We start from the raw sequence: 72089 nt of genomic DNA on the forward strand, positions 1-72089 counted from the left end.
CAAAGAAACGATCCATAACAATGTTTAATGACTGCTGGATTCTTATGTCATGATTTGGCCACTTTATTTATCTTAATTTTATCAAATTCAACTAAATGTTGGTTAGATTGATCTACATTTGTGCAACTGTCATCAGCATGAAAACTATGGTAATCAACATTAATATTCTATAACTATGTCTACCTGGTTCCCTTCCCCTTCCTTTCTGCCCCTTTCCTTCTTTTTCCATCCCTTTCCTTTCTCTTTCCTTCCCCATTCCCTTTCCTTTCCCTTTCCTTCCTCAAAACCTTTTTTAATAAGCTGATTTTCCAAAATTTGATAAAGAATAAATTTAGTGATTTTTTTTCCTTCTGTCAGCTGAATGAATTTAATGCCTGAAGTAAAATTTTACATTACAGACAAAATTGAGATTATTCAGTATAATTTAGACCAACCTCTCAGTTACAAAATTATTTCCATTTCCTTTTACTCTCTTTCTTGCAAGCTGCAGAAATCAATCTAACAATATAGCCGGAAGAAAAAAAAATATTAAAAAATACACTTTCATTTTTATAACATTTCTTAATGCTATCCCATCTTACATATTCTATAAAATAAGTGAGGTTGTATTATGGATCAGTGGACCATCACTCCAGGCTAGCCCTCTTGTATGATCACACATGATTTAAAGAGAACATATTTCTATAATCTCCTTTTAGTTTACAGCTTTTCAACCATGCAAAGCGGCTTGCTAGCAAATAAATAAATAAATAAATAAATGCATCCTTGACACATTTATAGTCTGGTGACGGTGAGGGCAAAAATTGTTTAAAGTCCAAGCAATCAGACTATTACCGGGATTACGTGGGGAGGGGAAGGGGTGCCCAGCACTTTAAGCAGAGCGAGGAAGGAATTGGAAGCAGCGAGGGGGGAAATTGTCCATCCTAGCGCTGTGCTCTGCTGCCACCTTGGCCGCGCCGCGGGACGTGCAGGCGGCCCCGCTCGGCGCCCGCGGAGCTCGGGCTGCGCACCCGCGGAGCGCTCCTGCCCTGCCCTGCCCTGCCCTGCCCGCGGAACCTCCCTCGGACAGCGCTCCTGGCGGCCCCGCCCGCGGCACTGCCGCCACAAGCTGGACAGGGATGTCTGTGATGTCCAAAGGGTCGGTTTGGGGGGAGTTTTGGGAAGGGGGGGTTGAGCGTGGCTGGGGGTTGTTCTTCAAATGAGGTTCATTTGCCTGCTGTGCTTAAAATCGGAAATTGGAAGTGTGGATGGGAGGAGGATATTTTTTTTCCCAGTCCTTTTGCTTAGTGTAGGATTCATCTCCTCCCTTGTCCAGCCTTATCTTACCCATCTAATGAAGAAAGCACTGAAATTTCCATTCACACACATCTACCTGCCTCTCCATCCTTCCTACAGCATGACCACAGGGGCTCTGGAAGGACCTCCCGGAATACCAGCTGCAGGCAGAGGTCGTGTGTTTCTCCCTGCTTTTTTTTTTTTTTTTTTTTTTTTTTTTTTTTTTTTTTTTTTTTGTTTCTGGGGGGAGGGATGGGGGCAGAGAAGGGTGACAGAAATATCATAATGCACTGAAAATATATATAAATGAATACTAGGCAACCAATAGAGTTTGTGAGTCTTGTTTCCCTGTTGTCTTGATGTTGTCTTGACATCGGGCTCTGGGCTGGTGGTACACACTTTGGAAAGCTTTCAAGCACTTCATTACTTCGTTTCATCTTTGAATTGCACATGCTTTTCTCTCAGTTTTAAGGTTTCTTGTGCTTAGGAGGAAACATGCTCTGACATGTTGGAGTTTGGTGGTGGCAAATATTTCCTTTGAGTACAAAGTGCCTGTGTGAAAAGGGCTTTTTCCCCTTTCTTTCTTTCTTTCCTGAAAATATGTTTCTTTCTCACTTGCTCCTTTCTCTGTTGTAGTTAATAACCTGTAAAAGAGCTGATTCTGGAGATCTGAGTGAAATGGCACTTTTGGAATTGTGCTTTTAACCGCACCACGCTGGGGAAAGTGCAGAAGCTCTGTATATGTGCATATAAGAGGAACTCGTGCCATGCAGATGAGTTTGCAGACGCGGTGACAGAGAGGGACCGCAGGTGAGTCCCCAGCGATCTGCTTTGCCAAGAGGATTTTTCCAGCCCCTAATCACAGAAAAGCCCTCCATCTGCTCCCCAGAGCTGGCGGTTCTCATCTGTTTCAAGCGAAAATCACCAAGAATGTAAAATGGCAGGTAAAAAAGAATGCCCAGCCAAGTAGCCGCGTTGTCCTGCATTCCCCCCAGCCAGCATTCCCCGGTGCTGGGGTCTCGCTCCCCGGGCGAGAGAAAGAGCTGCAAAGGGTTAAGCCGCTGACTTTCTGGCTAGGCAAAGTTTGAGGAAGAATATGTCTGAGGCTGGATACGCCGCAGCCCCGCGTTTGAAATCTGTCACCCTCACTTAGGAGCGCCGCATCTCTGCTTGTCACCGGTGAATAATGACGGCACGGCGATAAGATCGCTCGGCGGCGGTGCGCCGGGGCCGCCTGCGGGAAGAGAAGACAGGAAATTGCGAGGCGTTTAGCCGCTTCAACGGGGTGTTCCTCTGTGTCATCGGTGGGTGTCGGGGTCAAATGACCGGCTGGAGAGCAGTTTGGCAAGATAATTTCTTTCCTCCTTTCCTTGAGAGCAACCTTGGGTGTTGGTGACCAGCTATGGGAAACAGAGACCTCGGTGGTGATCCTTAACACAGTACCATGCTGGAGCCCAGCCGTGCTGCCACTTTCTCCCCTTTCAACCTGCCGGACCCGGTGGGCTTTGGGTGACCTACCGAGGAGGAACCCACTTCCGCAGGAGCAGGTAACGCCTGATTAAGTCACTTTCTGGATTGACACAGTCTTGATTTGACCAAAACGTGTCCTGAGTATCATTCACTGGTTTGAAGTATAAACTGGTTGAGGGTCCTGGGACAGGGAGAGGAACAGGAATAATTCTGCCTAATCCCTCTGAGACTGGGGAGAAGGGCAACTGCCTGCAGCCTTGCAGAAGTTTTTAACATTCCCACTTTCCTCCCTCATTAGGGGCACAGAGGGCAGAAATACTTGTGATCGACAATGGCCAGCTCTGCCTCCTGTGCTGACGACAGGTTGCTAGTATCGGGGACGTGGAAAACAGAGGGACAGGTGGATTACACATGAGAAAGAGAGGTTTGTCCGCCAGAAAATGCACTGGCTGTCAATCAGTTCATGAAGGTGATATAAATCATACTCAAATAAGAACTCTGAAAAGTATGCAGGGGCTAAGAAAGAAAGAAAGAAAGATCTTAAAAAGTAAAAAAAAAAAAATACCTAGCACATTAGCCTTTGTACTCTACAGGACTCCTGATCCTTTCATCCCTCGGGACCAGCTGGCAGCTGCGAGCAGTTTCGACCGCAGAGCAGCCCCTGCTCCGGGGCGGGGATGGGGCTCTGACCGAGGGGCTCACCGGTGTCACACCCTCTTCTTGCCGGCCGGCCGGGACCGCGGAGGGTTTAGGGGCTGCCTCCCCTCCATCCTGGGGGCGTAAAGCGGGAGGGAAGCGGGGTCTCGTCCTTAGCTCCCTTCCTCTTGCTGAGTCCCCTGAGAAATGCTGGCTACCTGCGCTCCCCGTCCGTGCTCGCTCCCCACCCCCATCGCTTCGCGTAGGTGAGGTACAAGTCCTCCTCCGAGCGAGCAGGCGGCTCGGCTTGGCTCGGCTCGGCACGGCACGGCTCGGCTCCGCTCCGCTCCGCGCTGTCCGTACGCGGGGACTCTCGGAGCCTCCTTGGGGGGCAGGAGGTGGAGGGCAGGGCGAGTGCGGGGCAGGAGCTGCGCCGAGCACACGGAGCTGGGCTGACCCTCGCCGGGCTCCTCGGAACGGCTCTATTGAGCCTTTGAAGTCGTGAGTGGTTTAGCCCCCCCAAGCGCAGCGCGAAGGAGGCGCGGAGCTAATAGCGAGTGATTCAGCTTATGAGGTACGGCCGAGCAAACAGAACCACTGAGCAGCCAGGGGTGAGGGGAAGCCAACCCCGAGGCATTTCGGTTCCCTTTTCTGTTTCCTCGACACATGGCATTGATCAGCTCGCTCTCCTCCATCCCTCCTCAGCCCGTTTCTTAAAGTAACTCGCAGCAAAAGCTGTGCTGTGCGTTTTCTTTACTAATGTAGGAGTTTGAGGCAAATTCTCTTCGCGCACCCAACGTTCTACCTTGACGGCTGTATCCTACCGCTCAAGTGCTTCTCGGTATTAAAAAGCTTTGTGTTTAAGTGGACTTTCCTGGACAAGGCAGTAGCCTACTAGGGAGCTGGACGGCGGGGGAAGGGTTACTCCGAAACAAGCGCAGACAGCCCGGCATGCACACACACACACACACACACACACACACACACACACACATACGTACACACACTGAATGTGTACAGGAGAAATAGAGGGGTGGAGGGAGGGGAGTGGGTGTTGTTACCGCTTTAGGGCAAAAGGCGGTTTCTCTAGAGGTTTTTAAGTCTTTATGGCTGATGATGAAAATCAGACAGAATACTAGACGAGGTCCGTCTCTTCCCTGAGGGTTGGAGATTCTTTTATTCTGTGTTATATTTGTTGAATACTGGTGCTGTGTATCTAAAAGTTCGCAAGGGAGGAAGGAGAGGAGAAGAAGGGGGTGGGGGAGGCGGGCTTGTCGGCGGCTGCACATGAAATATCGCCATGTTGGTGGAGAGCGCGGCTGTAATTATTGCTAGCGAGGGCATCTCCCAGACCCGCCGCTCGGGGAGTTTCTCAGCTCACTTCCCGGCTTCCCCTCCGACACGCTCCGATACCCTCGGAGAGTCCCCGGCGCGGCGGAGCGGGGCGGTCCCGCCGCCGAGGACGCGCTGCGCGCACCTTCCGCTCCGCAGCGCGGCCCCGGCGGGGAGGCAGCGCGGGCAGCGGGGTCTCCGCAGCCCCAGCATCCCCCGGCGAGGCTCAGCCCAGCTTGGTTCCCGCTGCTGGAAGCGGGGGAGAGGGGGAGCCCAAGCAGATGTAGCTGGATAAATCGTCCTCAGCAACCTAGGGGTTAAAAGCAGCCGGGGGGGACAGGGGGGACGGGGAGGGAAATAAGGAAAGAAGAAAAAGAAAATCTATCCTGACTTTGCCTCTTGGAAAGCTTTAGGTTGCAGCCCTGCCTTCCAAGCATTCTTTAAAGTAGAAATGTGGGAGGGACTCCAGGAGAGAGAGAGAGATGGCTATCAACTGAATTCATTACTGTAAACATCTCCCTGGGGTGTCAGGCAGGGAGGAAAAAAAGGCACGACTTACATTAGCAGGGAATAGTGAGATGTGAGGCATCACTACTGCTAAGATCATCCTGCAATCCCGGCTGGAGGCAGGCGCAGGACTTGGAGAGAGCCTGACACACGCTCACAAATATACTCACATACATGTGTCCGATGTCTTCTCCGACTTACGAGGGTCCTGGGTCGCCGAGCCTACTCCTCATGTGATCTTTTCATCATTTCCAGAGGACAAAAAGAGACAAAAAAAAAAAAGGGCAAACAACAAAAAAATCCAGAAAGAAAGAAACCCCGAGACCAAGCGTAGCCGCGGTTCCCTCTCGTTTATTTTTGTACCGGAGGAGGAGGAACGGCGGGGGAAAGAGAGAGCGAATCGAGGAGAGAAAGCGCGTTGGGCATGCCAGAGCCGCGGGCTGCGCGCCGGAGGAGGCGGTGGCGGAGCAGGGGGTAGGACGATGCCGCCGCCTCGTCAGGGCGGAGGAAGGCGCGGGGGTCGCTCGGAGCGGCGGCGGCCGGCGGGGAACGGGCCCGCGGGGCCGGCCGGGAGCGGCGCCGGGCGGAGGGCGGCGGCGGCCACCACCGAGGAGCGGCGGCGGCGGCGGCAGCAAAGTTTTGGTGTGGGGGACCAGAGGCGCGGAGGGGGATTACGATCGGTGCCGGCGAGGGATTCCCAGACACCGCCAGGTACAGTTGGGATTTCATTTCTTACTCTTTTTCCTTTCTGGTAATTCTAGCCCCGGGCGATCTAAAGCCGCAAAGGTGCCCTTTGCCTGCTCCCAGATGGCAAAGTTGCGGAGCCGGGATCAGGCTGTGTCAGAAATTCCGCCTTGGCCGCGTTAGAGCCCCGTGTCCGCGGCGCCGGGCACGCACTAGCAGGATTTATGAATGGCCGGCGGCAAGTGCGAGCAGGGTCCCCGGGCTGCTCTGCGCCAGCGTGGGGCTCAGGAGCGGCGCTCGGGGCTGGCAGCTGCAGCCCGGTCCCGGGTCCCCGCCGAGCAGGGAGGGTGCCGAGCTGGCGCCCACCCCGCGGGGAGGGGAGAGCCGAGCACTCCCCCTGCGGCAGGGGCACCGGCAGAGCGCCCTGTGAGCGCCAACAGGGGCTCTGCTCGGGAGGAGGCTCGGGGAAACGGGACCTTTAGAGGTGAGCCTTGCTGGGGAGAGCTGGTCGGCTTAGCTCGGCGCTGCCGAGTGCTCAGGAATCTGCGGGGAGAGTCGGGAGCTGCGCCCGGCAGGAGGATCCATCCGATCCCCATCTGCAGCCTCCGGAGCGGGGCTGGCGGTGAGTGGGTGGGGGAGAGCTAAGGGGAATCGGATCGGGATTCGGAATGCAGAGGAGCCGCTCAGAGACCCTACGAGTTTGCCGGAGGTCTTACAAAATAAGAATAAATGCTACGGGGGGGCTGGGTGCCTGGGGATGGTGTGTGAACAAAAAATAGGAGATGGCAAAAGGAAGTCAAGCAGCTGAAAAGACCCCTCTTGAATATAAAACCCCATAGAAGATAAATAAACAACCATTAAAGTTAGGAGAATAAGATTCTCCACCTTCTTTTCAGAGTGGGAAGCAGTCAACAGGAGCTTTTAATTAATTTTAATGGAGGAAATCTGTTTTAGGGCTTACAATAAGCTAATAAATCCAAGGCACAAATCCGTGTAAATTCCTGCACTGTGTGTGGAAGGTACTGATTGCATTTCTTCAGATACTGCCTTTTGCAATGCAGCGCTCAGCCAAATAGAAAGGGAGAGGTTCCTTACACCAGGAGCAGGAAAAGATACTAAAAGCAAGTCAGACCTCTCCCTCTCTACCTCCCTCTCCCTCCCTCATTCCTTCCCTCTCCCTCTCCCCCCACCTCTCTCTCTGAAAGTGAGCGTGTATGTTAAAGAGGGGTTTATTTACTGTAACTAACTTTACAGTGCTTGCAGGGAAATTGAACCAGTTTAGAGGTTGAGATTGATCAGTTCTTGGATTTAATAAACCCAACTAACCATACAAACCCCTCCACAAATTTCCATGGACTAAATTCCTTGCTGCATTCACTGACATGGTCTTTCTCCAAAGAAAGACCTTTACATATTCGTCGTTTGAGACAAAGCTAATGACTTAATTTTTGATATATGTATTTTTGGAAGGAGAGAAGTTCATCCTGGCATTTTTTTTCAAAACTCTTAAAAGGTACTGTACCTATATCTCTATTCACCTTTCTTCCCTTTCTCTTTTGAAAGAGTCAATATATGCAATGTTATCACAGAGATATAAACTTTGCATAGTGAAAAAGATCTAAACATTGCACAATAAAAAAAGGCATAACAGAGGTGAGTTTAAAGTCATTATTTCTATGTGACAAAAGTGATGTCAGAATGTGAGTGTTGATCTTGTTTCTGAAAATTATGTGAGGAGAGATTTCAAGAAGCTGTTTCAATGGTTGTTCTGTGTGCTGATATGGTAGCGGGGCAGTTAAGAGAGTTCAGGCCTGGAGTACTGTAGGTGAAACAAGTCAGAGCACTGTGCAAATACAGTGTCTATAAAACTACCTGTGACTAGAACAGTCATCAGTGTTTTCCAAAGTCCAAGGCTTCAGCAAGAAGGGGAGCTGGAATGCACCCAGCCTTCTTAAGAGCTGCTCCTCACGCACACGTACACCCTATATTTTGTATAAGGTGATGTTATCTGTGTTTGGCTTGGGGAAGTCTGGATCTAATTTGAGCCACTGTTACAAGTTACATTTATATCCTGGCCTGCTGGATAGCTTGATTTAGGATGTAGACATATCTCCTTTGCGCAACCCTACACCCTTCCAGTTGGAATCTGCATTGCATAGGCTGTGCTTTCCTTCAAGAACCAAGAATGTGCTTGCATTCAGCTGCTCAAAATAGCAGTATCTAAAACGTGGGATGTCATTAGGTCTGACTTCCCTACCCTTCTGCAGCAAAGGAGGAGAGACAGAGTTTTACCAAGTGAAGAAAACAAAAAGCAGTTAAATCAAGTACAACTATCAGGCTTTTCCTGTACTGAACTTTCTATTTAAAGGACTAGAAAGAAGGGACACTTAAGATAATCCTGTTTCCGGGAAGGTGCGAGCTTTATTTCTTAATCATTTCTGTTACCTCTTTAATCTCAAAATGAGTTCATTTTTGTCTAGGATACTTTCATGTAACTTTCAGGCTTTCACCAGGCAGATTCAAATCCAGTCCATTACTGACCTCTATCTGTGAGAAGGGTGTAGTCAATGGTGTATTTTCCCCTTCTCCATAGTGGATAGGAAGCAGGGACTATAAATTGTTTTAGTCTTTTATACCTGCAAGTCACCTAGTTTTTTAGGTTATCAATCTTGTATTCATTGCAAACAATGTGATTTTTCAATTGTTTTAAGCAGGAAAACAAAAACAAACCCCAGTTCCAAACATGGAGACGCTTTCAATCTTTCAACTATTCCAGTGATAATATGATAAATATTTGCAAAAATCAGAAAAAGAAGAAGTAACCAGTGCTGTCGAACATTAGTACTAAAGGAATTGCATTTATATTTGTCTCATGTTATAATACTTGCTCTAAAGCAGGCTGAACCTGTGTGAAATTTTATTGCCCCTCAGTGCTTACATAATTGAAACTGGAGAGAAACACTGAGATCAGATATACTATGAGTAGAGTTTATGGTAGCAGGGTGTTTAAAAAATGTAAGGAAAAAAAAAATCCAGTGCTGTCTATATTAGGAATACATGTCAGAGATCAAGCAAAACGGGGTCTTTATAAAACAGATGGACTTTTTTAGGGGATTATTAAACCCAGCTTCCCGATACTAATTTGCCTCTTGTTTATATCCACAACTATATTCCATATCTTAGTTAGTGATTGCAAATGGCAGTTAAGAACTTGACCAGCAAAATCTTTGAGTGGATGAATACCACTGTTTGACATTTCTCAGATTGTAGTTGATTACCTCAGCGCTTGGTAATGTGATGTTTTAAGGTGTTTCCTTCCCTCCCCCTTGGGCAATTTTTTTAGGAGTCTTTCTGCAAAGCTTTTTATTTATTTCCTCAAGAAACCAAAAGAGTTGGAACTTGCCCCAGAGGTGTAAAAATTGTTTTTTTCTTTTCTATTATTTTTTTCCATTTTTAAACAAATATTTTTATTTTTTCTCTTATTAAAAAATAGAAAATAATAATGTACAGCTGTTATTTTTTTAAAAGAAGACTAATTGGACATGCACTGATGATATGTGCCTCAGTTTCCCTATAGCTATGCATAACCCACACATTTCAAGTAGTTGGCTTATTTTAAAGGTAAACAACCACAAAAAGATCATCATTAAAATGATGGCATGTTTTATTCATTTATTTTAAACACACTGAAACCTTAATCCATCTATGATACTCAGGAAAGAAGTGTTTGACATAAAAGCTCTGCTCTGTTTAACAAATTATATTCTAATCACATCAAATAATATGCCTCAGGAATACTACAATTTAATCTGATATTTTCAGACACTGGTGAAAGGTGTTGGGGCCTTCTTATACCTTTTCTTTTTTTTAACTGATGGTTTTCCCCGTTAACAGGTTGTTTGGTTTTTTTCTGTCTTTGATTCCTTTTTCTGATGTGGCCCCTTGAACTGTATCAAAATTAAATACTAGCAGCAACTTAAATCCATCATGCTCTATTCAGCATTCCTGAAAACTTAATGGTGCAGAACAAGGTCTGTAAAGTTTCCCTTTTTAAAAGAAGTCTTGTGTTTCAACTCTACCTAGAAACAGTCTTCTGTATATTTTACTTCAAGCTATGACTGCTTTATTTGGTTTGAGGTTTTGTTCATAAATCTTTCCTAGCCTAGTGTAGTGCAAGGATGTATTTAAAAAGGCATATGATACAGAAAATTGTTTATCATTCAAAGGTACTGTCTTTGAAACTGTTTAAGTCGTTTCAGAAAAAAACCCTCTTTTGATATACATGATCAGATCTTTGCCAGATTTGGTCCTGCAAAGTGATGGCTTTGCTTTGGCCCCAGGTGAGAGATGACTTGCTTCCAACAGGTCAGTAGATTACTATGATGGTCTGCACTGTCTTTCTGCAAATCCTGACCCAGGCAGAGACATACCTTGAGCCACAGAATCCAGTACTTACTTTCTTTTAGCATCATTTAGTTTTGAAAACATCACAGTGAAAATGTTTGGGCGAAGTGACAGAAGTTCTGCTCTTTGGCCAAAGTTCTTTATTGTGTCCAGGTTGTCATTGGTAATCTAATTATCTTAAAAAATATCATATAGATATCAAGCTAGTTCCTTCTTGATGTCTGAATTAATCTAAAGCAACTCCAAAAATTCTCTTCATAAAAAATTTTCAAGATTTTTTTAATGACTGAGATCTTGTGGGAGCATTACGAGCAAAAGATTTTGAGATTCCATGTCTGATTTATTAGACATTCACTGTCATGTACATCTGGGTTCAGGAAAGCCAGGGCAGGCTGATGCTACACATTTCCCTCATGGTAAATGCGGTAAACTATGTGGAAGTACTCCATGGCCTCTGGAGAGGAGAGAAGGTGAGAGCTCTGAATAAAAAGCCTCACCAGCGCCTCCCAAAGCCAGAACTCAGTGTGCTGCAGTGTTACTCCCAGTTCTCACTGGCAGATTTTGTCATTCCTTCACAAAACCAGCAGGTCAAATTAAACTAAGGAGTAGAGCCTTTTCTGACAGAGCTTCCAGTGCTGCACCACACAGCTGCACTAGCAGCTCATACCTAGCCAAGCTGCTCCATAAGATCTAGCCAAGAGACATCCTCTTTAAAAGGGTTATCTGTGTGGGAAAGTGCTCCAGCAGCATGTCCTAGGAATGCTGGGGGGATTTGGAGCTGCTCATGTGCAGTCTTCAATCTTCGCACAGGTTGCAGAGGATCAAAACATAGTCAAGCTGGAGTCATGGGGTCGTCAGCTGCAGACCTGTAGGTTCAGAGTACAAATATTTCTTTCTATTGAGATGTCCTGTGTGTTTTTCCTGCAGAGAAAAGGATGACCTTTCCAATGTCACTGGAAACTACTGCCAAAAAAAAAAAAAAGTATCAATATCATACTGACAGAACATGAGAATTAATATGCAGTTTTGAAAAAGAAATGTAGGTTATATATATATGTACATCCATATATATGCAGTTTTTGTACGGGTTACATATATAGGTGACTGTGACTGTCTAGTCATAGAGGTCTCCCTCAGACCATTCAAAGCATATATAATTAATATTAATTAAAAATTAATTTTTAGGTGAACTGCAAATCCAATTAAACAATAAGAAAAAAGTATACTTTTCCTGCAGTGTGTTGGAAACTTCTATAGTGGGTAAAAAAGCTGAGGTGTTCCCAAGGGGTATTGCTCCCGAGATCAACAGAAAGAGTCTGTCCCAAACTCACCTGTGCTTGTGAAATACAACTTCACAGCTGAGGAACTGCATTTTGAATTATTGGACTGGTTTCCAGACTCAATCCTTCTCTCTTTCACTGGCAAATTAATTTCACAGACACTCTTCTCATTATTAGGTAATACTCATGTGAGTAATGATTTCAATACCCCAAAGTGATGTCATTTAGCTGTAATTGAAGATGATACAACCCCAGCAGCATGTCTCTGATTATACTAATGTATATATGCTCTCAGTAGGAGTTTCTTCACATATGTAAAGGAAAACAAGCTATGTAGGTAAAATTAATTTAAGTTACTAGAATTGTGTCTTTATTAGGATTGAAGCAGTATTTGCGTTTGTCACAGGCACAGCATACATAGGTGTACTTCTGTAGAAACTATCTGCAGACAAGACATTGTGTGTGCATATCATTTAATGAATTATGGTTTTGGTGGATGAGGGAGTTTTAGTGAACCTCTTTCATGCCCTAAATGCTAACTGAAACCATGTCAGGTGTCTCTAAATGAAGGAGTATGTGTTAGCCATACCTTATAATTTCATTTGTGATCTAAGAAGTTTTTCCTAGGTGGTGCTTCTTGTGTCACTGAGAGATTTGCATCCAACTAAATGCACCCTATTTAAGAGTCTTGTTAGGCTAGTTTCACAGGCCATCTCATTGGCTCATCCAAGTTTAACCTTATTCTTATCTTTAACCACTTAGCTTTGGAGTTAGTCACAAATGCTCCAAGACTACACATTATTTCTTGAGCCATATCGGTTGATAACTTGCTCTTAAGTTTCATCGTTTGTTATATAAAAAAAAGCCAAAACAACAAAAAAACAAACCCCAAATCATTTTGATGCCTGAATTGGTGTTACCTTAGATCTGATGATTGTAGGACTCCAATTAAATATATTACTGTTCTATATGCATATTGCATCTTGTTCTACAGATCCATTACTGTAAGCCCCCACATCATTAATTGGAGAAGAGAAAGTGGAGGCAGAATTTAGTATTTTTCAGTACTTCATCATTTTATGCTTTGAACTGTCCATTGAAAATTTATTTCCAAATAAAAATAAGTAAACTACGCAAATAAAATGTGTTGTTATCCGGCCTGATAAATTTCTCCTCCTTTAAAACAGATTTAGTTGTCTAAGAACAAATTTGCTCACGTTAAAGATGAGTATACAGTGAAGGACTGTTAAAATTTAGCAGAGCATGATCGCATACAGACAGGCGTTCTCATCTGTATTGCTGAATCCTGTGTATCAAATCGGTATATGCCTAACAGTGATTTTTGAAATAGCTCGTTCTGGCCCTGTGCCATGCTGCTCACTGAAGAGCTGCTTCTTGAACAGTTCAACAGTAAATTGTAAAATGCATTTTGCCAGTGGAAGTCTTTTTTTTTATTTGAGAAATTGCTTTCACTGTTCAACAAAACTAATTTCAAAATCTTATTATTTATCAGTGGTGCAGCAGAATTACAATCTTTACTCACGGAGAGAAGTGCCTACCACTATAGCTTTGAAAATACTTAGGAAAGAAAGAAGCATAATGGCCACCTCTCATTCCTTTAAGAATGTGCACTTTGAATGCCACAAACAGAGTCAAGTCCTTTATAATTGCCCAGAGATGCCTAAGCATCTGTGGCGAAGCATCTGACAGTAATGTTACTCTAGTTCTTTTATCCATGTTGAGCCCCATAAAATCTCCTTTCTAAAATTTTTTTATTCATGTGGTATTATGTATCTAAAATGATAAAATGTAAATACATGCATGACGGGAGGCACACACACAAAATATAGAAAAGAAAAACAGCAAAAAAGATTTTCAAGATAATTAGAGTAACAACAGATCATTTAACAAAATATGTTTCCTTCTGGAGCTTAGTTAGCATCTTCCATTTTGGTTGTTTAACTAGGTAGTGGGGCAAAGAGTGATACTGAAGAATTTTGAAATGGAGTTTTTCTAGTTTGTTTGGTTTTCTACTGTAATGCTTTCCCTCTACAGTTAGTACAGAACAGTTTTTACAAGTACTACTCCATTCAACATACAGTCTTAAGAAAAATGTTGAAATTTGGTTCAATTTTAAATTCTGGATATGGGGTTCTGTATCCCTTCTTGTGTGATAACCTAGAACCTTAGTTTTTAGTTATGTATAATTCCAGTAAAATGCTGTCATTGAAAACTAAGTAAAGACCAAATAAACAACCAAAACCCACTAAAATAAACCCAAAAGCAAAACCAAAGGACACCCAAGCCCACAATTCAGGAGCTGTGGAAATCTCAATACTAACAAGATGGTTGTTTTCTGTTCCACACCAGATAATCTTATCAGTATCTATTTAACTTTATATTTCATGCCACATACAGGTTTGTCTGTTATCACAGAATTCAAACACTCAGCTCTATTCTCAGATCAGCACAGTGGATCTTTATAAATCTGGAATAAATGAGATGTTAGAGTTGCTGCCAGCAGCTCTGGCAACAGAACTGTTGATCTGCCCAGATTCTCTTTCCTGCAAAAATGTCTTATCAGCAGATCCACACATCCTACATGGTGTGACTGTGAATTTACAGATAAGAGGGCAGAATGACTGAAAGTGGATGGATGGCATGATCATAAATAGGTCATGAGTTACCAACTGTGGAGCTTGATCCTGACACCAGGAGAGGCAATTATAAATTTTAGAGCCCTTGAAAGGATAAGGAGGTCTCTAGGTAGAAGAGTTTTAACTCTTCACCCTTCATTTGTCCAAAACTGAAAGTACATAAATCAGTCCATATGAGCAGAGATGACTCTGAAATTCATAACCACTCATCTCTGTGACATTGATGGAAACTCTATTGAATGAAATGCATAGATATTCTAATTATGAACCTCTGATTTTCAGAACTTCCCTTAGGCCATCAATATCTCATATGCAATCATATTTTACAAGCTGCCGAATGATTGTCTGGTTATGCATGTGCTGACCCAGGGAAGGCATCCTCTGGTATTGCCAACCAGCTGCAGAAAGATGATCCTTTTTGAGCTCTAGGAGAATAAACACTTTTAAATTTCAGATAACATCAGTGTCAGTTCACAGGCTGCTTAAGCCTTGTGAAAAAACACTTGGCAGTCTTGGGAAGGGGTGTTTAAATATAGCGCTGTATATTGTCTTGTGTTGATTGATAGCCAATGCTTGTCGAAAGACATTCTTTTTAACTCTTTCACTGCCATCCTAAAAGATTATCTCCTCTTTAATACAACAGAAAATAAAAAAAGACCTGGAGCCTTGCTATGAAATTCGCCCTCCCACAGTCTAGGGTACTTTTATTGACATATGTTTGTATTCTGGTAGCAGCATACTACGCTCCTATTTGTCTCTTTCACTGCCTCTGTTTTTTCAATACATGTGGCAAGATAGGCTGAATCAGAATTTTTAGTTAGCTCTTCAGATAAGAAGGATCTTTCTTTTAAGCTGGAGTTCATCCTCTTACGTCTGTCATGTCAGGTGCATTGAGGACAAGTAGCCTAAAGATACTATCAAAACTAATAATAATGCTCACAGAAGCTTTTATTTTCATTTAAACACTTCTCATATCATTTTTGAAGGTCAAGTATTGAAGTATTGTGCCAAAGGGAAGATAAAAGCTGAAAAGGGAAAGTAACTAGAAAATAACTGAAAAACGGGATGGAAGTGAGTAATCAAAATTGTCTGGACCTAATGAAGTCCAGAGATAAACAAGTTTGTGTGCAGCAGAAAATCAGAATGTCCTAATTATCACAGTTTTAACCACCTAAGCTGTTATTTGTCTGAGAAAAAAGGACTGCCATGAGAGGGAGAAGTAGGACAGTGCACCTTCTAGGATGAGCTAAGATGAGACAAAAAGATCTTTTGGGTTTCCCTAATTCTTTCTGTTGTGGGCATAGCACATTTGAATTGTCAGACAGATAATGTTCTCTCAGAGTGTGTTGCCTCTAGAACAGAGCCCTTGCTGGTTTTGTGAGTCTGTTGCTCTTTCGCCTATTCCCTATTAATATTATTCTGTGTTCTCTTTAGAAACGATGCATTTTAACCATAAGAAAAAACAGACACAGAGTAAAGGTGGGATGGATAAAGCAATTAGTGATAAACTAGTCTTAAATTTTCCTCTCAAGAATGGGTTTATTCACATAAAATTTCCTTATGTGAATAAATCAAAGGGGAATAATTACTATTATGTGTTATTTAAAGTATATATTATAGATCCTAGTAGGTTTTTTTGTCAGACATCCCATCTGAAAGAGATTAGGGATCCCTTATGTTACAAAAAAAAAGACTGAATTAGGGGAGCAATGTGCCAAGGGAGCAAATGACACCAAAGTGAGTCTTTATTTCTGTTGTTTCTAAGAAACCCGATGAAAGAAATGTTCACTGTGCACTGTAACATTCAGAACTGTGATGTTTTCTCTGCATCATCAGTGCATTCATGCTGTCCTGTTGATTAAATCACTGTCTAGGTCAAACTCTATGCAACTCATTGATCAAACTCTATGCTATGGTCTGCAGTATGCTTTTGCCTTTTGCAGCTGAACTCAGGGCAGAATTCAGCCCTGTCCCCTTGTCAGGGGACAAGGAGGGTACAGACTAAACAGCAATGGCTGCAGAAACTCCCTGTGCATGTACATATGGGAGGGTTGGCATTTTTCTTCCCCCAGGCACACCAAATGCCCACAATCAGCATCAGCACCAAGTCTGAGCCCTTAACATGAAGGAAGGAGATAATTCGTGGTGAAGGCTATACTAAAGATATATATCCTTGCTTTGTTTGGGAGGGTATGCAATTTTTTTTACTGTGTCAGCCTTCTCCAGGAGTGTTGTGGTAGGAATAATATTTGGAACAACATGTAATTCTAGTTATTTGCTTTCTTATTATCTTGCAAAAAGTCCAACAAAGAATCTGACAAGAATTCCGTTACTGTAACTGCAAAACAGAGAAAAAAAGCTCAGTGGAAAAATGGCACCGTATGAGTTAACATGTTAGCCCTTCATTCTTTCAGATCAAGCTTCCTGTGAGTAATAAAACACAAGGCAGATGAATTTGGCTGGTCTCAGTCAAGCCTCTCATGGATAGTTGCCCACACGGGAATAACTACTGCATAGATTAGCTCTGTGAATAGTTCCAGGACAGGTGTGGGGCTGAACTGCTTTGGCAGAACTGTGCCAGGAACTTGTGTGTGATGATTCACTTGGTGCTATCTGCATTCCCTTTTCATGAGCACTAAAATTTAACCAAACATGTTTTTAAGTAATTGATTTTAGGAAACTGGAGAAAACTCAAATTTTGTCAGATTAGCAAATACTTTATTGGACAATTCAGACAAATGAAGTACAAGTGGAAATTAGAATACCCTTACTAGGGTAAGAAATTAGTCAACATTTCATTCCTGACAGCAGAAACAGTGTTATGGTTTCTGATTCATCTTTCCTAATAGACTAAAAGAAATAACAAAAAAGTGCAATATTTAAAAGCTTAAAAGAGGAGTAAATGACACAGGGTTTCTCTTGCTGAATACAAAATCTTTTTATTACTATTTGAAATCCAGGCATAGTCTTTGGTGATCTATATGAAATGAAAGGGGGACTCAGATAAACCCACCACTATTAGCAAATCCTTGTTTTCCAGTCCCTGTCAGAAGTGAAAAGATTTGTTAGGTAAGGAAGACAAACTGCTTTTTGACCTCCACATGCTCTTCTTCCTCTGTTCTTACAAAGCAGACGTGAGCCTCAGTCACATTATACAAGTCCTCATAAAAAGCACATTATCAGAAACAAACTCTACACTATTTTTCCTGACATAAAAAGAGGGAATGTAAACATAAGATAGGAGGAAGAGTAAAGAACAGCATTTGATCAATGAATTCTGATGCACAAGTGGCTTGATATTAGACGTGTAGTAGCACTTGCATGAATCAGGGCTCGACCAGTTTATAGCTGAATTATCTACAACATAAAACCTAAAACTTCTCTGTTGAGCTCCTTGTTAGAGCTATGACTGTAGGCCAGCCTTCCTTCTTAAATAATAAGGGGGAAGGATTGCAGTCTGATAGCTGACACTGCTGTTTGTGCCCTGGCTTCCTCAGAGTCAATAGAGGACCCTGCTCTTCAAATCTCTCACACAAAGTAAATATTTTTTTTCTTGATTTAACTGGAAATGCTTGGGCATGCAGTTGCCTAAGGTCAGGTTTACAGCACTTCTGCAGTTATTTGCCACACAGCTTGGAGTTTCAGAGTCATCTGTGGAGTAATTTATAGAGGCATCTATTTTATATTGCAGTTATGATCCTTATATCTGTCTCAGCAATTGCTCTGCCCATTGTGACTGACATGTTTTCCATGACATTTTCATGCATTCCACCATTTCTATAACTACTGTAGATTGATTTTCACAGGCATGTGACCATTTTGGGCATGTAATATGGCTCTAAAAAATTTACCAGCCTAACTATCATCTCCTTCTGCTAGAGGACTACAGACATAATGGCTTTATCAATGCAACAGTGGACTTATGCAATTTGTAGTAAATTTCAAACTTAACAGTTTTAATGAATTAGTTAATTTCTCCTGCTGCAGAAGCTCTCTATTGCAGGAGTAGGGAGAATAATGACAGAGGTCCTCTATCAATTTGCTGTTTAAAAATTTCAGTTAGGCTTATAGTTGTGCATATTCTGATGGTGGTGTTGTCTAAGAAAGATAAGAACAGCATGAGACAACTGCTCTAATGTTACTGGAGAAAATTCAGTATTGCTGCGTAGCAGTGAATATTTATCTCCAGAATTTACAGTTAGACTTTGCTATCTGGAAACCAGTGATGTTTTTTCATTCAGGATTTAGTGGCTTTTTTTCAGTACAAATTTCAGTAGTACCCCAGAGGCTGTTAATGCCTAATAATAAATGTGTCCTTTCGTTAGTCATTGTTTCCTTTATAGAAACCAGTACAATGTTTTGCAACCAGATATAAAACAAAGTGAATAATAACGAGCCAGACTGCATTCTGTTCTATGTGATCTTATTCTGCTCATCACTATATTAACCTAATGCCAATATGAAAAGCTTTAGTGAAAGCTGCTATTACAAAAGTGTTCTGCAGTGTTCAATAATATTAGATGCCTTTATATAATGCAGAGAATTAGTAATACTCAACAAGAGACCTGGTTAGTCAGAATTAAAAATCTTTAAAATTCCTTCTGATCTTGAAATTCAGGGCAGTGATTTGTACACACAATAATTTATGGGTACATCAATCATGTTTATAACTCCACTGACTTGGTACACATGCACAATCTAGATAAGTAATTAGCAAAATGGCATCAAATGTGCTGCATATTCCAGCTGCAAATAACAATGTTGCAAAAATGACTCCCAGTGGATTGTTCTAGAACTGTTATATACAGCATTTCTCTCTCACCCCTGCTCTCTTGCTCTCTCCCTCTCCCTCACTTTGCCCTTCTATTGTAACCTCTAATACTTAAAGCCCCAGACATGCTGAAGCCTGGGTGTTCCCAGCAAGATTAAAGGGTTGCATTTTCATGGTGCTATGATTCCATCTATTTTAACATCTCCTATCAGAGAGGAAGGAGTCCACAGGTTCACTAATGGATATAAGTACAAAGCTGTCATTTTAGGCTGTGGAAAAATGAGATTAGAACTGATCTGACAAGAAACAAATCTCCTCTTCCTTTCTCTCAGGTAATTACACAGGTTGAATTCATGATCCCAGTGTATTTCTTGCTTTTCAGGCAATTTCCAGGAGGAAGATTCTCCTTGTTATAAATAAGTATCCATATTCTATAATTGCTGACAGTCATTTGGGGAAGTTTTCCCTTACATGCATTGCTATGCTGCAAATAAACAAAAAGTGAAATAAATAACACCATATCTTGTATTACTGTTCCTAAATAGAGAGGGATCTTTCTGATAATTTTTCACTCTGTAAGTCTTCTCATGATGTATCATTACCAGTAAGGGAAAAGGAATTGTAAAACCTGAAACAGCAAAAACTAAAGGATCACACTTTCACCACAGATATTTCTCCAGTATAAATATAGGTTCATTCTTCTAAAATCTGGAATTACCTTACATCTACATAAATGAAAATGAAGAGACTTACTCCTTGTTTCAAATCTTTACCTATAGGATGTAGCAGAAAGAAGGTGAACATCCTTGTATCAGGCATATTGACAGTGTCACAGCAAAACATATTTGGAGCTGTAAATATTCAGAAACACAGTGCATGTACACACCTGAAATGCCTGAAGTAAAGTACAGAGTGCTCGTGGTTTATGAATCAATGTATAGATGTCCTACATTGACAAATCAAGTGGGCAACTACAATCATCTGCCTATTTGTGCATGCTACTGATATCCACAGTAATTTAAAAAGCAATTGCAAAAATCCACAACACTTTTGAAAACAGAAAACAGAATCAAAAGCACTATATTTAGTCCAAAAAGGCATATTCAAAAATTCATTTGTAAAAGCATGTTAGATTTTCATTAAATATACTAAGTAATAGGGAAATGTAAAAGAGTCCTCTGGTTTCTAATATAAACTTTAAAAAAATGGCATCCCATGAACAGCAAACTTTTCAAAGAGTTTGAACAGAGCTTTTGGATTTATTTTGATGATTCGTATGCCATGCAGTAGAGAAACTCATACATGTGCTTGTATATATTGCCATTTTGCTATATGGACTTGTGAGAAGGACTTGTGAGAATAATAAAAATAAACCCAGCAAAACAATTGTCTGCTTCCAGCCCAAGTACAAGCATTAAAAATGCTACTATAATCAGATGATTCTTAATGAAGCTGCAGCTTCAAAATATCAGATTTTTCTTTATAAAGAAGTGAATATGGAGTAAATAGGTGAAGGAGATTGTAAGGTTCTCTATAAAGTGCAGCAAAAATCTGAAGAATACTGTAACAAAGAGACTGTGACTGCAACATTTGTATATATCACTTTTTACAGATATCTCCAGGCAGCAATGGCTACTTCTAGGGGCTTTGCTACTGGGACAATTAACTCCATGTTACTTGTTTAAAAATTATTTACTTGAAAACATTACTCAGCAGTATCTATGAGTGCTTCCCCCCCCGCCCCCAATAGCTTAAGAATCGTGTAGCTGTACTGCAGTCATTTCATACTAGAGCAATAGAAAAATTTTTAGATTTCTCCTCAACCTTCCCACTCTCTCCCAAAAGTGACTAAGATATTATTCCTGTCAAATGTAGGCCTCTATTTCATGCTTGTTCCTTCTGTTTCCAGTTAGATCAAAAAACAAATTTGAGAAGCAGTATCCTTTTCACAGCTGAGGTCAAGTCCTTCACAATTCTGCATACTTTCAATCCCAGTAAAAGTCAATGAGTTTTGAACACAATAACCATTTTGCAAGGTCTCCACATGTACTTCAATACATTTCTTTCAGTGGAAATTTCTTTCAACTTATCTCCATTGGAAGAACCAAGAAGAGCCACCTTTATATTTTTATGGTTTTTGAGTGAGAAGGATTTAATTTCAAAATGTAGTATGGCCTAAAATATAAATCTGAGACAGTTTGAAGTAAAAGCTCTTATTGAAGATGAAGTTTTCTCATGGTGACTTTTTTTTTTTAAAATTTAAATTGTAACAGTGTTGTCTTCAAAGTCCACCATACAACAACAATAAGTAATAAAAGTAATAAGAGTAGGCAGCAGGTTGTCTGGCATGGAATGAGAATTTGAGCAAAGACAAATCTCCCTTGGTAAATGTTGATGTGAATAATTAAATGAAACAGAGGCAAAATACAGTCTGTCAAAACCAGTTTCCTTCTAGAGACATGGGAGGAATTAAGATTTATTTTAAGGGAAGGCTTTTATGCATGTCTCCAAAACCTTGGTTTGCACAACTTGTCTCAGCTAAAAGTTCCCAAAATAATTTCCTTAATAAAGAGTGTTGGAATAATTTTTTGCAATATTCAGTTTATCATAGCAATTTCTCACATATATGTGAAATTTTCATTGCCAGTTGTGTCCTGAAGAGAAAATACTGCAATATCATACTGGCCGAGCTTCAGTGGGCTGAAATGGGGCATCCAGTTACTGATTCAATATTTGATGAGTCTGATGATGCTAGAATACATGCTCTGTTTTCTGAACATGCAGCTCTGCTCATCACTTGGTCTGTACTGATATAATTTTCTTAGATTAGTTATGCTAGTTCAGAACTTGAACAGAAGAATGAACCGTCAACTATATTATCTGATCTGATTAGCTTTCCTGAATAAAACAGAATATTATTCCAGAATAACAAAAAAATATAGAGAATGTAACATATTAATGAGGAATCCACTCCTCCTAAATTTGATACAGTCATAAGTTTTCTTTCCCATATTGTGTCCAGGAACTGGCTGAAAATTTTAGAAATATTTAAATAAATTTCAAATAAAACATTTTGATTTGGTGAAACAATGTATCTAAAGTGATGCAGAATTACTTACTTGGTGTCCCAAACAAAAATTTGAGCTGCATAAACCCCTGAAATTTAATACCAGCCCATTTTGACAGGTAATTGATTAATTTGGTTGTAATCTATTTTTAGGTATTTGTTTGGCATAATAGCACTGATATAGCTATATCTCTGTTTTAATATGTGACTGAAGTGCTTGGTGTTAAAGACTTAGGTGATGATTTTTCCTTCAGCAAAATCAATAGAAATATCTCCCACCAACATCAAAGAAATGGGATAACTTCTGACTACCCTCTCCATGTCCCTGATGGTTGGTTAAGACTTCATTCAAGCACTTCATTGAGTGCTTGCTAAAACTTTTAATATGTTTATGAGTTCATGCAGAGGAACATCCATTCAATAAATGGCCATATGTAAAAGCTTAACTTGTGATTTGATTACTAGATTTAGCTCTACTGTAAAGTCCTACCTGGAAAAGGATGTATTCCTTTTCTTCTTGTCACATTGGGACATGAGCACTGAGACAAAAATACGTCACAAAGGGAGCCAAAAATTCCAGCTGGAATGACATCTTTACTCTTTTAGCCTTTGTCTCAAATAAGCAGAACATCAGGATATTTTTCTAAAAGCAAAAAATTAGTACATAGTCTCCTATAAATTATGTAAGCCTCATTTCTAGGCACAAATAGAATTAGCTTTGACAAAGCACTGATGTATTAGCGTTGAAAATATGTCTTCAGTGACAGAGCAGGCACAGCTGGCATAAGGAAACCTTCTCACTATTTAAGATAAATTAATTAACCATGTTTGGTCATTTGGAATAGCAAAATTGATTGATCAGAGTTGAGCCATACAATAGGACTCTGACAGAGAGAGTGCACTGACTACATCATCTTCAATTGGAGCCTTAGGTAATTAAGAACTCAAGGCACTGAGATAATAGTAAGAATCAATTGAATGCTGGAAGAGTTTTTGTACAGGCACCTATTCATAAGATCTATTATGTATATCTTTCAGATATTATGTCCTCAGGCCTTAATTGCTAAAGCCCTAAAAGTGTCTGAATTTCCATTCACGTGAGGAAGCCACATTCACACAGGAGAGGTACCTGCAGTGCAGCCGGTAGCTGAAATCACTCTGTGGGAATCTCTAGAAAGATACTTTGTCACTCATGTCGTAAACACTGAGTGCATTTGTGTCTTCTTTCTTTTCCTGGTCCTCTCTTACTCCCTTGTGCATCTCCTCCATCTCCTTTCCTTTTCTGATGGACATCAGTGCAATAAATCAATTTAAAATAAAACATTGCAATAGAAGCAATGCCTTGCTGACTTAAACTGCTGCATTGCACACAAGACAGGCAGGTGTATTTCTATTTGGATACTTTCAGTGGATACTTTAGGTGGCATTAGTAACATCAATATTTATATTACCATGAGGTCTGCTTGCACTAGAGTGTCATTTATAAAGTGTTATGTTTCCTGCAAGGGTTCTTCCTGTCACAATAATTTCTGGCTTTTTGAAGGTAAACATACAGGACAACTCAGCCAAGTGTATGGAATTTCCAGTATTTTTAATGTTGTAGCTATTAAAATAATGACCTTTATGCAGCCATCTGTGGCTCCATGCAATGCCTTCAATCTCAGAGGTTCTTTGAGATTATTAATAGCAATAACATTATCTCAGCAATGTGAGAACTGTAGCTGTCCAGATTGAATGTCATTGGTAAAACTGCATCGGAAAATATTCCCATGTGAATTGGTTAAAAATATAATTACTAAATCAAAGAATCACTTCTTCAATTTCAAATATTTCTCAAGCATATTGAGCAAAATTCTGGACAGTCACTATCATCAACGAATTAGGATTTTCAAGAAAGTATTGAAGGTGTCAAAGCTAAGCTTCCACTAATTTTTGAGTGCTACTGCAAAAAGACCATAAGCAATTTGGCGTTTACAATTTTTTGTGATGAGTTTATGAAGTGTAGTAATGATCTAAAAAAAAGTTATTTTAAAGAAATATCTGTAAAGCTTTTTTGCTGTTGAAAGAAGAAAAAGTTAATCTGATGGGCTATTCAAGGTTTTCCAGATCGCTCAAAAATACAGAATTTTTGGTTTATTTTATTTCTTTTTTGTTTCACAGTTTCCAAATATTTATGACAGAAAATGTTACCACTGTTAGACCTGTACATATAAACAAAAGTTGCTAAAGTGTTTCTACATCAAGTTCACAAATATAGTCCATTGCCATCATGTGCTTTGAAACAAATAGCCTGATGTGAGATCTATCTTTCTTCAGAAATTTTATTTATCATTTATTTTATTCAATTTTTGTATTATACTGTCACTCTATAATAAGTTAATGCTATGCTGGAACTATTTAAAGGGATTATAGTGTCAGTAAATTTTAAATCAAGATACTTGCCTAAGCTTATATTACTGGAATAATGATTGATGAGCACTTTAGTAAAATCATGTGAAATAAAGTACATGAGAGGGCAAAAAATATCACCACCAATGCCATCAAAACAGCATTTAAAAGTTTAGTAACTGAAGAGTTTAAAAATTTAGTAACTGAAGAGCCACTTAGAGCCATTGTGCTTTAGTGATTAGAGGAGGCAGAAGTGTATAATAGAAACTGAAGTGAAATCCTGGCTAAGCAGAAAATGTTGGGAAAATTATGTTGGCCTCAAAAAGATGAAATTTCACTCTTGGGGCTTATTCATTCTGACTCTGCTGCTGACTCACTGAGCTTACTTGGTCAAGTAATTTAACCTTTGGTCCAAGCTGGTTAACAATTCTGACCAGTCCCAGAAGTTTTGTTCGAAGTTGTGTCATCTTTTGTCTCTTAAACACTTAGAGATGATGCAGTGAAAGATTATCTTTGTATGAATGTCCCATAAAAATCTATATTTCTCAAATTCTTCAGAATTGAAGTCAACAGAGAGAGAGACTAAGAGAGAGATTTTTCTGGTTTTATTACTTTCATTTTTTTTTTCATGCATTTTTCACAATATAATCTGTTGCAACTGTAAGAAGACATTCACAAAATAAAAGTATTTAGCTCAGAAGGGAGATGATATTATAATACAAAAGTTCCTGGGTAGATAAGGAGAATATTCTTAAGTGTTTTTTTCCTTAGATCAAGGGTCTGGAAGTCAACTACTTGTTAAAGTGATTGTATTCTCTATAGTTAGGAGCTATCCTGCTGAACTAAGTGCTGCAGAATTTATGGTCAGAATAAGTACAAGCTGTTTAGATGGATTACAAGACATTCTTAGGTAGGAAAAAAAAAGTGATTCTATGTGTCCTTGTATGGGAGTGAATCCAACAGCAGTTAATCATTCAGGAGCTGGGCAGAGGCTCAGAGACCTGTTTACAAATGTGAACAATTAAGACTGTGGCACTTTAGTCTTCAGGACTTTCTGAGGCCTTTGGTGATGGCCACTGCTTTTGACTACCCTGTCTTGCCCTTTTTCTCTCTTATGTGATGTGTAGCATATGTTTTCCACATCAAGCAATTTGTTTTCTACTCAGAATCGTGCCATTTACCATATGTTTAAAGAAGTTATAGTATTTTCTTTTTCATGTATTTTTTAACACTAATCTTCCATTCTATCTACTACTGTGTGCCTTTCCAGCATTTATTTGCCAGGTTGGTTCTGATTAATCTGCGTATATCTAAGATACCAGCCTATGTTACTAAGCTATGTTTTATAAAGATGCTTTACACATATAACTCTATGCAACTTGTATTTATGATTATAATTTTCAGCCTATGCAGCAGTTCCTTCTTCTCATTTGCTTTAATGAATTATGAAGTTATTATAATAAAACAGTAGCAATTTTTGACAGTGTAGGATTAGTCAGTAACAATAGTAATATTATAATAACTTATTATCATAACACAACAGTGAAAATATAGACTGCAATGATTTAATCTAGATGGACTCCTAGAAAATAGCTAATGTGAACGTTTTTCATTCAGAACAACTTGCCAGAATCCCAGAAGGGTACATTTGGGCACTTTGAAAAGGAGATTGTTATGTCATTCATTGGAGATACAATAGTGGGTTTAAACACTGGGGTCTATTTCTAAAGTGACATATAAATGCAAGAAAAACAAGCGTGCTCTGAGTGACATATTTCATTATCCCTATTGCAGGGAAACAGATAAGATAATTTTTTATAACTCATTCCAAATAAGTTAAATTAAGTCTTACTCTCAGGATTAGAACTCTGTCACTGAATTTTCACTGGGGATGACTCTGAAATATGCAAAGGCAGAGAGAAAAGCTAGTGGAAGCATGTATTTAAAAACTAATATTTCTTCACCTGAGAATGCAGCAAGTGTTAAGGATATGCAAATTTCACCTTGGAGATTTGAGGCAGTAAGTCCTGCGGTGTTCTTCACTAATTGGAGAAGATGTGAAAAGGAAGAAAAAGAAGGAAGTGATCATTTTGTTAGTGTGGCTAGAGGTTCATTTCCCTTCTCATAAGCAAAGATTTAAAATGCATTTTGAGACTAATGTTTAAAAATATAAATATCTGTGTAGAATGGGATGGAATACAATTTGCATCAGCTAGAGATAGAGGGGGAGTGATGCCAGGCTGGCCTGATAGCTGTGTTTAACAAGATAACTGGTTTTCTTGAAGAAAATGATAATGTTCTTTTCTATCTAGACTTCAAAAGAACATCTGATCTGGTGAAATTCTTTAGCATGAGGAGGAAAGTTAGAGACTTAGAGACCGGAAAAAAAATTTTAAGTGCAAAACAACTAAAAGGAAGAGAGTTTAAAATGCAGTAACTTATCCTTATAGATATTATTATTATTATTATTATTATTATTATTATTATTATTATTACTACTCCTCTAACCTTATCTTTGGTACTGACAGTTATTAGCATTTTCATCTAGAAATTTAGTTTACTAGAATAAAAGTAACCAATGGCACATATGTGAGATGAACTCTCATGAGAGTACTGCCATAATATCTGAAAACTCTTTCCCTGTTCTAAGACAGAATTATGATGAAATTATTAAAATAATGATACATTTTAATTGTTGGTGAATTTATATTATTACTTAACAAAAGTTTTGATTGGTAGGGTGGGAGAACAACTGTTGGGAAGGGAGACTTGAATGTGTGAGTCAATCACAAACCACTTGAGTGCCTTTGCCAAGAGGGAGGGAGGGAGGAAAGGGAGGAAAGGGAGGAAGGAAGGAAAGGGAGGAAAGGGAGGAAAGGAAGGGAGGAAAGGGAGGAAAGGGAGGGAGGGAGGGAGGAAGGGAGGAAGGAAGGGAGGGAGGGAGGGAGGAAGGAAGGAAGGAAGGAAGGAAGGAAGGAAGGAAGGAAGGAAGGATGGATTAGTATGCTTGAAGTGATGTATCTCCAGTAGGTAATGAAATTTTGATCATTAGTATAGGAAGAGTTAAAACTATTTGGAGCATTGAAGGGAGTATTAAAAAACTCCATGTTTGAACTGGAGCAGGTACACAGACCAGCTGCTTTGATAACTAGAGGAATGAAGAAGCTGTTTTACATGAGGGGACAGAAAGAGCTGGATTTAGCGTAGCAAAATAATAGCTGAGAAAAAATATGATTGCCTGCTATATATAAATGGGGGCAGGAGGAAGATGAGTTATTTTTGCTGAAGGACAAGGTTACACAAGAACAAATTAATATAAACCAGCTATGAATGCATTTATTCCACAAATTCATAAAAAGGGTTTTAAGATGGAGCTCAAATGAGATGAATGGGATTATATGACATGATTATTTATGATAGCAGGGAATTGGATTCATTGACCCAGGATGCCTCCTCTAGTTTTGCAGCATATGCTTGTACAAATCGCAGTTCTCTGACTAGTAGATCACCTATTTCTGTGATTAGCTACTTCCTTTGCTGAGATATTGTAAAACTTTGATTTTTGTTTCCAGCAGTGATGCAGTCAGAGAGTTGGATTTAGATCTGCTGCTCCCCACACACTTTTTTCCCCCTCTTTTTTTTAATGTATAAGAGAAATAATATTATGCTTCTGCATTTTCCAGTGTTTTTGGCAGAAAAACAGATCAGGGTAAGCGGAGGCAAAAAAGTACATGAAAGTAGGTGATAAACTTCCTGAGCAGGAATTATGTATGTTCAAATACGAGCATTTCAAATATATACATGCATGTTACATATTAATGTTGGTATAAAAAGTATTGAGAGTTACTTCGATTTAACATTATTGTTTTATTTTTACAGACATTTAGGAAATTCAAATACAGAGATGCATTTCTCTGTTTGTTTTTTTTAAGTTCTACAAGCTCCACAGAAATGTCTTGCTCTCTCAGATCTGATCAAAATCAGATCAAGCTGATTTTGTGAGTGACCTGATGCCTTGAAGTGCCACATTTGCTTAGGGTGACCTAATTGGCTCAAGTGACTGAGGTGCATCTGCTCGTCTTGGTCACTCACATTCCTTTCTGATGAGTTGAATAGACAGAATTATCTTTTCAAGAACATGCATTGTTAATAATTTGCCTAGAAGGGCATGTGTATAAGTCTTGAAAAATTACCTCTATAGTCATTGGCTATGATGTTGCAAGAGTTTGTTAGCCAAAAGAAAATGATAAGAAACTAGTAATGTGCAATACATAAAAAATTCCTTAGTACACAAAAAGTTTCTCTTTGCCTTTTATTTTGCTTTGAAAAATAAGTACATATATCTTTGTGGCACTCTAGCTGAGTGATTTGGGGAAGCGATAACAGAAAAAAAAGGTAATTTTAGGAAGACTTAAATGGTAAATTTTTTATTCATCCACTGTGAGTTGTGAGGGCTGTTAGTCAGAAAAAATGGCTCATCAGTCGTAATGTTCAGAATTTCAGCTCTTCTCTGGTACTGAGCATGTGCTGGATCTCACTGTGGTATTGTCAGGCATGCTAAGCAAATATTGAGGAGTGTGAGCACAGCAATGCAGAAAAATTCAAACTAGTGTTGCATTATGCCCTGTCAGTCACAGTGAATGTGGCCTGACACAGCGTGGTATTTGTGCCCAGATGGTCTCAAGGGCTTAAAATTCTTAAAAGGAAAGTTTCTTGTGAGATAGGTTATTAAGAGTTTCATCTGAATAAGGAACGAAGGTTGTGGCCCTTTAGAAACAGTGTCCCAAGAGATTCCTATGTCTTTGTCAATTTAAAATGATGGCAAGCAGTGGCATCATATTTATTGTATAGCAGTATTCATATTAATAGCCACCACATAACAGCTGCAAAACATTCCTTTTCTATCTGGGCATGTCGCCCCAGTACATTAGCAAGGGTTCAAGAACAGAAGATGACAGGCTTTCATAGAGAATCATGCTGTTAAAATAACATTCTCTCCTGTGCCATAGCTTCTGGCACTGGAACCCACCATCCTGCTGTAAATTGCTGACATCAGTGTAGTACAGCATTCATATTAGAACTTTAACCCTTTTGAAACCGTTTCTCTGTGTAAGTCTCAATCATATTTAGAAGGAAGAGAAGAAACTTCACAGGAAAACGTACCCATAAACATACATACACCTATAAAGTATATTTCCTATTGACAAATTTCAGAAAACAAACTTCAGATTTTATTTAGAACTCTCACTGCTTTTTCAAAATGATGGCATTTATGATGATGGCTCTTTAATTTATAAGTGAAAGAAAAATGAGATTCTGTATATTTAAAATGTTGTCCTGTCCTGTTCAGAAATTCCTGATAAATTCTGCAAACACCAACATATTAATTTAAATGATAGAAGAGTGAGAAAGAGGAAAGAGGGAAAAGCACTCAGCTGCTTCCAATGGTGTTCTCGTTTTGTTTTGGTGACTGTGACTCTTTTCAATATATCAATCATAGATCACAGTTCTTCTCTGTTTAATGCTATGCAACTTTTAGATTACATCTGTTACTGTGAAACATGGTCTTTGTGATTTTTTGGTAGACATTTTGCTCTGATGACTCTTTATTCATAATGAAATAATCTAACTATAGATATGACTGAATGCAAAATAAGAAGACTAAATGGACACCCAAGTTAACAAAGGTTTCCTGATCTGCAAGAGGGAAAAAGCATTTGCAATGTCAATTTACAAGTTTTGAATAAATTTCTGAACTTCACTACATAGAAACTGAAGTAGAAACAAAATGTGATTAGTGATTTGAATAAGTGCACAAGGGTTTTGAACGTTTTTGGAAACAGGCATCACACAAATGCTGACCAAATCACACAAATACTAAGCAAATCTGAGTTTCTTAATAGAATCACAGTGCAAATTACAATTTGGAGAAGTCTCTTATATTTTAAATTAATGCCTGAATTTAATTCTTCCTGTTCAGCTCCTTAAAAAGTTGGCCTTTTCCTAGGACACATGGTAGATGAAATCTTTATTCATTTTGCCTGCCTTGCATAAGGACCCTGTTCTGCAGCAAAACTCTTCCAGGTGTAAGAAATACTTTCTCATACCACGTACCAGAGATTCCCAGATACACTGGATCAGACTGCTTAAAATTCAACTTTTTTTCTGCCTTTCAAATATCTATTTAATTTAAAATATATATATCTTTGCAACCCCTCATGGCATGAAAATGAAAAATTCTGACATTTGTTTGTCTGTAGTTAAATAAAAGGCAATAACATAATAAAAAAAAAGTTAATTAGATTTTCTGCTCCTGTGATGACCTTCATTGGCAGAAATTCTGTTATATAGAACTTGGCCCAAAAGTATTTTTGGTATAATTCCTTTAAGTTTAGCTTTCTGTTTCCATCAAATTCTACTAGTTTGTAGGGGGTCTGAATTGATGTAGGATTTAACTTAAAAGATGTGGGATAAGAGAATAGAAGTTGTTAAAAGGTAAAACAGCTTAGATTGTCAAAATTGACATATTCATCCCTCAATGTGTCTCTTTTTTTTCCATGCAGCCCTTACAGTGTGTAGAGACATAGGAAACCTGAAAGAATGAACTTTTATGCTGCAAAATTTTGTTTAATATACAGCAAGCTATAACAAGAGCTCATCTGGTTTAAAGTATTATTTTGAGGTTTTTTGCTTGGAAAAGCATAGAGTTGTTCATATATATCTTCTTCCCTGTTGCCTTTGCTGAAGCAAGGACAGATAAATTTCTTCCCATGAAACTAATTACCCACTAACAAAACAATACACAAAGTATCATTTTGATTCATCCCTGGAAAATAATACCAATAAATACCATATCTTCCAACCTGCACCAACATAGAGGTATATGCCTCTATTTCTGGAGGTGATGATAGGCTAGTGAGCTTCCTAAGCTTCTTGGACTTCTGTCACTCTTCACACCAGCTCTATTTTTGCCTCTTCAGGACCCTGAATCAAGCAACCCCATTCCCCTGCAAACTGTGAATTTCTGCAGTGGTTTTACTGTCCCACGTTGCAATTCCTGTTACTGTTTGATTTCTGCTGATTTTTTTTTTTTTTTTTGCTGTTTCTTATGTCTTATTCCACCATCTTTTTAGTTCTTGACTAAATTATAACTTTAGGTTTCTGCTGCAGGGCTTAGGGATTTGGCTAAAGGCTCTCATTAATGTTAATGGAGGTCATACATGAATCTATGTTCAGCATAGAGAAATTTTTTCTCTTCATTTTTTGGTGAAGGGTGATATGAGTGTGATCAATTTTCCTTTGATACCATATTAGAAAGGTTAAGAATAACGGCATTTAAATTACTTCTCATTTTGATACAGAGTAGAAAATATACTAGCATGCTTATAAATTGTACTGTATTTTCCCATCTTGTCATTTCAGTGAGTAGAAAAGATTTAGTTTCAACTTTTTCAATTATTAATTGTTGCAGTGCTGGTTTATCAGACTGAAAGTCTCAAACAATGAATGTCTCTGTTCGAAGAAGAAATACAGCAGAGGTGCTATGGAAGCATGAGCCACACTTTCATCCTCCTTTCACACATACATAATCTGATTCTGTCCCTCACTTTATCTCAGAGGGACCTTCTAGGGAATACCTGGACAGTTTCATCTCCTTTACTGTTTGGGGGTTTTTGGTGTCACAAGGGCACTGTAACTCCGAATGGGAATTGTGGTTTTGGCTGTAGCCAGTGGTAGCTGCAGTGGAATCTGATTCCTTATTCCACACAGAGCTGCCATCAGCTGGTAACAGTTGTCAGGTCCAGTTGAGATTAATTTGGAATACCATGCCACAGTTTGAGGGATTTTGTAGTCTATTGTCAAAGTTTTCAACCAAACATTTCCTCATATATTAATCTAATACCATGTCTACAATTTCTGGACATTCTTTCCAATCCAAACTTTTATAGGCTGAAGCTAGGAACAGGTCATGCAGAAACTCTTATAGATCTGTCTGACTTTGATGTGGAAACTGGGGCTAATTGCATTTGACCCTTACTGCTTTGGGGTGAATCTAAACTATCCTAGCTCTAAATCCTGATTATTTTCTATTTGTACCTCAAAAAACCCATGTGAAAATGAGAACTATGTTAAATTTTATAATTTTAATTTTTCTTTCTCTAATAGTAATAACAAATAGAACTTTTGATATTTTCCAAAGCATCTTACATCAGCTTTAATAATTTTTTTTTCCAGATTTACCAGATACTTAAAGCTATTGGTAACTGTGGTAACTATAAGACCTGAACTAGGCAATATGAAAATGACCATGGCACCTTTTTTTAGAATATAAACCCAGAAGATATATTAATCCACATCTGTGTAAATCCAGATCTACCTTTACTACTTTCCTGGCTCCAAGGGGCCAGGGTGGTTGGTGGAACTTGGCCAAGCAAGGTGCAGTGGTTGATTATCTGCTCTCTCTGTGAAAAATTGTGAGACGGATTGAAATCAACCCTCAGAGTTCACAAGTCCCAGATCAGTAGTAGGGGGATACTGGTTTGCATGAACACTGGAAATATCAGCCATGTCTAAATAGTACTTAAATCCAAATTGCAATTAAAAATTTAATTATAGCAATGTAGTACAAAGCTTTTTAATGTCATTGATTCAGAACTTTTCACCAGAAAATATGCACTGATGAAAAGTACATGCCACTCAAATGCTAAACATCTAAAATCCTGTTAGAAATCTTGGGGTTGCTCAAAATGTTGAAAATACAGCTATTCACTTTTCTGGTCCAGCTAGTTGTTCTATTGTATTTATCTAGCCTACAGAAATGTTTAGTGAAGTGTTCATGCTTGCAACATGCTTTTAAATGTAAAAGGCGTGTAAATCGAGTGTCACTGTCATACATGCACTGCTAACAGCTCTTAGTCTGAAAAACTCCCAGATCTCTCACAGAGCTTGCCTGCCATACCTCTAAGCTTCATTAATTTTTGACAGTTCTTCATGGGTTAAGATCTTATTTTCTTTGTGTAATCATGGTGTCTAAACAGTAGGTATAATAATTTGCCATTTAGAAAACCCTCACATGTGAACATTATTAGGATTATATGCTTGAAAATGGGGAACGTTATTAAAATATTCTAACAAGTTTTCAAATGTAGTCCTAGCATTGGTTATATCTGTTTTTTTAATCAATATATGTACAAAATTTGATTTTTCATGTCTGGTATTCTCATCTGGGTTTTGACTCATTAATTATAGTAGTAGCTAATTGCAAATTCTATATATAAATTGGCTAGGAATTCCTTTACAAAGGATTACAGTGAGCTCTTCTTTCAGATACTTCCACATCTGTCTTATTTACAGCAGAAATCTGATATTGGTTAAGAGATAACCCTGTGATTCCTATCCCAAACAATTCAATTTCTGATTTGGTTGTAATACAAAGTGTTAAACCTTATGATTCCCGTTCTCTTTTTTATATAATCAGTAAGTACATATGTTTTTTAATCTGTCTGAAGCTGCTGGTAAGGTTTTGAGAACATTCTTCTCTTTTGACAGTGGTTATAGTAGTTGAGGGGGGGATGAAGGCCAGAGCCTCCGCAGGTACACATGCTCTCCTCCCCATTAATCCAAGGAGAGACAGATGTGCTGAGCTCCCATCACCGAGACTGGGGACACCCTGGAGCCCTCTCTGTAAACTCCACCACCTGACATATGTCCACATCCTGTTCTGCTCACACTCTCAGCGAGGTAGGAGCTCCTGCACGGCTCTAACAACGCCTCAATGATTTTTCAAGAACGTATTTTTTCCCTTGTGGAGGTACGTTCTGAACTTGTCTTGCAGTCCAGCTTTTCTCTGGCAGAAAAAAAATCAAGTGCCTCTAAATTTTGCAAGTAGCAGAGTTACCTTAAAGCAATAGATCAGGTGTTGTAGTAGAGCAGAGATATCAGAGCCTAGGTCATGTGAGGTCCAGGGATTTACAAAGCCTTTATGGCAGCATTATGTTCAGTAGAGGTATGAGGAGTGTATTGATTCTGCATTGGTATTTTTAGCATTGATAGAAAAATACCACAAGGAGCTTTGCAACCATTCACATTGGTTGTTTTGCCTACTACTATAAGCTACAGGCTAGAAAATTTGTTTTAAAGCCCAGTTTAAGATGAAAAGTCAAAACATTTCTGGCAACACAAGTAATATGGGGTTCACAAGGAAGAGCAACTTCTTACTTGTGAATTTTTTAAAGGAAACTCTCTACTTGGTCCCCTGTATGCGTGTATAGAATACTACTCACACTAAAAAAGAAAATAATACCTTCTCTCCAAATATAAGTGGAGAGAGAAAATGGATTAAAACCCAAATCTGACAATAGATTTAACTGAAAGCATTTTCTTTTCATCCTTGTTGAGAGTACACTTAAGAGACTGTGCTGCTCCAAGGAACACAGAAGAGTGCTCAGTAAAAGACAAGGTGCATCCATTCCTTCTCCCCTTCACAACTGCTGTTGTCCAGCAGTTAATAGTAGAAAATGCCCCAAACCCAGAATTTCATCTCAACAGAAGATCAAATATATACAATAGGAGACCATCAGTCTTTGAAACAAATATAGTACAATCAAGAAATTTAATACTTTCAAACTGGTGTAAGTAGTAACATACTAGTTAATCAGGATTCTTATCACAAGTCTATCCTGTTTTTCTGTAGAATTTGACTATTCTTTTTTGAGACCTTATGGATGTACAATTTTTCTTCTCTGTTTTATGCATTTTTGCATTTGTCCTAATTACAGAAATCTACCTGAAGATATTTCACTTGTAACCATGAAAAATGTCTCATGATATGCTGTTCTTTCCATACTTTTTGAATCCTTTGCTACTTTTTCATTCCTGATTCATGAACTCACCATCTGCAATACTTTTTCAGTAAATTATCACTTAACAATGTTTAATTGTAAATTTAGTGATGTTTTTGTTCAACTCATTGCAAGCAATTATATTTATGTGGTGCTTACTTCCAGGTATCTGGTACTCCTTTGACACCTAGCCTCTCCAGACTTTGACATTTAATTTTAAAGAAACATTGAAACACATGTTTTATTAAAATCAGTAGGTCAAGAGAACCTTTGCACATTTGGCCTTCAGCAGGGAAGTGTCTGCTAGATACTATTGTACTTACGGAAGAAATCGAGTCAGACCAAATGTAATGAACTGGCCTAGTTGCATGGCAGGGATTTTATAGGTTTTCTAATATTCGTTTCTTCTTGATTATGCATTTGCTGGTCTTCATTTGGACTGGAGCATCCTATAGTAGAAACCTAAGGTTTCTACTATACTTGAGAGGTGAAAAGTAATTTAGCACAGAAGTACATTTACTGTAAGCATTAAATGTTCTTGCTGTCTCCTATGGGTAGAGCCTGGACATCCTTAAATCCATTTATTTAGCCGAGATCTCATTCAAGAAAGATGGATTTATTTCTTTTCATTGATGCTGTTTTGGAAAGATATGAGCACACTAAAGGAAACAAAATGTTCAGCTCAAAAATCTAAGGGGAGCTTGCAGCTACTGAGAAAAAATTACTTTGATATTCAAGAGGGATAAAAAAACCCTTAGAAATTCTGTTTCAAAAAATTAAGAATAAAAGAAGTATTCACTTCGCAACCAAATACACTTCTTTCAGAAATCCAAATGCCATTTATTTTATGTAAGTCACGGGAGGGAGAGAATATCAGTCAGAAGCCCGTCCACGCTTGCTGAAACCCACAGAAACCTCCTAGAGTGGATTGTGCTTCATGTTGGGGGGTGCAGAAATGAGGGAGGAAGAATGTGGAACAAATGTGCAGCAGAGAAAAAGGGAATGAAAAGGTGGAAATACAGACATGTGTGTGTGAACTGAGGTCGTTGTTACAGAACAGGGGAAAGAACATCCAGTACAGGGCTCCAGTTGGGTTTTTCTTGGCATCATGCTGGTACCAATGAGAGCTGCATCAGGGTGGAGGAGGTGGAGGAGGCATTGTGTAAAAATAAAATGCAATGATGCCTGGAATGAGTTAAAGTTTTGGCTGACATTAATTAGTGGGACTACTGTTAATGCACGGTGGTGTTTTTATCTCTGCTTTTAATTAAATCAAACCATGGCAGTGAGATTTTACACGGTGCAGGATGGTGCACTGCATCACCAGATGAAACTTCAGGATAAATTTTTGGTTTGAAAGTGAATTACACCCTTAAATATCCCATGAAACTGATAGAGCCCATTATCTTGTTTATTATTCAGGTCTTTAAAAAATCCCTTGATGCAGCAATAATTGCTTTACTGAATCAACTGAGTTTATGTAAAACAAAGTTTCAGCTACTTTCTTGAAAATACTTCTTTCAAGCCTATTACACTAAATGTTGTTCAGAATAGTCCCAAGAAACTTGGAGAAAATTGCGTTTTTGCTGTTTTTCCCTAACACATCGAAACTACTCTCTTGCAGTTTTATGTCCTTGTCATTCCACAAAGTATTAACTCTGTTTTTCTACTGAGCTGCCATTGTTAGCAGTATAACTATTGCATAAGCTGCACAGCTACATATCTCGAATTATAAAGTGGGATGGAGAAGTCAAGGCAAGATATTGGCATTCTATGCAGTTAACAGAATATGGCACTATAAGGGATGATATTTGGTCCAGCCCTTCAGGCTCATTGGCTTTAGTAATTCTCTCTGTTCATGGGCATAAAAATTCTCTCAAGGTCACACCCAAGGTTAAATCATGGGAACTTCAAAATGGGAAACTTTAAAAAATGCTTCTGAAAATAAAACAAAGGGCCTACTGAAACTAATGGGAAATTTTCCATTGCCTTCAAAGGCAGTAGAATAGAATCAGAGCCATGAAACTTCATACATGAGAAAGGAATCCATGACTATGATTTTGTAGTAGTTTCTCAAAATTATACATTTCCTATGGACCACCTTGTTTTACCAATTTTAATAATTTCTGGCTTCTCTTGAATTAAAGAACATAGTCTTGCAACCTAGTGCAAATAAAACCTACTTCAAAAATAGAAAATATGAGAAATGAAGCATTATAGAACTTGAATATGAAAAACTAAGCAATAACTCACAGTAAAGTCTTTTTAACACTCGACTAAAAATATCAATAGTAATTTTGTTGAGAAAGCATACAGATAACAGATGTTATGATGACATATTAGAACATGACATTGGGAAGAAAGTTACAATGGAGAGTGTTTGATTTGGTTTGTTTTTTTTTTCTTCTGTTGTTTTTTGGTTTGGTTTGATTTGGTTTGATTTGGTTTAGTTTTTTAAAGATAAAGAACATTCACATTCTTGAACTTCATTATCACATTGTGACATCTGTTTTAAAAAATAAATATTTATCCACAAATCTTAGATATGTTTAGAAATATACCTAAAACAAAAGAAAAAAAACAAACCAACAACATTCTACATCCTTTTTCTGATTTCTTCAAATGTACGTGCCATAGCTTAGTCAGACTTCAATTTGAAGTGTCAAAATATTATGCAGTATGTTCTCAGCCAGACAAGCACAAGAAAATGGCCATTTTCTTCACAGGAGAATTTGGCCCTGCGAGCAGAAATTCCTGAAAATGGGAGTGATATATTTGCATTCCTTTTCCCTTGCTTTTTGGGCACATTTACATGAGTCTTGAGAAGAGCCTTAACAGTGAATTGTAAGCTGTTGTGTTGAGTTTGTCTTACAGCTTTCTATGAGCATTTCCACCAGAAAAATCAATCCCAGAAATTCTGAGCATTGAGCATGAACCCAAAAACTCTTCCTGTGATTAATGTGACCAACTAATGTGCAATTAATGATACTTTCAATAATAAACCATCTCAAAGCTGTAATTTACAGAAGACTTCATTGTAAAATTCAAAACTATACATATATTTTAGAAAATCATAATATTTGATTCAGGAGCACTCCAGGAACAGAATAAAAGGTTATTCTTTTTTCCCTATTACAGTTTTTTGTCTCCATCTGAGATCTAAGATTGCTCATCCAATGAATAGTAAAAAGAGTTGCAAGAAGTGGTGAAAGACAGAAAGATTATTTAACTTGGTCACAAAGTTGTCCACATAATATAGCTGCATCAAGGATTTGGGGCAATCTGCAGCATTAGCAACATGAGGTTAAGTTTTTTTGCTCGTGTAATAAAATAATTGCCATGAATTCTACTATGTCTTATTGAGGCCACATTAAAACCTGCATGCTGTATAATCTAGGCACTTTAATCCATATGAGTCTCAATATGCCAAGTTTACATTTCTTTTCCTTTCTTCTGTGCATATTTGATATAGCATGAGCAACTATTCCTTCCAGCTTTCACTCTGCATAGTTATTCAAAGCCAAGAAGACAAATTCCCTCTGCAATTCAGAAAAAGCAGAGTTGCAACTTTTTAGGATTTAGAAAGCCTTTTGTCACCCACTGTCAGAGAGAACAAGGTAAAACCAGAATGGTCACTTTAATAGTTGATGCTTAAAACAAAGATGGATTTGAATAGTTGCCTTGGCTTTCTGCAGTCTGTGTTTGCGCTGTTCTCTGCACAGCACTATAGTTTCAGGCTGTCTTAACCGCAACATCAGGGGAAGCTGTGTACTTGTTTCCCTGTATCCTTGTAAATCATACTGTCTATTTGCATGCTTTCAAGAAACAAAATATTTCTGCTAGTGCTCTTATTAAATTGAGCTCCCCCCTGTAACACCATTCTTCCCTCTACTGGCTTTGAGGGACTCTGTCTGAGGTTGGTAGTAAAGGCTAAAAGGATAAAACCAAACCAAAATAACAAAGCTGGAACAGTCAAACCTCAGGCCATTAAGGGCCATGTCTTCAAAGCTGTATGTCTAAGCAGAGAGGACATGTGGTTTCATTGATTGAATGCAGACTGAGAGACAGGAACTTGTAACTTTTAATTTTACTTGTGCTCCCGTCTCACTTTGCAACCCTTAAGCAAGTTTATTCAACTCTGCAGAAGATCTAGCATTGTCTTTTGTGGAGTCACAGCACCACTGCCAAAGGCCAAGGCAGATTTAGGCCACACTTTGAGTTGTACTCATTCTGGTCTGCTCCAAGGGGGCAAGGAGGCATCCTGAAGGTAGCTCAGAATAACCACCCAAGCTAGTGCTTGGGCATTTTATTACATCACAAACTTAATTGTTATCCTCAAGCCCTTGGCCTTACTCTCCCATATCCAATGTATTGGGTCTTATCCTGTGTTTCCTGGGCAAGTCTGAGCTGCTTTTCTACCAGCTGTGCAATTGAGCAGTGTCTGCAGTATTTATATTTACCATAGAGCTGTATGCAGTTCACAGCTGAACTTAGAACACACAGCCCTCTGTCTCAATTTCTCAATCTAAACTGAAAAATAAAAATGCTTTTTGAATTCCAGGAGGAGAATAATGATGCTTGTCATCCTGTGACTTTGCCAGGGATCTTTAGCTAACCCTGGGAGCACAAGCAGCTGAAGCACATACTCTTATCTCCCTGGAGGAAACAGGGAGGGGTTCACAGTGGGAAGAGCAAACCATCCATCAGCTCCTGGCCAAGGTGTTCCTTGCAATGGCAGGGCTGCCTGTGAGAGCAGGAGTCTGGGCTCTGGCCCAGCAGGTCAGCTCCAGGCCCACGCTGCCATAGCCTGTGGATGAACCAGGGAATTGGCTCCACTCCTGCTGACAGCCATCTGGTCAGGAGCATGGCCAGGGCTGCTGTTACAGCACTGATGCCTTGTGAAGGCTATCCTAGAACAGAAGCTAAAGAATAAAGTAGATATTTATCAAGAGGCCTCAAATAGATCCACCTTGGGCAGCACAACCAAAATGGCCACAGAATGGATGACCGGTCACGGGGTGTGACACTTTTATAAATTTTGGTCCATTATCATATTGGAGCTAATTGTCTAATTACAGCTGCAGCCCATGAAGTCCCATCCTTCATGTTTCCTCTCTTTGGTCCACCGTTGTTTTATGCTCTTGGGCCTGAGATCTGGATCAGCTGTCCTTGGTCCCCAGCTAGAGGAGGAATTGTTTTGTCTACCTACTTTGTGAAGAGAGTTTACTATCCCCTAATATGAAGAAGCCTAGGCTTGCACACTAAAGCAGAATAAAATCTAAAAAATATAAAAGCTAAAACCTGAGGCATCATTTCCCCTAAGTTTGAAAACCCCAAACTGACATGAGTAAATGAGTGCTAGGGTGAATATAATTGACTGTAGCTGGTATTAGCAAAAAAAAACCTCACAAAGCCAGCATATAAGCATATGAGGCCTGACCTTTTGATTTCTTATTTTGTGGAGGGAAATCCAAAATCTTAAAAGTTTCAAAAAAAGAACTAGAAGCAGAAAATGTTTTCTGTTTCTACCATGATACTGGCTAAATGAAGTCTTTTCTTTGCCTGTTGAACACAGGCAGTAGAGAACACTTAATCTTGTGAATTTTTGTTACATTTTAGTGAGATATCTGGGGCATTCTACCCACACAACTTGATAGAGAATGCTGCTTTCAGATGTTTAGCTTCACTTTACCTTTTATTATGCTCAGGAGAGATAGAGTTGTCATAAATATTCAAGTGGGAAGCTACGTAGGATAATTGAATTAATCAGTCATTTTTTTACTTAATGCTCATATTGAGTTTAAGAAACACATCCACTGGTGTTATGTCTGATTATAGGTTCTGACTTGCAACCTGATTTTATTGTGAATCTCAATATGCTTGTCATATCTTTTATGGCATTTTCTCCTTCAACCAGTGGGTGCAGAAGTACTTAAGCTTGTCTTCCCTGAGATGTAGAACTTTGTGATTATAGGTATGAGAATAAGGATTGCAAATGTAAATGCTAAGGGATATCCAGGCCACCATAACATTTCTTAGAAAAATTCATTACTTCATTGATTAAAAAGCACCATTTAAAGGTGCAGAGGCATTCTACGTGCCAAACATTAGAAGGATGGTGTCATTTTCCATCCTGCCTTTATCTACTGCTTCTAACTGTAAGGTAATTTTCATCCAAAGAGCTTGTCACAGAAAAAATCAGTGTCTACCAACAAGAGAGACTGAAGACTGGAGTTTTTTCTGTCAGTGGAGTGACATTAGTTGTTCCAAGCTCCCCTTTTAGAGGCCTGACTGTCTGCTTCTGGCTCAGTATTTAATCAAAGGTGTGCCATCAGGAAAAAGAAACCGTCACACAAGCAGTGCCTCCCCTTCACTCCAATTTGGACTCCACTTCTCCTAAGGAATAGCCTTAAGCTGCCACCTCATTTTTCACCATACTTACAGACTGATGGCTGGGCACTACTGTCCTAGTCTGGATTAGAAAGAATGATGAGAAAGGTGAATAATGCTGTATACAATGACAAGCCTGACTGTGCCCAACAGATCCTGGGATATAATTCTGGTTTAGGAATAAAGCAGTTTTTGGACTGTCACGGCTGTGTTAACATTCTGAGATGATATTTACTATGTCCTGCAGTAATTAATGCAAAAGCTGACCTGACTCCCTGAGAGAGAGATTGCAAATATGACATGGAAAGAAATATATCTTCTGGGATCACAAATTTTTAACCTCATTTTTTTAGACAAGAAAATAAACAATTCTTGTTGGCTGTTAACAAGCATTTGCTAAGTGCCAGTACCACAGCTGTCAAGAAACCATGTCTGGATTTTATTTCTTTATTTTTAGGACATTCAAACAGGAAGAAAGTAATGATTGCTTAGAAAATAGACTTTAAATTTTATTATTATTATTGCTTAGGTTAATAATGGCAGAGAGTAGTGGAAGTTTTTGAAGAATTCATCCACAAAAAGGGGAACAACATTGATCATGATGGATGTTGATGTGTTATGGGCGGTAAAAGAATGGAATCAAGCACAGTATCAGAAGGAAAGATGTGGTTATCCTCTGCTTTTGTTTCTTTTTATCACTATATTTATTCTGAAATTTTCTTTGTGATAAGTATCTTATTTAGAAAGGGAGACATTTTTTCTAAACTGTCCTTACACTGAAACAGAAGTAAAGTTACAGATTCTATGTTGGTGGAAGATGAGGATATTTCTAAATATCTACCCTAAAGGAGGTGAAGTGAGATGGTGAGCAAGTCTTTCTTCAAAGGATTGTGTTTGACAACCTTCCCAGCAGTCAAAAAGGAAACGACATAACCTAGAAAGTTCACAGACTTCATATAGAGTTTATGTAGCAGTTGATTGGATGACCTCTTTCACCAAAGTTTCACTGAGACGAAAGATCCCATTTATATAATACAAAGAATACAAATGGAATAGGAAAAAAAAAAGACATTTATACAAAAATTAGCTAAATAAAAATTACAGGTGTGTTCTGACTGAACCCCTAGATTCAAAACAGTCTCAATTTCAAGTCAATGCAATTTTATATACAGATATTTTGGCTTGGCTTGGGTTTTTCTATATAGGAAAGGTGCAGAGGTCATTGAAGAAAAGTATATAAAACATGATTATATGTTTCAGTTCCTTCTGTGGTCACTATTTCACTCCTTACAGGTTTCAGTCCTCTAAAGCTAAAGCAGAACATTGCTATTTAGGGAACCAGAACTTAGCCCTCAAAGCACGTTTTTGCATCATCATTTTACCATTTTATTTTCTTACTTGCCTTAAAAACTCATGGTCTTAAAAGCAAAATAGACCAGTAAAGTCACCCTCCTTGTTGCATTTGGAATGCTCCTGAGAATACATTATTTGGTCAGTTTAGGTTTAACATTATATTTATAGTCATTAGAAAATACCCAGAATTTCAAAATGCAGAATTTGAGCTGTTTCAATGACTTTTAAGCATTCAGATAGATTATGGGATGCCACCAGATGTAATTTCTGTCTCAGACACTCTGGGAATGTAATGGACAGGTCCATGCATGCTGCATTTCTGTTGTTACACTCAGTCCCTAGTTCAGACCATGAGGTATGAGGTATGACTGACTAAAACAAGCGATTCTCAGCTGAGACAGACCAACAGTCCATCTATCTCATAGTTTTGTCTCCAACAAATACAAGAAATTGTTGCAGTTGCTTTTTGCCATCCAGTTTCCCCCCTGTACCCATCCAGAAGTGCCTGAAATAGTGGAACTAGACATATTAGAGGGTGCATCCCTTTCTCTTCTCTTCAAGGGAACCTATTTAAAGACCAATATATTGTGTAACTATTTCCACAGAAATTTTCACTTCACTATCTACTGTGTAAAGAAACCTTAGTAATTTTAATGAATCACAGTTTCTCTTGGTATTCAAAATATAATTTTTATGCAAGAATTTTCCTAATTCCATGCTTCTTGTGAGGCAGTGTGAGTCAGAAGCTTCCCGGGTGGAGACTGGTATTTGCAGTTAATTTGCTGCAGGTACCTATTAAATCACCTCTACATTTTCTTTTGTTGCAGTGCAGCTCAGTGATTTGTGGGAAGTGAACTCAGAAAGTGACCAGAACAGCCACAGTGACTGTGTTTAGTCAGTCCTTATCTGTGCTTTAAAAGGAGTTTGTTATTCATAATAATAACGAACACTATTGCTTTGACAAGATTTCCTCCTTCATATAAGCCCTAAGCAGAAGATTAGAATAATTTTTTTTAAAGAGGCCTAATGCTTGAAGTATTTTCAGTGAATATGGAAACAGATTTTTTTTTTCTCTTGAATACAGGATGGTTTTCTATTTCACTGGCGCAGAGGAGGGCTATATCTCCCAAGAGACTTAAAAGCCTTGAAGGTAGTTGCTGCCAGGGTGGGTTTGTTTGAGCATGTGTCTGGATAGAACATGTAGCAGCATCTCTCAGGATGTATGGTATTAGGAAATTAGGGATTTTTTAATTCAAATAGGAAGGAAAGAATTTTTTAAATAATACTTTACCGTAGACAAACTCAACTGTTGTGGGCTGAACTCTTGAGTCAATAAGTCTTATCCATTGGAATAACTATAATTGTTTTATTTTTTGTCCTTTACTACTACTTTTTTTGTCCTCCTACTACTTTTTGAGTTAAAGTCAGCTATTTGCAGTAATGGGTCAGAGATGTCTAGGTAGATTTGAAGTGAAATGTCTGACAAATTCTTGCCAGATCCAAACTGAAGGTGTATGGGGGTGGTGGTGGTGGTGGGTGAAGCCTCAGATGACTTCCCCCTTTAATATTTATTCTAATTGCCAGTGCCCCTTTCTTGTCTAAGCTGTGGATTCTGCACAACACAACACAGATGCAGTAGCCCAGAGACAGAGGTGGAGTAAACAGGGATTTGCACTAAAAGAAAATTTCCTTTGAGTAATCAAAGCAACATCTGCGGTTGGTCAAGTTCTCAAAACCCTTTTTGCAGGCTGTTTGTAGTCTCTTCTGCAATTCATGTCTTCATAAAGCAGAGGATTTTGGTATTTTTCCTCATCTGCTCTGCTTCCACGTACACATGCATGTATCAAGTGTATGCCATGAAACAGGAAGGTGCAAGCCCATGCCTGCTCGTTTGCATGTTGCAACAGCAATATTTCCGTGGCCATCAAAGTTGATTTGTATTTAAATTCTCTTCATTTATAACCCCCTATAAAAAAGGAACATGTAGAGGTCAGAGCAGATGAGCAGAGGTAATATTGCTGAATATACCATGGATTGCATGTACTGTGTTTGTACCCTACATCAATGGGTTATGCCAACTGTGCCTTATTAGAAGAAGTGAAAGTAAAGAACCTGTGCATTTAGTAGGTAAAATTTTGGTGTAGACACAAATCAAAATCCAAGATTTCCAATACTTACAAAGATATTTGTGTTAGAGACCTACCTCAGTTTTTAGTACAAAGAAAAACCCATCAGCAAATCCCCAAATCGTGTAGCAGATCTTTATATGTAGTTCACTTAAAGTACCCAGAGGTCTGCATAGAAAACTTGAGTGTCTTCTTATTTGATTCATGCAGTGACCTGAAAAAATAGAGTGCTTGCAAACAAAAGAAAACAATAATTGCATTTTTGAGCAGGCATATTTTTCTGCCTGCAGAATAGCTTAAACTCTATCTCATTTTTTCTTTACATATTTCTCCCTCTGGTTCGCTCTCAGGCTTTATTGTGCACTGCCTCTCTGCCTTTCTGAACTCATTTGAGCGGTCCAGCTTTGTATAAGCACAAAATGCTGATAATATTTTATGATTCCTTGCAATAACAACTGTGCTGAAAAGTACCACAAAGACACATATTCATTTATTGATAAGGACTCTGCTGCCTGGAATTATTTGGCACATGTCAGGTGGAATTTGCACTTGAGCTGAAGGCCAACTCCAGGCTTCTGCACCTCTTAGGACCCACTTAAAAGTTGCTAAGAGAGTTTAAGTGGTTTGCAAGTATCTTGTTGGCTGTCTACACATGGCTAAAAATAACCCACCATGAATTATTAATGGCAGAAGACTATGGTTTTTTGCTTTACTTCTGGCATGTGTCATTTTTGGGCCTCCTGGCAATTTTGATCAACTGATGCAACCACACACAGACCTCAAAGGTAAAGGGGAGAAGTGGAAAAACAAAGCAGAATTGCTTTCTATGTTCTTTTCCATTTTTGTCAGGATTTGTTCAACAAGAAGGCTTTGAACTTTATAGTTGAAATAAACCTAGTCAAGCTCTTTTTAAAATGTTTTAGAGAAGTTATTGAGAAAATATAATGATAGAAGCTTCAGGACAGAATAGCAGGATTTTATTCTGTTTTGAGCTGCTTCTTCATAGATGCAGAAAGATGGCAGACTCTTTCCTGTGTATCTACTCTCTACATTGTGGACAAAATTAGACTTATTACCATTACTGTATCTTCCTTTCTCAGTTCATGGTCAGAAGATTTTTGGTTTGGTGTATCAGGTGAAACTATTCACACAGAATATTCGATCCTACAGTCATCAGCATGGGGCAAAAGAAAAATTGGCTGGAGTAGCACACTGAGCTTCTGGAAATGATGTCCGTTTGGCTCTGCTTTGTCTTTGAGCACCTTCTGTGTTGGCAGCATCTCTGCTCCTTCAATGAAATAGTGCACCAGAAGGAAGACTGAAAAGTGACTTAAATCACAACTGCAGATGTAAACACCATTTCTTCTTCTGCTCTGTCTCTTCTTCCCCAGGGAACTGAGCTGCTGCCAGAAATTAAAGGCAGATAGTAGTTTCTTGGTTGATGTAAACTGCTGCAGTCAGTGTTTGAACGAATCATCCGTTCTCCTTCATCCTGCAGGAACCGCACTCTTGCCGGCTAACACTGCCTGTATGTATTATTTTGTGATCCATTAAGAGTTCTCAGGAGATTCTTGTGGATTCTCTCACAGCTGAGAATCTTTGGGTTAGAAATGTCTATTTACTATTTCTAGCTTGCTCTTATTTCTACTTGTACCTAAAACTGAAGGTGCCCTGTGTTAAATTCTGTCCCATGCAGCCTTCTTTTCTCAAAGAACTTTCAGGGTTAAATTGGACATCTGCATGCTCTTGGGGAAAGGTAGTAGTGTAGCCTTTCTCTAAATGAGGACCAAATCAGAGCAAAGTGACAAAAAAATTTGCTTTCTGTCAGAATCAAGACCTGGGGAAGACTCACATTCTCACTGCTACAAAGAAATTCTTTAATCCTATAATCCTTTCTTCAATCCTTTTAATCCTCAGATGTATACATTCTTTGGATATGTGTGTGACCAGCAACACTATAAAGAGACAACAGGACTCTCTCACTGAAAATAGTTATTATCATAGAGTTACTGGAATCTTGAGTGACAATTAGCAAAAAATAAATAGCAGAACCAAACAAAAGCAAATGAGGTAAAAAAATGTGCTAATGGTCTGTACCCTTGGTAAACTCTTCTCTCCTACTGTCTCTGGTGTTTCTTTCCTCTCAGTACTCAGAAAATCACTGGGTTTACTGGTGTCCAGATAACCAGTGTATGGATGTTTTTGTTTTGCTATAAGGAAGTTACAGTTGCAGCTATACCTTTACTGTTTAATATAACTGATTTTTTTTCTGATGATATGTAGGAGCACAAGTTGTTTCCTGTATGAAGTGCTGTGTCATATCTGGTGCAGTGAAATTATTGCACTTTCTCCACCTGTGCATACAGAAAAGTGTAATTGGATCACTGGGAAAAGATAAAAAATCCAGATCCCCAGGCTCTTGTCAGGCACTGTTGATGCTGAGATATTGTACAGTTGATAAATAATTCAGCTATTTAGCTGAACAGGAATTTCAGAGGCTTAGCTATACATCATCTTATTATCTTTCTCCTTTTCTGATAACTGGCTATCTGATGGCAATGATTTAAGAATTTTGTTTGATAACCTTCTATTTGCCTGTTATAGGGACTGTCGCATAAGCAAGATTTCTTCTATTGCTGGGGAACATCTTTTGTTCACTGCCCCCATAAGTGACTATACCATACATGACAGGTTCTCTGAAGCAGAAGTTAAGAGTGCAAACAACTTTAATAATCTTTCTTGATAGCTCCTAAGAAGTGTTTATGGAGTAGTTCTTAGAGCTGTGAAGGAGCAGCATGCTAAGTGATATTAAAATAGGAAGGAGAGACCTCCATCTGCCTTTGTTGGAAAGATGAACATATGATGACACTTTCAACTTTATTTGTATCGAGGTGTCTGAGAAGTTGAGGGGCAGCTCCTTCCATATTTTCTTTCCAGGCCATATGCTCCAAGTATGGAAGACAAGAATATGACATGTCACGCTCATTTGTCTGAGATCCTGAAGGAATGTTACCCCACGAGGTGAAGTGACGCCGTACAGGATCTCATCAATGATGTAGCACCATGCAACACATTTAAAATGTGTCAAAATGTTGTCTCCAAAGCAGCAATGCTCTGCTCCTTAGGTCACTAAAAGCAGCTTTCTCAAATTCTCCACAGATGTTTTGCCAGGCTGCCCACATATCTAGATAAAAGCAAACTGTTTGCTTCACAGTGTAGAATAATTTATAGGTAGGGACCAATTTGTTTGCAAAGAAACAGCAGGTTGCCATCAGTTTTTCTCAGTACAAAATGCATTATGCTAACCACAGTACAGAATGTATGTGGTCCAGAAGGGGAATTATTTGAAATTAGTTTAGTATTAATAGTTTTTCTCAAACAGTCCTGTCCAGTTTTATCAAGGAAAGCTATAAGCCCTCTGGAAAATGGTCAAGAAGGCAAAGAAAGATTATCTTTCTATTTCTTTCACTGTGTTGAGTGCAGCTGTCTAGAGGCAGATAATTCCACAACAATTTTCATGGTTTTAAATTGTGGAAGGTAAACACTATTTTACAAATGCTTTTATAAAGTAGAATTGTGTCCAAACCTATGTTTTAGAGTAAAAAAATCAATTTTTTATTCTTCCCCTATTTTTTTGTTCTCTCTCTGTCTTTGGTCACAAAGGACCAGAAAGCATTGGACCTCAGGCACGTTTCCTATTGAAAACATTATCAGAACTGACAAATCTACATGCAGGTTTTTGGCTTCAGTGAAATAATATATTTTAATGAAAATGTATTTTGTTGAAACGTTCAGGATAGCTCCTCATGTGAGATTCTTTTCATCTGCCATTTCCAATTTTCTCAAACCAACTTCACATCATCACATGGTGCATTGGTGGGTTACAGAGTCCTAGATGAGATCCATCAAAACTCTTTCACCTAAGATATGAGAACAGCTTTTGGGGATGAAAGACTAGGGAATTAATTTACTGCCATACTAAATAGATCATTCTCACTGTTTGACAAATTTGTTAAGTTTTGAACACTGCAGCATTAGACTGGTGAAAAATTAAAGTAGGCCTTGGGGCAAGGTTAATAAAGACACCAATAACCTTTTGCTAGTAGGTGCAATACTCCATTTAATATGAGTCCTGAAGGTGATCATCTGTTCCTCTTTGCCCACTGAAGTGAAAATATCGTGATGGTCACCATCTGGAGTAGTTTTTCAGCAATCAGCACTTTTATAATGAAAGCAGGGATATTTCCCTGTAAAAATATGCTTGGGCTGTCAATGACTTTTAGCTGCCTTGAAGTCCTACACAACTCAGAAGCTCGCATTGGTTAAAAACCTAGAATTCTGCACCTTTTGCTCTTCCTTGTGTTCTGTGAGGGAGTCCTGTCTTGTCATGTATAGGCAATTAAAGATTTTGCTTTTTAATTTGCCACGTGTATCCTCATTACCTCTTACTCTAACAGCTACAATTAGTTGTAATACTAGGCTTGGATGTTTCTTACATTCGAATTCAGGACTCCACAGACAGGATATTCTTGGTGGCAGTTTTCCATTTCGGGAACGCCTAAGATGAAATTATCGATAGAAATAGGTCCATACAAGATTAATTCATGCAGACAGTCGTTCAGATAAGACTGGATGGTATTGCAAACCAAAACATGAATTTGGATAGATATCTTTTCCACTATTCCTTCTACAGTATTTCACTGATGAGTTTTATTACTAAAAATAGACTTATTTTTAAAACTATTTAATAACAAAATTTGTATTTACCTATGTGTGTGCGAGCAAGGACTCTTTTTTTTTTTTTTTTTTTTGCCACAGGCTGCAAACACAGTTGTTTCTGGGCTCAGAAGTTTATTTGTTTTCACAGATGAGGTAGTCTTGATGAAGTTGTTCAATGTCATTTTCAGAATAACTTCCTTCTATTACAGTTCAGTAACTGTTAAACACAGGAATGAAGATAACGTTAGTCTAGGCAGTCTCCGCACCTGAACTTTGGCACTTCAATACCCATTTATGGAGAAGTGTGAGGAGCTGAGCAGGGTGTGTCGTGCAGCTCAGCGCCTGGCAGGATGACTGGCAGCCTTGAATTCATGGCCCCACCTGAGGCATTAATGCTATTGATCTTGTAGCTATTTCAGCTCTGCTTCCTGGAGTACAGCACTCACTCTAGTGATTATGTCTTGTAGCAGGTTCTCTCTCTTGACCTGTTACTGCTTCCTATTACTGCAAGAAAAAAATCTGTTCTACCTGAGCTTCCCCCCCTCCCCCCCAACCTATTTTCTATTATTTATTCTCTTTTGTCTCCCTCCCTCTTACATGCCTCCTCATGCCAATTTCACTCTGCAGTTACCCTCAAGTAAAGAAGTCTTGAACCATGAAGGTGGGAATAGTGCTTTTCATAAGAATACATGAACATTAATTTTACCAGTAACCAAGTCCAATGCAACTCAGTTTTTCAGGTGTGTAACAGAGATTCCATCAAACAAGTCAGCAGTCACAGACAGCTTTGAAGAAGAAGGATGTGCATGTGTGTGAGGACAGACATAGTGGGAAGAAAACAAGTCCCACTTTATTTATTTATTTATTTGTTTATTCAGGGGAGAGAAAGTTTCCTGCTGGCTTAGCTCCCTCTCCTGGCAGTCAGGAATTGGGCAGTATCAGAGTGTTAAAGCTGTACACTACCCAAATTTCCAAAGACAAAGCTCTTGTTTACTATAATAGCATGCCTTTTAAAATGGGATTTCCTGAAGCCTGCATCCTTCTGGGCAATGTGTCTGCATAATAATTTGCAGGAATGTAGCTAGAAAGAGAAAAAAAGGCTTGGGGGACCAGAAGATTACAGAAGAACCAGAAAGAGAAGGATGGCAAATAATGTCTTTACATTGGTTGTTGCATGATGTACCACTCTCTAAATTTTCTCCTGTCTCCACCAAGGCAGGTCCAAATCAATTTCACTTGCATCCTCAGGCTGCCTGATCTGAGCTTTTGAGAATAATTATAAATGCAAATTGACAAGTAAAACAAGAAACATCCTGATCAGAGTAGAAGAAAGCACAAGAGTTCAGATGTGTACATTTGCTGAATCATTTTGCTAACAATATTGCAAAGACAGTAATGCCTTTCTCTGCCAAAATCTGTTCATATAGACTTCATTTGTCTGTAACAATCTACAGGGACACTATAAGATTTCCTTCCTATACTAGCTACTCGTCATTATCCTGTCATCAATACTTCTTTTAGAAGAGGCCACCAAGGATGTTTTTTTCCTCTCTATTTCTTTTTCTTCGCCTCTTTTTCTTCCTCCTTACCTCTTCTTCTTACATAATACACACTCATAGCTATGCAGCAGCCAGTACAGCAGGCTTGCAAAAAGGCTTCCTATAAAAGCATTTTGATTCCTTTGGGTCATTTTCCCCATGCCTTTGATGCAGAGATTATAGACTCTTATTAAAATATGAGCACAAAGTTCAAACCCAAGACACTCCTAGAGAAATATATACAGCAAACTATCACCCAAGGCTCCTAATCACTTAAAAAAAAAAAAAAAACAAAAACCAGAAAAAAAAAAATAAACCACAAAAAACCAAAACACCAGGATATTCACTAATGTGTGCACTCACAGATATGAACTATACTTGTATGGAAAAAAGACATATGTCTGGTGTTGTTCTGTAATTTTTCTTGTTACTACTTGATAGATACACAGGGACATTTTTCTAAAGAACAAGGAGCTCTGTACTAGATTTCATATGAAAGGAATTAGATTTGTTTTCTGTTTGTCATTCAATTCCAGACATAATAGCCTTGTACTTACTGTGTATTATAATTATGTAGAGTAAGATTATATGACTTGATTATAACCCTGGTCTGCAGTACAGCCAAGAAAATTTATGCCAAATGGTTTAGTGCTACGTAAGAGTCACTGACTGGTAATAGTGAAAAGAGTAAGTATGACTGTTTGGTTTTGGCTTTGCTTGCCTTTCAATTTATGTTGCATTGCACTCAGGTCCAGATAAACAAATGAACTGCTGGGAAAAGTGATGCTAACTTGTTAGGCTATCAGAGAAAAAAAGGCCTTGCATTCCTTTGACCTATTTTTTATTATTTTCAGTATTCCTTAAAGGAAAGAATAGCCAAGCATTCTTAATTTTATTACCTCTGAAAAATTTGTAGCCTTAATGTAAACCATGATTAGGCTAATGAAGACAGACAACCTGGCTTTAGGATCACCTCAGAACTCGGTGCTTATAGGTAACCAATGTTGCCACAGGTAACATTTCTATGCAGGCTTGGTTCCACATGTTTTCTTCTCCCTTTATTCTTTGTTATCTTCCCTGAATTTCACTAGGTTCTCAGGTAGCCACAGGGACTGTAAGACTGCAAAATGAAAAATGGGTAAGATGACTCTAAGGGCAGCTTTGGAGATTCTTTAGACAGTTTAGGTAGAGCCACTGAGGCAGTAGACCAGTCAGTGAGGTAGGAAAAAGTTCCTTAAGCTGACTACTAGTGAGATGATTTTTTTTCCCCTTAGATGCCACAAATTTATAATTCAACATCACTTTCAGTAATATATTAATTATTGCATGGCTATGCAGTGTGCAAAGGCTGGAAGTTGTATGGAGGATTCCGACCAGTAAAGGTATGACTAGTAAAGAACTTTCACCGGAAGGTTATGTTGGGAAAACATACAACCAGATGTTTCAATCTTTAAAATATCTTTAACCAAAGCACCTTATATTTTACCCGGTAATAAAGCCAGAATTTTTCTTTTCCAGCTAGCATCACCCAAAAGGAAATTTAAACAAGGCAGGTTTGAAAAAAGACAATGAGATAGAAATGTTGATCAGAAATGCATGGTAAGTTATGAAAACAAATATTTCCATTGATTACAGGAACTCCTAAGCCAAATTTTCAGACTTGGCTACCTAAAACGTGGTATTTTCTCATCTTTTTCAAAGCAGCTTTCTTAACTTCATTGTATCACTCCTTAAATTCTAATGGGATTTAATATCCTGGCTGCAGTAAGGCAGGAAATGTCCTACACACTTGGAAGACATAACTTGTGTTTAAGGAGGGTATAGTGAGAAATAATAGAAATTAAGTGTACAGGAGATGAAAAAAGAAACAAAAAATACCAAATTGTTGATGGACAGATGTGTTATTATTGAGGCATTTACTTGATAATTTCTTAAATTTTAAGTTGTGACACTTGCCTTTTTCTTTACCTAGACTGGTTCATAGAACTTTCTGACTTCAAATAAGCAAAGTTATTGCCACCTATAGCTTATCAGTCAAATCCCAAGATTTAAAATCACAATAGCTAAGGAATGCCTTTAATTCCTCCACTTCCAAATTTCTACTTCTGAAAAAATCAGTAAATTTGCAGAGAGACTCAATGTAGTATTTGCAGTCATATTGAAAACAGAGCTTGCTTTAGGAAGCCAGCATGCCAGGAATGGTAGGAAGAGGGGGAGCTGAGTGACTCTACCTGCCTTCAGTTTTGGCAGTTTACTGAAGAAAGAAACTGTTTATACTTTTCTAACCTTTTGGAGTTTAACTTCAATAAGTTTCTTTTTTTTTTTAATCAAGCAGGTTTCCAACTCTTCAATCTTTTTAATGTCTTTGGGGTAGAGATTTCTGACACACGGAACTCACTTTTGCATTAGGGTCCCTGAGATATGCCGAAAAGTACAGCAACTACGAGCCCTATTTTAAGTTAGTATTAAGCAGTTGTAAAAGACTACCAAAGAAAAACCCTTCCCAAAAAATTCATTAAATACATTTAGTTTTATCCTTACTTCCTCATTCTTTACCTCTGCCACACCACAGTCAACCATGAAGTCATAAATATCTAGTTAGATATGTCCTTGTACTCTTGCTTAGTTCCATCAAGAGTAGTCCCAAATACATATAATCTGTACTGGTTTTTTTGTATCACTTTATCTAGGACTGATATCTAGAGTTTAGGATACTGGCATTAATAAGAGGACTACCTTTCTTTCCATCATGACGGAAGAAAACAGGAAAGTTTTAATAGATTTCTAATAGCAAATCCATGTAACAAAAAAAAGGAGAGAAACTCTAGAATCTGCCTAAGTTACTGTCCAATCAAAGCTCTTTTTCTCGTAATATCTAATGAGAAATGCTGTGTGCTTGATCTAATATGTTTGAACCATTACTGAAATCTTTAATTCAGGTGCCACATCTACTTAGGTGAGAAGTACACTGTACAGAGTACTAGAATGAGGTGAATGCATAAATCAGTTTTAATATGACAGTCCCTTCTTAGGACATTCCCAGCAAACCAGGAACTGCAGCTGCCTGTGGCTGCATGTTCGCAGCTGGGCTTTCCATTGTACCCGGGAGTGAAATAAAACTTAATCAGTAACTGGGCTTGGACTCGGCAGCGAGGTTAGTGCAGGGTATTGGATCTGTGAGGAGGTGCAGGCTGTCTCTCTCTGACAATGACAGGAAAGTGAGAGAACATCTGTTATTACTCTCAGTGGTCCTGAGCATCTCAGAGGATGCTCTGTATATCCATTCTCATTTTAAAAGAGAGTGTCATGACGGATCAGAGCACTGAGATCTAGACGGGAGCCAGGCCGCATTAAAGGCGGATAAACTGTCACACTTGGGCTCATGCTAGAATGTAATCCTGTTAAGAGTTTCTCTACAGTATCACGTCATCTGGCATAATTGAAAAGAAATCAGTCTTGACTGAAATATGCCTGTGAGAGAGAAAACCATGAACAGTGGGGTACCTAATCTTACTGTTTCTATAAAAGAACAATACATTATAGACTGTATTACAGTATTACATTTACATGTCTTTAAAATTTGTATTCATAATGATAAACAGGATTTTTCAGGGTCTCACTTTTTTATCTGCAGCTGTTTTTACCATGAGTGTGATACCTGATGATGCCCTAAATAAATACAATAATCTGCAAGTGCAAGGTTGAAGGGATATAACAGTTTGACTCCTAAGGATGCTTTCTACACTACCCGTCCATGGGATTCCCAAAAGTAGCATGAGGGACATGTTATAAACTGCACAGCTGTATCAGACTAACAAGGTTTTATGTACTAAAAGTAAGTTTCTTTCTGAATGACCTGGATGTTCTTAATTTGTTTAAATAAATATAAATGTAATAATAATAAAAAATAAAAAATCAACCACCATTAAGAAACAAGATTTTTTTTCACTAAAATTCTATTTTCTTGAAATCCTAGCCTGAGCTTTGATCTGGATAAACAAAACCTGGAAAATTACTGTGCTTATGTCTCTGTAATTGAAGACCCTGAGATCTGCACATGCTTTGTACTTGCCAAGGCTGATATCCTTCATTAGGTCCAACTATGCATTTGGAGGGGAGGATGGGGCAACAATCATTGGAAACAACATATAACGAGACAAGACAGCATCAAACAAAGTACCTTTCATTGCATGCTTTAGAGAGAGGAAATGTTGGGTTATAGATCTGAATAATAAATAGTAGCTGTGAACATAAAAAGTATGCTTACAAGCTGATGATACACGTTAAGGAACTCAGCTATACCAAAGTTAACACACTTGTTTATGTAACCATTCACAGATAACTGTGTAGCAAAATTAAAAGCCATGTCTAACCCTTATGGTTTCAAAGGAGCTGTTCTGCAAAACTGCCATAGTTTGAGCTGATCTCCTGAAACAGTAACTTAGCAGATGTGAGCCTGTTTCATTTAGTGGAAAGCAAGTTGTGGAATCTATTGACAGCATAGTTCACATCAGTACCAATATCAAGATGATAGTTTTAGCAAGTACATGTCTTACAGCTGGGTATCTTACATTCATGGACTACCATATTTGTTTAAAAGACTCTTCTCAAAGTCAGTAATTCACTAGAGCAAGACAAAATAATCTGGCAGTGTGCATTAATTTGGACAATATATGTAATGGTATTACAGAAATAGAAGCAGAATATTCCAGAGTCTGGTAGAAAATGAAAAAAAACGTAGAATATGATTAAATCGTACAGCCCAGAGTCTGCTCTGTCAGGCATCAGTGAATAGTAGTCATTGAAGTCAGTGGTTCTGCAAAAGAAAAATAATTACCTGAGCAAAAATTTCCAGTTAAATGGTTTAGGTTTTTGGGTTGTTTTTAGTTCTAAAATTTTAAACAGACTGTGAGAGGACAAAGACTGGAGGTATAGTATGCAAATGAAAGTAATAGATCTAGCCTTCACTGAAGTCACTGAAAGTCTTTCAGTCATTGCAATGACTTTGCATCAAATCTATTTCAAGACTATTTAGCAGTAATATTAAGCTAATGTTTAATATTAATGCCTTTTTTCCCTTTTTTTTTTCCCCGAAATCCATAAAGAGCTCAGACTTAGAATAGTCTTCTAATGGGCCTAATTTTCCCTATTAAACGTTTCGTGCTATTAAGCTTTTTCTTTTCTCTTTCCTTCTACAGGCAGACCAGATCTGGCAGATAGTGAATATGAGGACTTTGCTGACTTCAGAAAGCTGACAGAAGCCAACGGACTTCAGTGAAATACACCTCCAAGCACAGAGACTTTTGGTAGCTTTAAAGAAACCTGTGGGTCATTTGCAAAGACATGGCTACTGGTTCTTTCAGCACACATGGAGGAAGGCAACAAACATTGTAACCCTGGCTAATCAGACTGTGTTTTCCTTATCAGAAGTAGGAGGCAGGCCAATTATAAAAGGATTATTTTATGCTTAGCCTGCAGGACTTTAACTCTGGCCTGAACACTGGACATAAATAGAAGCCAATTTTAATGACCTGAGATTTTGTTACCTGTGCGTTATTATTGTTATCAGTTCTTAAACACTTTGGTACTTTATTTCTTTAAATTAGAAATGGGTTTGTGGACTAAAATGTGGCCCACAGATTGGGCTCTTCTCATGAAATCATGGCTTATCTTTTCCCTGGGGCTCTACATGCAGGTCTCCAAAACTCTGGCCTGCCCAAAAGTTTGCCGCTGTGACCGAAACTTTGTCTACTGTAATGAACGAAGCTTGACCTCAGTGCCTCTTGGGATACCGGAGGGTGTAACCGTCCTCTACCTCCATAATAACCAAATTAATAATGCTGGATTTCCTGCAGAGTTGCACAATGTCCAGTCTGTGCACACAGTCTACCTGTATGGCAATCAATTGGATGAATTCCCCATGAACCTGCCCAAGAATGTCAGGGTTCTCCACCTGCAGGAAAACAACATTCAGACCATTTCACGTGCTGCTCTTGCTCAGCTTTTGAAGCTGGAAGAACTGCACCTGGATGACAACTCCATCTCCACTGTTGGCGTTGAGGATGGGGCATTCCAGGAAGCCATCAGCCTCAAGCTTCTGTTCTTGTCCAAGAATCACTTAAGCAGTGTGCCAGTAGGCCTTCCGCTGGACTTACAAGAACTTCGCGTAGACGAAAACCGAATTGCCGTCATTTCAGACCTGGCCTTCCAGAATCTTACAAGTCTGGAGCGTCTGATCTTGGATGGCAATCTCCTCACTAATAAAGGCATAGCTGAAGGCACTTTTAGCCACCTCTCCAAGCTCAAGGAATTCTCAATAGTTCGGAATTCACTGACTCACCCTCCTCCCGATCTTCCAGGTACACATCTGCTAAGACTTTACTTGCAGGACAACCAGATAACCCATATACCACTTACAGCCTTTTCAAACCTCCACAAACTGGAACGTCTTGATATTTCCAACAATCAACTTCGGATGTTGGCAAAGGGAGTATTTGATAATCTCCATAGCCTGAGGCAACTCACTGTAAGGAATAATCCCTGGTTGTGTGACTGCAGCATTAAGTGGGTCACTGAATGGCTCAAATTTATTCCTTCTTCCATCAATGTACGTGGTTTTATGTGCCAGGGACCAGAGCAGGTCCGAGGTATGGCAGTCAGGGAGCTCAGTATGAATATGTTGTCATGCCCCACCACCACCCCTGGTCTGCCACCTATCATCACCCCAGTCCCAGCTACAACCATGCCAACTACATTAGTTCCCAGCCCATCATTTCCTTCCTCAAGCAGTAAATATAATCCTCTCACTCCCATCATAGCCACACTCCCCACTGTGCCTGACAGGGAGGACAGAGAAAGGGTGACACCTCCTTTGTCTGATTGGATTCAGCTTTCCATCCACTTTGTGAATGACACTTGTATCCAAGTCAACTGGATGTCACTTTTTACCGTGATGGCATATAAACTCACATGGGTTAAAATGGGCCATAGTCTGGTAGGAGGAATTGTTCATGAACGAATAATTAGTGGTGAGAAGCAGCAATCGAGCTTGGTAAATCTGGAGCCCAAATCCACTTACCGGATTTGTTTGGTTCCACTGGATACTTATAACAGCTACCGGACTGGAGAAGAAACTGTCTGTTCAGAAGCCACAACCAAGGCTTCCTTTTTCAATGGCAGCAACATCCCTTCCAGCCATGAGCAGACGACTTCTCAGAACATAGGCTCCCCATTTCTGCTGGCAGGGTTGATTGGGGGTGCAGTGATATTTGTCCTCGTGGTCTTGCTCAGCATTTTTTGCTGGCACATGCACAAAAAAGGTCGTTACACCTCCCAGAAGTGGAAATACAACCGGGGCCGTCGGAAAGACGACTACTGTGAGGCAGGGACCAAGAAGGACAACTCCATCCTGGAGATGACGGAAACCAGCTTCCAGATTGTCTCCTTAAATAATGATCAGCTCCTTAAAGGAGATTTCAGACTGCAGCCCATTTATACCCCAAACGGGGGCATTAACTACACAGACTGCCACATCCCCAACAACATGCGATACTGCAACAGCAACGTCTCAGACCTGGAGCACTGTCATACGTGATAGTGAGGGACCATGGGGGTCTCTAGGACAAGGAGAAAAAAACTCTAGAAAAAATAAGCCCCCCAAGAATAATGAAAAAAATTACATTTGATAAATGTTACACAGATGCATTTATGCATTTGAATACTCTGTAATTTATACGGTGTACTATATAATGGGATTTAAAAAAAAGTGCTATCTTTTCTATTTCAAGTTAATTGCAAATGGTTTTGTAACTCTTTGCTTTTTAAATCTTTAAAAACTATTGCTGAGTACTGTACAGGGTTGTACAATAAGAACCCAATGTCATGGCAAAGGAAAGAATGACTCATTCTTCAAACATTAACCACTTTGCTGTCGAAGCAGTCTGAGGGATGTTAAGTTTCTAGGTGGCCTGGAATACAGGAAAATAAGTGCATATTAAAACAGGGTTACTAGGAACAGATAAAAGCAATTCAGATAAAATGGGCACAACCCTTCTGACTTGAACCCAGCAGTTGCTGTTGGGCTTCAAACAATTGGAAATATATCCCTTCCTCTTTGTCAGGTCTGCACTTCTCACCTCCAACTAAAAGCTGGAGTTCTGAGTGCTGCCAAAAAAGCTACTCTCTTGTTTGATTAGTTTTCTTTCAATCTGTTTGGAATAGAAAATGTGGAAAGAACTCAGTGTTAAACTCAAAGTGACCTTGATTCCTATTTGCAAAAGTTGCCCCAAAAAATGTCCCCAATACTATATACTTTATCTCAGAAACTGTTTGCGCTTTTCATTAGGATTAAGAAGCTTTAGGCGTTCTTTGACCCTTCTCAGTGGGAGGTGAAGGTTATGTAACAGTACGTAACAGAGAGCTGGCATTAAGTTGCACCTCTCCATAGAGCATCATTTGTGAGCATGTTCAGGTAAGGCCAGAATGAGGGAAACTCTGAGTGCTCCCAGCTCTGCAGTATTCATGTATGTGTTCATGTAATTTGAAATCTAAAAGTGCATATTGCTGAAAATGTGGTGCAAACTATAATGGCAATGCAAAGGTTTTGCTAATAATTTGTATGGTTCAAGCCTTGTTTGACTTAGGGGCCTGAGTTATGTTCAGTATGGAGAAATAGGAGAAAAAAAAGACAAAAAGAGAAAACAAACAAGAAATATATTGTAAAAAATTATTTAGTACTGGGAAGACCTCGAGGGCTGTTATAAACTGAAATATCTTCAGTGGGGAAAATCATGTACAAATCTTTGTGGGTTTTGTTTGTTTGTTTTGCTTTTTTTCCTTCCCAATTAAAATATACAGAGACTGACATTAGCTAAGCATTTGATTGACTGGGAAATTTTGAGAACACAGGTACACAGTGTCCCTCTGAATTACCCTTCTTTTACCTTAGGCATTTTCAAGTTTTCCATAATGATTTCTGCTCCACAAGCAGTAGCTGCATTTAGAATTTGTTTTTTTATACCCTCAGATTCTTCTCAGTCCTTGATCTTTACATGCACCTTGCAAAATATCATGCTTGTATTAAAACCATAATGCAGCTCTCAAAATTATGTAATATTTCAGCCACTCTGCAAACTCAGTGACTGCCAAGAACTGTGGTGGAATCTAATTATTTGGGAGTTTTTCAGTTTGCTTTTTTATATTTGGGGGTTTTTCAGTTTGCTTTTTTAATGTAGCTATTTTTCTCCTGAGTTTGGGGACACGCTAAAGCTGCATCACATTGTGAAGAAAAAAAAAAAAAAGAAAAAAGATAGAGACAAAACTTCCCAGAAGTAGTAGGGAACCAAAGAGAGAAAGTTTTACAGTGATCACCAAGTGATAGAGAGAAAGTTGCTGCATGTGGATTTGAAGTAAAGGCTGAAGCACCTTCACAGTGGAATGCTTAGACTTGTCACTTTATGAAGCTCCTTATGCTGGAAAGAAAGGTTTTAATCCTTTCCTTCACTCATTTCACTCAACCCATTCTTGAAACTCAGCAGTCTATGAGCATGTATTTTCTGTAATTCAGACCACATGATAACACTAATTGTCTGCAATGACAAAATGAACCCTGTTATGATTGATGGCAAAGTACAACCATTTTGTAAGGAACCACTTCCTCCCAGCAACACCTTTTAAAATAACATTTTGAAATTCCAGTCTATATTCTATATTTTGACTATTTTCTCCAGCTATAGTGGGTATTCTAAGCAACCTGTGTGGCTACTGTCATAGTTAAGTCACTAAAATTTGGCTGATTAAAAGTTTACCATATGATTTCAAATAGCATAATTCTAGATAGAAATGTCTATGCAAAGTGGTCAGGTTTTTTTCTGTCATCTATTTAGTGATGATAAGGTTTATATTTTTGGGCTTTGGTTTTTTGTTTTGGTGGTTTTTTGTTTTTTTTTTAAATTTGTTTTGTTTTGTTTAACATATTTTAGATGCCACAGCTCAAAAGACAAGCAGCAAACAGTTGTGCTTCTGCACACTTCTGTTGAATGCTGGAGTTTGCTTGAAGTTAAGCAGAGCCAGTGATTCCCATTGGGTGTGGTCATAGTATTTAATTTCAGTGAAATAACTAGTTGTACATTTGGTTTCAAAAGGCCTCCTTTGAAAGTACAAGCTGATTAGTATTTACTGATGCAGGAGGAATCTTCTCTTCTGGACCTCAGTATACTATAGGCACCTTATTTATAGCAATATTCAGGGAGTTTGGCCTGTACTGCAGGTGGATGATCCACAAGCCCAACCTGATGACAACAAATCTGGTTACTTATAGAATAGGGTGAAAAGAGAAGGCATTCACAAACTGGCCATTTTGCTCTTGAATGAAGAAACATATATATGTATGTATATTTATATTTATATATACATACATATATATATATATATATATATATATGTAGACTATGACTTGCTTACCTAGATCAAAAATCACAATGATATTAACGATGGCCTACTTTATGCTTCTCTTCAGTATGAAAAAAAAAATCACTTTGTATGTGATACCAGTGAAAGTTTCTTCACTATAAAGGCTCTTCTGAAAAAACATTGCTAGCTCCTTATACCAAAATTTGTGGATAGAGCTGGGAATATTATCTAAAAAATTCAGAGTTGTAGTCAACTGAAAAGTCATGTCTGTAATTTGAAGAATGTTTCTCCCTATTTAGTTGTTCCTTAGCTCCAAAAGGTTTAATGTATTTCAACCTACAACAGAATTTGGGGCTTCTCGAAGTGTCAGCCACACAAACATCTGAGTTTTCATTTCAGTTCTCACCTAGACAGGCACTTAGCAAGCAAACTTCACTAGGTAAAGTATGTAGAAAAAATCAGTTAAAAATGGACAACAATATCTTGGCAATATAAAGTTTAAGACTAGTAGCTTTTTCCTTGGGCTTTGTAAAACTTGGGTGATCTTCACTTAGGGCAGATATCCGACCACATATAATAACTGAAGGCTATAGAGCAGAAGTGCCAAATCTGAATATGTGCAACTCACTCAAAATGTTCACTTTTAAGTCCTGATTTGATCAAGTTCATTGGATCTAGGGACAATTTTTTTTTCAGTTAAAATCTCATCCATCTTATATTGTATACTGCTAATAGTCGACACAGACATGCAGAAAGATTGGTGTAGAATAAAATATGCATTTGAGTGAAATTGTGTTAAAGAATTATCACGACACTGCTGTTCCTAGTACTTGGCTTCCTTCTAAAAACATATATGTTTACGAACAGGTCCTTATTTTCATGGATTCTGTCACTTTAATAAGTTCTACTTGCATGTAGCTTGCTGGCAGTAACAAACACCAGATTAATGCATGGACTTTGTCTTAACAGGTTCTTATTGGAACATTATTACTGAATTTCTTTATAAGAATATTTAGGGAATAAGCTACTTTGATCTGAAAAGATACTAGCAGTTTTCCATGTAACCCAATAAAGGACTACAGTGAATATCATGAAAAACTAAAAAATGAAGTAGCATATGAAATTTGCTACTAGAGTAATTCAATTATATTTTTCTCAGAAGAATTTTCTTTTTTTCATGAGAACAAGTTTCTCCCTCTGAAAATTTTATTAATTTAAATTTTTCAAAAGAAAAACTTTATGCATAGTGATATTATTGTTTTAAGGGTCTACATAAGGCACTTTATTAAAGGCATTGAAGTGAAAGTTCAGTCTCAGCTTTTGACAGTAAAGTGGTTAATTCCCATTGAATTCTACATTTATAGTACTTCTTCACCTTAAATTTAACATGGAGATATTAAAGTTTTTTTTCTTTAGAACATGAGAATAATGGTTTTACACATGACTTATCTTTACAGCTCAGTGGAAAAACAAAACAGAAGTGAGTGCCAAAACCAAAAGTTACTGGCTGTGAACCTCATCAAATCCTGCCTGATGCTCTCTTCTAAACACAGAGATAATCCTAGGAAGCTGATGATCACTCCTTCCCTGAACTCTATTGAACAGGGCACTTTGTATCCCAGATGATACTACAGGCAATATTGAAGCATTTGGCATTAAGCTTTTGTACAGCAGAGAATGTTTTACTCTTTAAAAGGACGCTGGCTAGTAGTCCATATGGAAAACTAGCACAGAAGGGATTTGGCAACCTTTTATTACACTGGGGCTCTGTGGAAATGTGCCTCATGAGAGCTGAATTCTGACCCTCTCAGAAACAGATAAGCTACTAAACAAATTGTTATCAAGAGTCGATATCCCAAATATCTGAAGGTAATCTTTCATAAAATTGATTTAAACTGAGATATGCACACTTGATTCTGTTCTGTGTTTGGTATACTTTCTATCTTTAACATGGAAAAATAGATGGTTTGAAGTCTGCGTTACCTGTTTTCTGCAATCTGCCATGTTGCACGCATTGTTAACTTCAAAACCTCACTATACACTATATATTATCTTGTTGACATATTCAGTAAAGAGTTATTTAAAAAATACAACAACTTTGCTGTATTTATATTAGCAAGCTAATTAAAATAAGGATGGGGGTATCTGAAAGGGACAAAAAATATCCATTTTCTGTACTTTCGTTCATGGAGATATCTTCAGATGTTCTACTGAAACTTCTGTCTGTTCAATCCTCTCTTCAGCTTCTAAAAGACAACTAATATTTGTCTCTCAAAGAGTTAAATAATTTTTTACCTCGTTTTCTCAGATTTATCTTTAAAAAGTTATCTCTTTCTAATATGCATATAGAAAAGCAATGTAAAATGAGAACAGACTGTACTCCAGTGTTTGCAATTAATAGGTACACTTAAGGAGCTACACATGTCAATAACAAATATATATATATGTGGAAGCTGTGACTCATTATATGCATAGCCAGTTGATAAATGCATTTGACATTTATGACATGACAATCATGAATCTGTTTTTTAATTTTTGTTATCTATTTAATCTGTTTCCTTGACATGAAATATGTCTTTTTTTTCCGATTCGTCTTTCAGAATTGTTATTGAATTTTCAGAATGCACAACATTAATACATAAGCCTTAATAAATTTTTGTATAAAGCAAATCTTATACATAACATATATGGTAATATATACTATATATAAAAAGATGATTTAGCTACTTAGAAATGGAAATTGCCCCTCTTCTACTTCTATATACAAGAACTAATTTTTTGCTTTACTAGAAAGTAAGATGCTGAGTGCTATTTTATTTCAAAGCTTAGAAATTTAATATTTCTGAATGTCACAGTTCCTCCACAAAGTATCTTACTCTCTTTCTTAACCCATAGTATCATGTAAAACTACCTAGGGCTGGTGTGCAATATATCCTCACCTAGTCCTGCCTCTTTCTCCCTGTAATATGCCTCCCCTCAATTGATGTTTCTGGTGAAGCACATTAGATCCTGATAACTAAACCTACTTGCCTTACCACAGGAGAGTGGACAATAGAGATAATGAGAATGACAAATGCCTGCCATCAGTTATGTATTTCTGACAATGAAGGAATCATCATTTTCAATTGTTAATACTTTCTTTCAAAAAAAGGAATTTACAACCACTGACTTCATCAGGTAATATTTTAATAACCCAAAATTATTTATTGTAGCAAAGATAAAACTTTATTTTCAATACTTCCAAGCTCAGTTATCTGGAATTTTTGATGCATGTGCAATTGTGTATCAATTTGTTGTGTGTAGAGGGTTTAACTACAGAGATCTCTCAAAGAAAGCACATGGAGGAGCATTTTTCATTATTGTTCAGTCAAAATTTTTAATATTCCACTTTAAAAAGAGTTCCTCCCTTGAAGAAGAGTTATGATACCACATGGGGAAGGTACCACATTGAAGAAGAGTTATGGTACCGCATTACACCAATAAAGTAGGTAACAAATATTTTGATTCTACTTGAAATGCCACTGTCAACAAAGGCCAAAACTAAAAATTACTAAAATACTTCCATTACACAGAGAGAGACTTGGTGAATTTTTTACCAATAATTCCTGAAACAAATTAGCACATTTTTATAGTGAAATCCTGACCCCACTGCCTTCAACTATAAACCACAATAATATATAACAGAAGGATTATTAAAAACATACAATATGACACATTGTATAGCACCTCACTCTATGTATCCCCAAATGAACTACATCAACTGAATAAGGCAGAAGGCCCATACCTCTTTTATGAAAAGCTGAGAAAGCTGTGAAAAAGACTGAGCAGAAAATGAGAGGGGAGCTAAGTATGCTCTGAGCAACACTGGCCAATATAAAGGCATGGAAGATAAGGACATTAAAAGCCACTAAGGGGCCAGTGCGTATAGCAAAAATATTCTTTTTTCACATAAACACGTGTGGTTTTTTTTTATTATAACCTCCTATTATGGCTAAATTGTGACTGAAAAATGCATGTATGAATACTGAGAAAGAAAAAAGAAAAGAAGAAAGAATGGAAGAGAGAATGTTGGTTTGACTAGAAAGTCAAACAATTTAAATGATGGTCTTATAATCCTGACCTCATATATTTTCACAAACTGCTTTGGGCATTCACAGGTCAGGAACCAATACATAATTCATTGCTCTCTGACTAACAATGCAAATGATAGGAATTTCTCCTCATTTAGAAAACATGTAAAGAAAATTTGAGAGGTGATGTGAAGTCAAGTTCTGCAGTATATGCTGACATGAACAATGATATTTATTCAAGGAGAGCATTAGCATGCATTTTTAAGTGAGGACTGCAGAAGCAAGGCATGCACATTATTTCATTTTGAATAAAATACTATACCTGACAAAAAGCACATATGGGTTATCAAGAATAGATTACTTAGAAAAATAAAGTAGAAACCTGAGTAAGGAGGAATATTCCATATTATTGCCGTTCTTTTAGTAGTATACAGTTAAGTACTTTAGGTAATTAAAAAAAGGGTTCATAAAAGTATTGAAGGTTTTCATATTTCCCATCCCTAGGAGAATATAGTTCATTTTCAATTCAAAAGAAATTAGATTAGATAGCTTTTTACTTACATTTTTGTTGGAGGTTAGTTTCGAAGCTAGTGTTTTCTTTTTTTTTTTTTAATTGGTCATGATATTTATTTGAAGTCTTTTCATGCACTGATTTATCAGCTATGAAGAGTTTGAGGAATAGACTGCTGTACATGCAATACTTGCTTTCATGAGTAACAAGTAGCAAGTGTATGTCTAGAGTTTCTGATTTGGTTTTGGCTTTCCTTTTTGTAATTTAACTTTAGAAAAATGAAGCAAATTTGAAGTAGATCAATTTTTAACCATTTTCTGCTGTATTACAGCAGTAAGACTGTATTGTCTTTCTCTCAGAAGACAAAATTTAAGAATACTGAGTTAAGAAAAATCATCTTAAAGAATTTTGATATCAATTTTCAGTTGAATTATTTTTCAACATTTAGTTACAATAGTCATGGTGAGAATTTGAGCTAGAAACACTGAATAACACTGAGCAAACTCAGGTTTGTGGTCATAGGAACTTTGGGTTCATAGGTTCAGTTTTACAGATTATTATTAGCAGGTGCACAAAGAAAAGGGAATAAAGGTTTCTTCTTCTTTGAAGTATCAGATTCCTTTCTGTAGAGATCGAGGAGGAAATGCAGCTACTTCACAGAGATCTCACTCAAGAAGCAAGGTGGCCAGAACAGAAGGAAAGTTCATGCAGTCATGGCATTTCTCTTTGATGACTACTGAAGCTGGTAGAAGTAGAGCTGAATCATATTATGAGGGATGCAGCAAATTACAGGTGTTCAGCATTATTATATAGGATATCTGGTTTGTCCAGAACCCTACTAAGGTGCCTTCACTGAGCTCCATGCTCTTGGAGGGCTTGTGTCAAAAGGTAAAACCCATGCCCATATAAAAGCGAGGAAGGATCTGGGTTTAACTTTGTTTGTGCATCTTTAATTACTCTTTCCTGTAGGTTCTAGAGTGCTAGCTACACCACAATGTTCAAGAAGGAGTGTGCAACAAGGCAGGTTTGAAAGGTCTTTTTGATGACTCTCCCTTTATCAACACAAATATTAGCAAGGTCATTGCAGGCAAGATTCCCATCCACAGCAGATGTGATTGATCATTGTGTTAGCCATCAGATCAGACACTACTTTCAGGGGTTTTTTCCCTTATTTCTTGTCAAATTAATTCTTTCTTAATACCTGAAACTAAGCAGTTTGTACTGTTGCTTATTTGTCACAATACAAGGAAAAGGTTTCTGCAAAACCATTATACCTGCAAACCGTGATGATTACCCAGCAAAGCTAAGCTACAGAAATGCTGCCAACACAGTGAACCATTTTTCATGAAGTCACATCTTCTACTGTGGTATCAATTCAGTTTATAGCCAGACCATGAAAAATACAGAGGCACCAATCTCATAATTTCTGTTGCTTTTACCTCATTTCCTTTATGTTGCATTGACCTCTGGCATGATTGGCTTACAGGACAGATTGCTGCTTGATGCCTCATATGGTTATCTGATTTATTATTCTTTACATTTAAGATTAAATCAAGAAAAACTAGGCTCTTTTCTGATTGTCTGCATCTTTGGGCTGCTCTAGCAGTAATTTACTTTGTACCTGTCCCCTGCACTATTGGTTTCTTACAATTTTACACACACAAAAGACACACACACACATGAACATGTGCACAATCACACTATATTTATACATTTTTATGTTTACGTGTATTCAAATGTACAAATATACAAATATATAGACAGATGGAATGCATATGTGTAGTATAATTATGGATTGATCTATGTTGAGTCCTTTACTGATCTTTTGATCTGGATTTTTGCATTAATTCAGTTCTACTTTAGCTTGTTCAAGAGAGTAAACAGGTAGAGTAGCATGAACTTTTTTTGAAGCACTGTAATGTCAGTATTGGTAAGAGCATGTTTTTCAACAATTTATGTGCTTTGACAGCCTATGCGCTAAAAATTGAAAATTACGGAGAAGAATATTACAGCTCCTGGAAACAGACAGTGTGCACCTTTTGGAATACACTTTGGAATGCACAAAGCACATCTGAGGAATCAGTTTATAGCAGGACTGCTCTGTGTGGTTGCTAAGTAAAGTATAGACAGAGAAGAATGTGAAAGAAGGCAGTATGAAACTGAAACCTAGTATGAACAAGAAGGGAAAAATTCAGATATTTCTACATCATTAGCAATTATGTTGACTTTCTATGTAATTTTTTTCTCTGTGGTCTATATTTCTTTCCCTGTATTTGACAGTTTTTCCTTGTCATAGGAGCTGTCTTTTAATTCACTCTTCACTTTCTGCTTCATGAAGAACCTGATTTTTCTACAGGATTTTTGTGGAATGCCCCAAATGAGCACTTCTGTTATACCTGAGCAAATGCATTTGTGTGCAGCAGCCCAAAGGGAGTTTTCATTACCACTCATCCTCCTTAAGTCATTAATCTGTTTGAAAAAAAATCTTTCTGAGATGAGCCATACAGCCAGTCTGCTATTACAGGAAAACTTAGAAATTTGGTGGGTAATATTATTTTAATGTTTTACTTTGCAGTAATAGTAAATGAACTGATATAAGTAGTGAAGTTCCTTCTAGTTTATGAAGTTCCACTAACAGACTACTCTGACCATCAAAGCTGTTTTAGTATTTGAAGCAGGTGTAGAGACAGAGAGATAGATTTGAAAGACAGAAATCCTGCAAATAAAAATGACTTTTAAATAAATATGGGCCAAAATATAAGAGTTTTGTTTAGAAATAGGGACCACACAATTGTGGTAAATATAAAGATGCAAAACTTTCTTCTATTTTTTCTCTATTTGTGGGATTCAGTTAGGATTGCTGCCTATTTTAAGTGACTAAATTAGTACACCATTAGAAAATCTTTGCCTGGGTTGAAAAAAATTCTTTGTTTCATACATTTCCATTAAAAATCTGAATTTTCTTTTTGCATTTTCTTCCCCAAATTAACTACTGTCTGCTATGTTAAAGTGAATTTGGAAAGCTGCATGCTGATCATTTAAAAAAAATATCACAGTAGACATTTCTCCACCTTGCTATAGAAGACAAATTGTTTAGAGAAACATTTCTTCAAGCCCTAATAATCCAGCAAACAATTGGATTGGGGGGAAAAAATTAGCAATGTTTGAAAGAATGATGTTAATTTGAAGTAATAAAGAAATTCTAAGAAATTAGAATTAATGCTTTCTTTGCATTAATTCTAAAAGACGGCATGCACGCATTTGAATTTCGATTTAGACAGCTGATGAAGGATAAGTGAAATAACCATACCAAATAACAAAGTTATGAGTAAAACACTAACAGCATTAGTTTAGGACAGAGATGATATGACTGAAGTAACATGAATGTCTAAAAGTTAGAATTTACTGCTTGCTGTAAAATGCAGTTGTATTTTCTAATGAACATTATGACCTTCAAAACTTTTTGATCAAGATATTTCTCATAATTATTCAAAAATTGTGTTTCAGAAGCCATCCTGCAGAAAGATCTTTTAGCCATGCTAAATATTCTGGTGTTTTAACTGCTTCCAGCCCTGACAGGTCTTTGGTAATGCTCTGTTGGATTTGCTTGCAGGGTTTTTCCTTTTGTTTCTCCTGCTTGACTAACCGGGCTGGAGCCAATCACGTGAAGTATATGCCATTTTTCCATGTGCATGTTTTTCTCAGGACAGCGGGACAAGAGGGAAGAGGCAAATTGGGGCAGATCCTTTCAGTCCTCAGGTGGTCACCCACAAGGAGTTGGCTGTGCAGTGTCCACTGCCCAGCTGCCACAGAACCCTCAGCAGGGGCTGCAGAGAGGAGAATGGCAGCGGTGCGATGGACGGTGACGGTGCCTGTCACCTCTCCTCAGCAGCACACACCACTCCTGCCACCTGCTTCTGCAACTTTCCATCCAACACACCTGCCCAGGAAATGGGTCCCTGCTGAGTCACCTCTCGTGTGTTTATGAGCCTGTTGAGCATCGTGAATGGCACTGAGGGGACTGGGATCTGCTCTCTGAGTGTGAGATCCACATTTTTCAGTTTCTTTTCACCAGTTACATGCTCTACATTCCTGAAAAAGTGTTAGAAACTTAAATTAAACTAACAAAAGCGAAAGCCTTTGTGACTTATGGCAAATTCAAAGTTTGTGCTGAAGGCTCTAGTTTTTCATATCATATAAGAATTTATATTAATATTTTTAATAGGGTATCCACATCCTTAAAGAGGACTTGGATGCATCTCTTTATAAAAAAGATTAATAGAATGTAAATTGCATGGGACTTTAAAAGGATTGGAATAATCTGTGGATCCTGTTACAGTCTTCTTCAAAGGGAATTACTCTAAGGGTTTCACATTCTGAAATGAATCCTAAAGTATATCTTTTTAGCCAAACACCTTATAAAACCACTGTCAGATTAGAATAATTTATGTAGAAGGTCATCTAGGTCAGTTCTGATTTCTTCTATAGATCCATAGATAAATTTCTCATCTTCAGTGTCATCTAGTGTACTGGAAAGACAAATTCTGACACTAAAATGCTAATGATCCTGAGCCTGCATACCTGCTGATTCTTGCTTATAATGGGACAAAGAATACATCCTGTACTAACCTGGAGATAAGCACTGAGTAAAAGCTAGGCATTTTTCTTATTTCACAATAGTCAGGTCTGCAAATCAGCAAATTTAGCTAGAGCCATTTTAGTAGAACATAAGAAGCTGCTTTACCATTTTGAGAGTTTTCCTTGATATATGGACTCCACAGGAACTCAATAACAATATACAAAATCTAATGGAATTATATCATCAAGATATCCATACTTCTGGTTAAAAACATGATGGGTAAAAAAGTAAACAGTGATTGTACGTAAAGTCAGGACTTCATAATTAATATAATTTTAAAGTTTAATCAGAAAGCCAGCCAACATCTAATTATAACAGAAAATTAAGAAAATAAAGAGCATAAAGAAAGGATGCTACCATTACTAACAAAGCCCCAAACCAAAGTTTAAAAAAAAGCAAAACAACCCTCAATAACAGTACAGTTGGAAGCGTATCACACATTTCCTAGCTGCTAATGGTTTTCTTGAACATTTCACTCTTTTTTGGGATCCTTCTGCCAGTTATGGTACCACGTAGAAATCACCAGCATCCAAACTATTTCACTGTGAAGACTATGATGAAATTGTTGTATTCTTCTTCACTTTAGGATTTGCTGGGATAATATTTATTTCTTTTTAAATGATCTTTCACACATGTTTTTTCTTCATTGCTGTGCAAGTCACAGTACATTCAAATTCACTACATATGATGCACTTGTCATACCCCCATACCCCAGTTTTGTTCAGGTCTGCATTTCTTTAACTGTTGATGCGCTGTTCATAGCCATGGGATCTCTGGTGCCAGGCTGTGGCTCTGCTCTTATCCCACACCACTATTCCTCTGTACTGCTTGCTTTGCTTCCTCTTCTCAAGGACTCCACCAATACACCAACCTTGTGATTCTCTACATCGCCACATTGCATTAGGCTCACAAATTTTATATAGAACAACTACTTTTTACAACTATATGTGAAATTGGTTATACCATAGGAAGACAAGCCATATTAAAATAATTAAACATGGTTATCCAGTTATGAGACAAA

The 72089-nt window shown here is 38.2% G+C and overlaps 1 protein-coding gene across 3 annotated transcripts; it reads left to right on the top strand.

Annotated features, from left to right (window-relative positions):
* Positions 1 to 2176: 2176 nt before the first annotated feature.
* Positions 2177 to 60052, top strand: FLRT2 (fibronectin leucine rich transmembrane protein 2). Of its 3 annotated transcripts, none has more exons than XM_054276291.1 (2): positions 2177 to 2822; positions 56637 to 60052. In XM_054276291.1, the coding sequence occupies exon 2, from the start codon at positions 57047 to 57049 to the stop codon at positions 59030 to 59032; it is 1986 nt and encodes a 661-aa protein (XP_054132266.1). In that variant the 5' UTR covers positions 2177 to 2822; positions 56637 to 57046; the 3' UTR covers positions 59033 to 60052. The 3 variants fall into 3 exon arrangements, with proteins under 3 accessions (XP_054132266.1, XP_054132267.1, XP_054132268.1); XM_054276292.1 differs by lacking the exon at positions 2177 to 2822 and adding an exon at positions 5843 to 5931; XM_054276293.1 differs by lacking the exon at positions 2177 to 2822 and adding an exon at positions 5946 to 6388.
* The last annotated feature ends 12037 nt before the right edge of the window (positions 60053 to 72089 follow it).

The sequence above is a fragment of the Melozone crissalis genome, unplaced genomic scaffold (genome assembly GCF_028551555.1).
Source record: "Melozone crissalis strain CALT ecotype California unplaced genomic scaffold, PUWL_Pcris_2 ptg000018l_1, whole genome shotgun sequence".
Taxonomy (NCBI): Eukaryota; Metazoa; Chordata; class Aves; order Passeriformes; family Passerellidae; genus Melozone; species Melozone crissalis.

Excerpts from the sequence above, each read along its gene's own strand:
- FLRT2 (XM_054276291.1), top strand. The coding sequence starts at position 57,047 with ATGGGTTTGTGGACTAAAATGTGGCCCACAGATTGGGCTCTTCTCATG.